The sequence below is a fragment of the Neovison vison genome, chromosome 8, assembly GCF_020171115.1.
Source record: "Neovison vison isolate M4711 chromosome 8, ASM_NN_V1, whole genome shotgun sequence".
Taxonomy (NCBI): domain Eukaryota; kingdom Metazoa; phylum Chordata; class Mammalia; order Carnivora; family Mustelidae; genus Neogale; species Neogale vison.
In genome coordinates, this window is record NC_058098.1 from 31,813,245 (window position 1) to 31,885,333 (window position 72,089).

The following is a 72,089-nucleotide window of genomic DNA, read 5'->3' on the forward strand; positions in this document are numbered from 1 at the left end:
GAAGATAGTATAGATTGTAAGTACATGATTATTCATCTTTAATAACACATTAATAATGAAATTACTTTTTGGTGTTTATTAATTATGCTGAGTGTTTATGGAACCTATCTGAGATACTGTAAATTCTAGGAAGTTGCTGAGCAATTCTTTTAGGCGGGAGCCACATGATATTATATTTCCATTTTGTTGCTTGAGAAACTAGTATTAATCTCATAAAGTAAATCTGAGAAAGAACCCTAGATTAGAACTCTTGAGATCATTTCCTTTTTTAGGAGAAAAGAGAACATGGAAAATACCTGTTTGTTTTACTTGAGGAGGATATTTGAATCATCAACTCCTGAGACTAATTTAAAAAAAAAAAGTATCTGGCAAGGGTTGGTCTTGAACAAATTTATTTGGTAGATGATGTAATTTTGCAAAGGAGGCTTTTAAATGTTGAAAATATGTTTGTAATTCTTGTTCTGGAATTGCTTTCAGAATGAGTTTTTCACACACACACACACACACACACACACCCCAATCACCAGGGTTACTTTTGTTTGTTCAATTGTTCACCAAAATATTTTATTAGTCACAATCTTGTAACTCACCTTATTTAGTCTTGGATAGTTCCAAAAATTGAACCCCCATGAAAGTAATGAAGATTCATCAGCAGTAAGGATATCCCAAATAAGATGAACCAGGCTTTGCTGAGAATTTCCAAAGGGGAGTTCTGAGGATGTTTAGAAAGAAGCACTGTTGCAAAGGTCCACACACACTTCAGGGTCATACTGTTAGGAGAGATTGAGATCTTAGGGTCCCCCAAACCGAACTTACTAGCTGTGCCCACTGACTTCCCCTCTCCCTGGTATCCTTTAGAATTATTTACCATTTGGAATTACCTTTAGAATTATTTACCATTTATCCACTGCCGATCAACTTGACCCTCTTCTCCATTACTCCACAAATTCATTTCTTTACTGTTCACCACAATCAGGAATATGTTCAGCTGCAAGTTATGGAAAGCCCAATTAATAGTGGCTTAAACACATCTGTTTATTTTTCTTCTATAACAAAGAGTCTAGAATTAGGGGGCTGTTGGTATTCCTTCAGCCACTCCATAATGACACAGACGTCTTCTGTTTGTAGGCTTTCCCATCTTTCGTGCATTTCCTTTATCCTCAATCTTGTTGCCTTCTGGTTGCAAGATGATTCTGTACCTCCAGGCATCATATCCAGACATTCAAGGCAGGCAGAACCAGGAATGGGGAAGGGGGAAGGTGAAGCCAGCTGCCTCTCCCTTCTCTCAGGACAGAAAAGCTTCCCCAGAAATCTCCATGGCAAATTTTTCTTCAGGACTCATTGGTTAGAACTGGTCACATGGCCACCCCTACCTGCACAGGAAACTGAGAAGTTGGGCAATAAGATTGTCACAATTGGTGTGGATCATTAAGATCCATCATTAGAGGCGGCCACATTGGGTCAGCCAAAATCAGGTTCTGTTAGCAAGGAAGAAGGGAAAATGTTTCGGTAGGTAAATAATAGTGTTGATCACAATTGCAGCGTGCCAATTTTACTTCTGAAACCACCCTGTTTTCCCTACCTCTCTTTCCCTTGGTCCTCAGGGCCTTTTAATTTGGCTACCAGAGGCAGCCTCTGAACTGACCCATCAACTTCCTATGTGACCCTCTTCCAGTCATTCTCCATCTGCTGCCAGACTGACACTCCTAAAATGCAAGTCTGAGCATGGCACCCCGTGGATGAGAACTTTCCCTGGCTCTCTCTCTACTAATGGCCCCTCTCCTAGGCTTGACCTCATTTCCTGTCCTTCTCCCTACTCTGAAAACTCTCACTCATCCCTTAAGACCAAGTCTAAATGTCCCTTTCTCTGGGAAATCCTTCGCCTTTTACTCTTGGCTCTAATAAAACAACTCCCTCCCATTTGTTCTCTTTTTATATCTTTTTAACATGTCAAGAATAATGCCTGTTATATACAATGTTATTTTCTCAGAGATTTGTCTCTTGCTAGATTGTATTATCCTTAGCAGGTAGCATAGTACCTAGCACACAGCAAGTGTTTATGGGCAGAGGAAGCTACTTGTTTCCTAATATCTATTCTCACCCTCTTTATCAGTAAAGGAACTCTGATTTTTAATTGAACCCATGGTGACTTTGATCAAAGACCAAATACTTCAATCTCCCTTGTAGTTCATTGAAGCCATGAAACTTAATGCCTCGAGCTACAGCAGCCATGTTGGATCATGAGATGACTTTGTGAATTGAAGCTGTAAATAGGGGATGGAAACAGTGAAAGGACCTGGGTCATTGACATGGGATATAATGACCCATTGACATGGGTCATTGACATGCTTTGTTGGCCTGGGCTTGCCTTTGGAGTTTCTGGTGGAAAAGAGAAAAACTTCTCTTGTTTGAGCCACTATTATTTTCAATTTTCTATCACTTGTAGCTAAGCAACTCTAACTGATAGAAGAAATAGATATATATACATATATAATTTATATAATATGTAAATAGTATAAAATACTATTCACATAAAATATGTAAATAGTAAATAAATGTAACAAATTATATCAACTATATTTATATGTTATATAGCTTATATAAAATAAAAAATATATGTGTGTATATGTATTTTTATTTTTATTATTAATTAAAAAAATTTTATTTGAGATAGAGAGACAGAGACAGCAACAGAGATAGCGAGAGAGAGCACGAGCAGGGAGGAGAGGGAGAAGCAGTTTCCCCACTGAGCAGGGAGCCAATCTCAGGACACCGGGGTCATGACCTGAGCCGAAGACAAACGCTTAACCGACTGAGCCACCCAGACATCCCTCTATATGTGTTTTTAACTGAATTGGTTGAAATACAGTTGGCTGAAACTTAGCATGGCTTGACAACTGTAGGCCCATAGGCTATATTAGGTTCTCAGACATATTCGCTATGTATTCATATATGTTAAGATATGTGACTGCTCGGCAGGGCACGCCTCCTTCATCCCCGTGGTCGCACAGCTGGCTGAATGTGCCTGCGTACAAGACCCACCCAAGCACTTTAGCATTTGTAGCTACGTGTTCTAGAATGAACTTTGCTTAGGTTATAAATAATGGATTATTCAACAACTTCTTGCCAAGTGTTTGGCTGCCCAGTTGCTCTTCTGATGTCTACCTGACTCAAAGAGCCATTAATAAAGGGAGGAAAAGGTCAGAATAAAAATCATTTCACTCAGCCTCTAAGAGCAGAGCTCAGTCCCTGAGGGAAAGTCGCCTGTCTCTGGTGGAATTGGCACTAATCACTTATACGCAATGGCAGGACCCACGCCAACACCGTTCATGGGGATGGGGATACAGGGTGTTGTCTCCGGTCATGGGTTGGTGTTTTCTCTGCTGGGACGAGGGCAGAACTCTTTCCCACCCTCCTGAGTGCCACCCCTGACCCAGATTTGCAGTCAAATGTCATATTGGACAAGGGGGTCAGCAGTTGGGGTCTGAGATTTTTTTTAGTAGAAATTGTCATTATTTTGACTTAAGAGATCTGGTATATTGTAAATGAAGGACAAAATGTCTATGGAGTTCTGTAGCCCTTGCCCAAATATATTGGGGTTGAGGGGGCGGAAGTCACCTCAGCAGAATTATCAGAAGTAAAGACAGTTTAGGGCTCTTGGCTCAAGAGGCCTTGCCATTCACATGGAATTATCAAGAGCAGTGCTGAAGAGCACAGCTCAAGTCGGGAGGGTCTGGGTTCGAATCCTGACTGCCTACACTCTGGCTGGGTGACCTCGACAAGCTGCTTGACTTCTCCGTCCACAGTAGATCTGCTGTGTCCTGGAGCTGGGTTGTCCCTGGCAGAGGGCTGGGTGTTCGGGTGTCTTCCCAGTTGTGTTCACTGATGCCACGCTGGCTATGGTGGGCGTTTTTACACCAGGAAGATTGGCAAACCAAGTCTTCCATTGCCGACCCTTATACACAGAGCATTAAACATTTACCAGCAACCGCTTCACGTTTCCTCATTTGTACAGTGAAGTTGACAACACCTATCGCACCCCGAGATTGAATTGAAAGGACTCCTGGGAAGCACACGTGAGAGTCCCTAATACACAATGGTGTTCTAATCCTTTCAGCCATGTAATAACAGCCCTATTACTATTGAGAATATTCTTTGGGGAGGGTGGCACAGGCGCAAGATTTGACTCGCTCTCACACTGGTTGGCACAACCATTTAGCCTCCTGGTGTCTGGCCCCTGGGGCTCAACTGTCATGGCAGCCTGTTAACCTCAGAAATTCGAGTTCTAGAACTATGTGTCCCGACTCAGATAATGGGCCAATGGTGGCAGAGTGAGGCCAGAGTTTCGGAGGGAAAGTATGTGCGTGGTGCATAGGAGGGGGGATGTACTTCCACCCAACTGTGGGGAAGAGGGACCATAGCGAGAGAGTGCTGGAGTACAAGGGGCTGTAAGAGACCACACATTCCAAACCCTTGTTCTACAGACGAGGAGACATACACTCTCAGATGGGGGCTTGGCTTTTCTTCCGCTATTGCTGTTCCAGGTTCCCTTTTCTCCCTTCCTTCCTTCCACCCACCCACTCCTTCCTTCCTTCCTTCCTTCCTTCCTTCCTTCCTTCCTGGTTTTGTTAATTTGAGAGAGAGAGAACAAGCATGCATGAGTGGAGGGGGGCAGAAGGAGAGGGAGAAGCAGACTCCCCACTGAGCAGGGAGCCCGACCCTGGGCTTGATCCCAGGACACCAGCGCTAATGACCTGGGTGGAAGGCAGACACAATGAACTGAGCCACTCAGGCATCCCTTCTTCTTCTTCTTCTTTTTTTTTTTTTTTAAGATTTATTTATTTTAGAGATCATACAGTGGGAACGGGCAAGAAGAGGGGCAGAGGGAGAGAGAGAATCCCAAACAGATTCTAGGCTGAGTGTGGAACCCAACATGGAGCTCAATCCCACAACCTAGGATGATGACCTGATGATGACCTGATGAAACCAAGAGTTGGATGCTTGACGGACTGAGTCACCCAGGTACCCTTCCAGTTTCCTTTTTGACCAGGCTAATGCAACACTGTCTGGAAGAGATATCTCTATCCCCATGTTCACTGCAACATTGTTCACAATAGCTGAGATATGGAAACAACCTGTCTTTTGATGGGTAAATGGATAAAGATAAAATATATGTGTATATACACAGTGGAATATTATTCAGCCACAAAGAGGGAAATTCTGCCATTTGCAACAACGTGGATGGACCTTGAGGGCATTATGCTAAGTGAAGTTAGTTAGGCAGAAAAAGACAAATACTGTATTATCTTACTTATATGTGAAATCTAAAAGAAACAAAGTCCTAGAAATAGAGTAGATTGATGGTTGCCAGATGTGGAAGATAGAGGGTGGAGGAAATGGGTGAAGGTGGGGAAAAAATGTCTTTTTTTTATTTATTTTTTATTTTTATTTTTATTTTTTTTTAAAGATTTTATTTATTTATTTATTTGAGAGAGAGAGACAGTGAGAGAGCATGAGCGAGGAGAAGGTCAGAGAGCGAAGCAGACTCCCCATGGAGCTGGGAGCCTGATGTGGGACTCGATCCCGGGAGGGGAAAAAATGTCTTAAAAGAGAAGCCAGCATGTTCCACATTAGAAGTTTTAAGCTGCCTTTGGGCAGCATCATAGCCCCGTACTTTGCATTCAGCCAGCTTAAAAAGCTACTTTTTTTTTTTTTTTTTTTTTTTGCTTAGTGACTCTCTCATGAATTAGCCAATTTCCATGAATATGGGATGACTTACTGGATGTCATCTTAAAACATAAAAACAAAAACCAGTACACGAGATGGTATAAAGGCTGGAAAGACACAACACAACCCCAAATGCCAACAATGTGTGTCTTTGCATAGTGTTAGTAAGATGAAGCTGGCTTCGAATTCTGGTTCTGCTGCTTCCTGGTGGTGTGACCTTATGCACGTGGTTCACCTTCTGAGCCTGTTTTCTCCTTTGTGGAATGAGAAGGCAAGCCCTTCCTGTCCCCCAGTGGGTTGCTGTGAGAATTGTGAAGGGACATCTATAAAGTGCACGTCACTATCTGTTACAGATCCTCTACCACTAAATCAAAGAACCATCCTAGACATTCGTCCATCAAATCGGAGGCCCTCTGATGCTCCCTTGCCTCTGGCTATTTCTTTGATTTCCGGTGCTTTTTCCAAAAGGTAGACCTGGGAAAAAACAGCTCATGATGTCAGGAAATCTAGGGACCTTCAATGGGAAAGGAGTTGAAGCCAGCATTTAAGTGAGGTTTCTAAGTCCATCTCACTGGGAAGAATGAGCTCAGATCTTGGAATTGTGAAGGTAAGTATGCCCTAAACCTGAAAGTTGCAATCTTTTTTCATAGGGGGAGAAAAATTCACCTTTTCAGAGACAGCAAAGTAGAGAAGACATGACCAGACTGTACTCAAATCCATATAAAACTTTTATTTAAAAAAGTCCTATAAAATAATAAATGCAGATTTCCCCATCTATTGTAGCTAAGAAAGGAGGCTGAAAGGCACACATTAATTTAAAATTTCATCATAGGGAGTCAGGTGACCTTTTGCAACCAATGTTAAAAAAAAAAAAAGTCCTTAAGTTGCTCTTTGGAATAGCAGCATTTAAGGTTTTCTTGTCCCATTTGTTTATTCCTTTGGGATGTGGTGGTGTGTTCAGGGAAGAAACGTTCCTCGGAAAGTTTGGTTAAAACCAGTCCACTCCTTTGAGTGTTTTCATTGAATTGTCAGACGACCGTGAAGAGCTAAGGACAAGGGTCCCACCGAAGGTCTAGCTTTGGTAAATGAGGCAGAGTTGTACCGGGCGGCAGATGGGTAAAGTGTGACGTCCAGGAGCATCACTTTCATGTAGGGCCTGATGTTCTCTTAAAGACCTGACTTAGGTTCTAAAATAGTAGAGCCCGAGGCGATACCCAAATGACCAACACTGAGATGAACAGTGAGCTCAGCACTAGTTTCTATACAAACATTTCAAACGAAGGTCTTTATGATGTGGACCAGATCTGCCAAGTGCCTAAGCCGCCTCCGAGTTTAAGCGAGGCCTCGGAAGTTCATCTGGTGCCTCGAGGGTTTTCATGAACCTGCGCCTCTAAGGAGAGGCTGAAAAGAGGAATTTCCAGGGACAGCTTCCAGCCCAGGGCCCGGGGTTCCCTGGATCAGGCTGTCCTAATGCAGCTCCCAGAGCGGTGGAAGATCTCGGTTTCTCAAAAGAAAGCAACAGGTGATGTTTTGGGGCATCTGGGCTCTGGCCAGGCCCCCAGAGTTTTGCATCGTAAAAGAATTAAAAATGGAAATGGAGCCTCTGCTTTACTCCTGCAGCCAAAGTCCTTTCTGGGACAGAACATTTATCAAAACATAATTAAATACTGTCTTGTATTTCCCTCTACCCTGGATATCGATTCTTTCCTTCTCAAAACCCACTCCTCTCATAGGTGACAAACCAAAGCAGAAAATGACAACTGAAGCAGCGATTACCTGGCTCATGCCCCTGGCTTGAGGCAGAGATGACAGAGCGAAAAGCAGAGAAAACAGAAGTCTGTTATCAGCTCCTGATTTACAAAATACAGGCAGAAGCCAGCAGGGAAGCCGTCAGCCCTTGAACTTGGTGGTCTTTGAGAAGGGCTTGTCCTTCTCTTCCTGAGAGGAGGACCCCACAGTAATCCCAGATGTGGGGCCATGCTTCTTAGGAACAGAGAGAACTGGACCCATCCCGCTCCGAGGAGCAGCAGTTGAGATCTGCAGCTGGGTTGAGGAATGGATTTCCCTGTACCTTTGTGTCACCCCGTCATCAAGAAAGGCATGAAGGTGGCTGAGGGACCTCCCAGGAATGGAATAGGACTCACGGTATAACCTGAGGGGGTCAATGTCCAAGGCCAGATGGGTCTGTAGTCACCTCTGAAGAAGTCACTGTGAGCTGATGACCTTGAAGGCCACTGCTCTGACGCCTTGTCACCAACCAGCGCGAGGTAACTCCACCTCTCCCTTCCCCACCCCCAGGCCTTGACCTATAGGGAAAAAGTCTGTGTATATGTGAGGACCCCCTCTGTCATTTTCAGAGGATGGGAGCTAAAAGCAGTTCTGTTAGGAAAGACCAATTACTTTTTATACCTGAGTTATGGAATAAGATCTGTCATTGGCCGCCCATGCTTTCGACCTTTCTGTCTTTCGCCGACTTCGCAACGAAGCGGAGAAAGCACACTGGTGGCTTCTAGCCATAGACCTGCAGGTTCTGCAAGTCAGAGAACAGTGGCTGCAGGCTGGGCCATAGAGTAATCTTTTGAGTTCTAGCCTGTCTCCCACCCACCCATTTTGCAGAAAAGGCAACTGAGGGCCCTTCCGTCACTGGTAGGAGAGAGGAAAGTAAGGAAAAGGAGGTACCGGGCAGGGTATCTGGAATGAGATGAGGCCCTCATCTGACGGACCAGTAGTGAGTACGTGCTGTTCGTCAGGCTGCAGTGCACACTGTGCAAGCCAAGGGGCCCATCTGTTCAGGGAGGACCATCCTTGGCTCACTGTCTATGTGTGGGCAGGTCGCTTTTGCTTCATTCCTGACCGCCAGTCAGCTTGTGGAACAGGTCCTCGTCAAGGGTTTCATTCTGGTCCTTAGACCGAGTAGACAAGAAAATATAGCCACCGATGTACTCATGCACGATCTTGCAATCTGCACTCAAGCAGGTGAATGCAATGGAGACGTTCTGGTCAAATTCAATTGCCACCTGGAAGAGGAAGGCACAGGTGAGCCTGAACTCTGAGCTTTAAGGTAAGCTTTAACATTTCAAAGAAAATGAGGGAAAAACTGCCTTGGGATGGCCCCCAGAGCTGAGGACTGCTTAGGTGACTTACAGTTGATTTCCCTCTCCCTCCTGTCCCCCAAAATTTGCACAAAAAAAATCAACCAACACCCCCCCCCAAGCATCTCTTCCATTGAACGCTTCCAGCAAACAAGTCTTTGCTCTCTGCGCGCCCTCTTGTGTCAACTATGCCGTACAGCAGGCAAAACATTCTAACTCCCAACACGCAGAGGTATTTTTGGTCGCTCCTGTTTACTACAAAGCTGCGATCACCAAGACAGCATGATACTGGCATAAAAACAGACACATAGATCAGTGGAACAGAGTAGAGAGCCCAGATATGGACCCTCAACTCTATGGTCAAATAATCTTCAACAAAGCAGGAAAAAACATACAGTGGAAAAAAGTCTCTTCAATAAACGGTGCTAGGAAAATTGGACAGCTAGATGTAGAAGAATGAAACTCAACCATTCTCTTACACCGTACACAAAGATAAACTCAGGGGTGCCTGGGTGGCTCAGTGGGTTAAAGCCTCTGCCTTCAGCTCAGGTCATGATCCCAGGATCCTGGGATCGAGCCCCGCATCGGGCTCTCTGCTCAGCGGGGAGCCTGCTTCCCCCTCTCTCTCTGCCTGCCTCTCTGCCTACTTGTGATCTCTGTCTGTCAAATAAATAAATAAAATCTTAAAAAAAAAGAGATAAACTCAAAATGGATAAAAGACCTCAATGTAAGACAGGAATCCATCAGATTCCGCAGTAACCTCTTCAATATAAGCCACAGCAACTTCTTTCAAGATATGTCTCCAAAGGCAAAGGAAACAAAAGTGAAGATGAACTTTTGGGACTTCATCAAGATCAAAAGCTTCTGCACAGCAAAGGAAACAGTCAACAAAACAAAGAGGCAACCCACGGATTGGGAGAAGATATTTGCAAATGGCAGTACAGACAAAAGGCTGATATCCAGGATCTATAAAGAACTTCTCAAACTCAACACACACAAAACAGATAATCATGTCAAAAAATGGGCAGAAGACATGAACAGACACTTCTCTAATGAAGACATACAAATGGCCATCAGACACATGAAAAAATGTTCATCATCACTAGGCATCAGGGAGATTCAAATCAAAACCACATTGAGATACCACCTTACACCAGTTAGAATGGCCAAAATTAGCAAGACAGGAAACAATGTGTGTTGGAGAGGATGTGGAGAAAGGGGAACCCTCTTACGCTGTTGGTGGGAATGCAAGTTGGTGCAGCCACTTTGGAGAACAATGTCGAGATTCCTCAAGAAATTAAAAATAGAGCTTCCCTATGACCCTGCAATTGTACTACTGGGTATTTACCCCAAAGATACAGATGTCGTGAAAAGAAGGGCCATCTGTACCCCAATGTTCATAGCAGCAATGGCCACGGTCGCCAAACTGTGGAAAGAACCAAGATGCCCTTCAACAGATGAATGGATAAGGAAGATTTGGTCCATATACACTATGGAGTATTATGCCTCCATCAGAAAAAATGAATACCCAACTTTTGTAGCAACATGGACGGGACTGGAAGAGATTATGCTGAGTGAAATAAGTCAAGCAGAGAGAGTCAATTATCATATGGTTTCGCTTATTTGTGGGGCATAACAAATAACACTGAGGACATGGGGAGATGGAGAGGAGAAGGGAGCTGAGGGAAACTGGAAGGGGAGGTGAACCATGGGAGACTATGGACTCTGAAAAACAATCTGAGGGTTTTGAAGGGGAGGGGCGTGGGAGGTTGGGGGAGCCTGGTGGTGGGTGTTACATAGGGCACGGATTGCATGGAACACTGGGTGTGGTGCATAAACAATGAATTCTGTTACACCGAAAAGAAATTAAATTAAAAAAAAAAAAAAAGAAGAACTTCCTAAGCACGCCCTCTGTCAAGGGGCGGGGTGCTCGGCAGACTTTTGAATGGAAATAAAAGGCTCACCTGAATTTTCTTACCCCCCAACAGCCCTAGACCACTTTCCAGCTGAAAGCCGTAAACTCTAAACTCTAGAAGAAACAGATTTCCCTGCTTCTCAACCCTGGTTGCCCAATGGAATCACCGGTGGACCTTTAAAAATTGCTGCCAGGTGCCCACTCCCAGAGACTGGGATTTGAGGGGTCTAGGGTGTGGCCTGGGCCCGTGTGTTAAAGCTCCCTGTGCGATCCTAATATGCAAGGTTTTAGAGCCACTGCCTTAGAGGTCACCTAATCTCAAACTTTTATTCTATAAATGAGTTAACAGCCCTGCTGAGAGGATTCCATGGTTTAAAAAAAAAAAAAAAAGGTGGGAGTCCCTTCCCCTCCTTCTAAGGTAGATGGCTTTCTACTGGGAAAACGAGAAAACGAAGGAGGAAGGATTCTAGATCAGCAACATCAGAATGTCTTAAATCAGCTGGACGCTCAGGTGCCTCTGACTTGATCTAGAATTTCCCATGCTATAGCCTTGGCTTGGACTTAGCTCCCCGGGTGCAAGTGCAATGGATGGGAGACAGAGAGCTTGCAGGCTTCTTAACTCAGGAGGCAAAGCTCTTCTCAGTCATCCCTGCTCCCCTCACTTGCTTCTCTGGCAGCCTATCCCTGTGGGGACTGGAATGCTCCCCAGGTGGGCAGCTGAGCCTCTGAGTCCTCAACCGGTTAGACCTCCAGGCAGCCAGTCAGTGCAGCCTCTTTGGACTCCTTTTGGGGGACAGCGCTGACTCAGGTGATATCTGTGAAGCACTTTTCAGTGTCTTATATAAGCCTATGCTGAGTGGAAGGAAACTAATTGAACTGCTCAGCGGTTTAGAGTCTGTATGGAAAGTCTGGATGGAGACTAAACCAACTTGCGGTGTTGATTCCGAGACCATTTGGCCTGTGCTTATTAGCAAACTGCCCAGACCTGCACGTGATTAGTTTAGCAGACAATGAGCACAGGCTTGTGGTTTCTGAGTTCTAAATGAACTCAGTGAACATAGTAATCTACAATTCGGATGGAACACGCATTTATAGCCTCGACACTGAATACACCGAAAACGTTATACCTGCCGGATTTCCCAGTTTACGTTCCACTGTTTCATATTTGTGAATCTCCATGTTGTCATTGGAATCCCGGTGGCTGCATCAATTCTAATCAGCCTGTTATATGAAACTCCCAGGATATCATCTTTCTTGCTTCCTTTAAATCTTAAAAAAAAAAAAAGTGAATGAAAAGCAACTGCTTCGTGAGGTTCATTCATACACAACTTAAAGATATTAAAGATAACAGGAACATTTCTAAATGACATCCGAAGAATGGACAGTGAGGGTTTAACTCTTCCACAGAAGGGCATTTTTATTGTGATAGGAAGAGAATATGAAGAGTGGAGAGAATTAAGGCTGTCCTGCAGACACCCTTTATGTGAAACTGATGTCAGAGGGAAGCAAAGTAAGAGAGGGTCAAGTTAATGAGTTTAAAATCCACTGTGTCTGCCAGGCACCCTTCTAGGCACAGGGAATACATTTAGCGACCTAACTGGATAGACAATGTCTCACTTCTGGAGCTTGTATTCTAGGGGCGAGCGGGTCATGAATAAGGGAAAAAGATATGGCAGGTTAGATCACGAAGGCAAATAAAGCATAGGAGGGGGACAGGCAATACTGGCAATGAGGGGGTTACCATTTTAAGAAAAGGGAGTCAGGGAAGACTGCAGTGAGCAAGGACATTTGATTAAAGATGTCTGTCAGGGAACGAGCCACATGGGTATGGGGGAAGAGTACTGGGGGCAGAGGGCACAACCAGTGCAAGGCGGCAGCTTTCTTTTTTTGGGGGGTGGGGTGGGGGGATGCTCATGAACCTGCCAGGAGGCCAGTGTGGCTGGGCACAGCGAGGGAGGGGCAGAGGATGTGAAATCCCAGAGCTAAGGTCTTACAGGCCATTGTTAAGGATTTGGCTTATGTGCCGGGTGAGCCAGAAGGCCTTCAGATGCCTGCTGTGGTTTGACACAGGTCTTAAAAGGATCACTCTAGCAGCCAACCTGAAAACTCAGGGGGACAAGGGGAGATGCAGGGATCCTTGGTAAGTACTGTGAAGAGAAGGTGTGGAAGATCGTTACGAGCAGATGATGTGTTGGGGCCATTTGTGAGAGGACAGTATTCTTTCCTTTCCTTCTTTTATTTATTTATTTTTTAAAAATTATTATTTATTTATTTGAGAGAGAGAGAGAGAGCACAAGCTGTAGGGAGGAGCAGAGAGTGAGGGAGAAGCAGGCTCCCTGCAGGAAGCCCGATGTGGGGCTGGATCCTAGGACCATGGGATCATGACCAAAGGCAGATCCTTGTCCGACTGAGCCAGGCACCTGAGAGGACAGTGTTCTAAAATTACAAAGAGTTCTACATTCCAGACTGAGAATAAACTGGGCTCTGAGAAAGGCACCTGGAGACAAACAGGAAGTGAGAGGGGCTGGTGAACAGTGTGATACCTCACAAGGTAGTAGGTGAGGCCAAATTCCGGCAGTGACTGCCACGCCTGGATGAACCGCAGCTTGGCTTCGACCAGCGGCATCTGGGCCACGTTCTGGTGGGCTTCTAGAATCCGGGCTGCCAGCTGAGCAGAAGTGGAGAACATTGAACCGTTCTTAGCATACCCTCACTGTCCTGTAATCATCCTTTTACCTCAGGTCCCCAGGGAGAAACATAAATGCAAGGCCCAACTGCAACTCTACAATTAATTCCCATTCATTCATCCTCTGCAATTCAATGGGGAGAAGAAGGAATCGCATCAGCCTGAGGTTCATGGAGATGGAGGGTTCTGGCTCCCTCCTTCTGTATGGTGTCCGTGGACAATGGTTTCTCTTGAATCAGTTTATCAGTATAACTTTTAACCCCCTCTCATGGAAGCATCATTTAAATTTTTAACTTGTGGGGACTCAGTGATTTTAATGAAATCTGGGAATGCTGCCATGTTCAGTTAGCAGTAGTCAGCTCTTCCAAAGGGAAAAATAATTAACATCATCTAATACCGAGTCCATAGGCAGAAATCCCCATCAGCCAATTTTTCATGCTGATGGCCTCGATCATTTTAATTCCTCATTTTATCTCAGAAAATACAGCATTTACTGCAAACAGTCTGCTCCAACAAGATTGGCGGTACCTGCTTTGACTTGTGTTTTTTTGCACACCGAGGTGACACAAAACTTTCAGGGTTCATTTCCATGGTTTCGCTAGTGGAAGCCACCTGAGATGCCGAGTTCCGATTTTTCATCCTCAGAAATGAAAGGATGTTGAGGACCTCTGGCTGGTAGGAGCTGTCTGCCATGGTTTTGCCCTTCGATGCCAGGATGCAGGCAGCCATCCATTGTGCATACTGGTTCTCCTGAAGCAAATATCAGAGGGCTGAGAGACACAAATTCAAGTGCAAAGTGCCACCCTGCTGGGAACTGACCAGGACCTGAGCTCTCAGCTTTACAATACACAAAACTGTCAGCTACTGAGTGAGGCAAGAGGTGAAGTGCCCCATGTTTTGAGTGGCTGTCAATCACCTACTTTAACACCCAACAGGAATTGGGTGTTTTGAGTCCTGTGTGGAGTTTCTCTATGCTAAGGGGCTAGAGAATAGGAATGTCAGTTGTGACCCATTCCACACAGAGAACTCTGCATGGAAAGATGAACCCAGGACACAGGTACAGCATGGAAGACAGGCAGCTACCTGACAGCCTTCCTTGATACCTGTTTCCATTTTCATATCATGTCGGATCTCTGTGACAGAAGGAAAGGAGGGGAAAAAAATGAACTGATTTCCCATATCCTGTCTACCCTGGCCTATCCTTAGTAAAGATTCTGATTCCAAGGGAGTAATCAAGTCTACTGACTGGCTCTGAACCAGTCAGTGTTGGTCTCTATTGCTTTTGAATGTTTGTGTTCATTTTTTACCTCAGGGAGCCAAGGGGCATGGATCTAGAAGCTTAGGGGATGCAGCTGGAGAGAGGAAGTCTTCAGAGCAACAGTGGCTGTGGTGCACTGAATTACTGACCTCAGTCTTCATCCCCCTGGTATCCGTACTTTCTGCCATGGAATTTTATAGTCTGTCTCATTAGAGACAGAGCGCAATTTTCCACTTCTTATCTTTGGACATGCTTTAGCCAACGGAATGTGGGTGGAAATAACAGAGTACTACCTGCCGGCCCGAGCTTTAGGTCGTCTGCCATGTTTGTAATTCCTCTCTTGCATTTCTGCCATCATTATGAGCAGAGCCTCCCCAGGCAGCCTGGCACTTCCAGCATAAATACAAGGAGTTTCACTTCCAGCAAGGAGCCAAGCCTAGCCAGGCCTACAGCTAGAAGCAGATCTGTCCAGGGGACGCATGGCTGGATCACTGAAGCCCTAGCCTACTTGCCCTCGGTTCAGAGGCAAATGTTTATTGGAATACGATGTTTTGATTTTGTGGTTGGTTGTTACAAGGCAGTAACTGACTGATGAGTGCTCTGATTGGAAAAAAACATCTCAGCTGGTTTGTCCTTAGTCTGAAGAAAAGTAAAGGGACTTAGCATTTTTCTTTTTTGGATTTACTTACATGGTCACATCTCAGATACACTTCATTCATACCATCGGCAACAGGGATTAGTAACTTGATTCCAAATTTTCTCCCTGCTACATTGACGTCTGGCACAACTTCACAGCCTGAATGATAAAAGGCAGGAACAAAACTGAGTTCTGAGAAATGTGTTCTGTAAATCAGATGTGCATCTAAAAGAAACACTTTGAACATAAGCCCTTGGCATTTGCTTCTTTTCTGAAAAATTGAGGACAAGCAGACAACATTAATTAAAGAGGAACTAAATAAGGCTCATGAACAATGCATGTGGATAACAACAAAAAAAAACTTCTGTTATGATTTTCTTAAATATGTCATCAATTGAATTCATTTTCCAGGTCAATTTGGCTATGCTAACTCATTGTAACATGGAGTTATGAATATGAACTTTTAAATAAACCCCCATAGAGGGAATTCTCTTACTGTCACAATGCTAAGGGAACTGAGTGCCCCGGTTAATTAAATATTTCAGTTCATGGAGTTACCAGCACAATCATGGCCGTTTTCAGAAATTAGAACAGAAACTAAAGTGACAATGAATTAAACATAACCCTTCTGGAATGCAGGAAGCTTTTCAGGACCCTACAGTCCCTCATGTACTATGTGGATGGCACCAACTGTCACCACTTCAGAGACTTGGACACGCCGGGGAAGAAGGGACAGCAGAATGGAAATAATCACATTTATCGCTCCACATTTCAGGCCCATGCTCCATGAAGCGAAGCTGAAGGCAGGCTGCCATGTGGGAACCAGTGAAATAGAGGGGCTCCCCTCTATTTCAGGGGGTAAGAGTTGGGCTTTCCTGGCTGGGTGATGACAAGCCATACCCAGATATAATACTTTCTTACCTCTAAGATTTAGTTTTTCTACTGGTTCTCCTTGCTCAAGTTCCTTATTTTTAAAGTAGGCTATAGATGTGTCTTTAAAGATGAACCAATATTGTTTGAAAGCCTTTAAGATCAGCTTCTTGGGCCTGCAAATTAAAGTAAAGTAAGCATTTTAACAGCTATCCAGAAATGGAGGGACACAATGCAAATTTCACGTGGCTCGAGATGTTCTGGAAACCGGTTCAAATAACACATTCTGTATTCTTGAAAATAAATTTCATATTGCTAACTCATACCTAAAAACTGAAAATGGGGTTTTTTAATAGATGTGGTAGTTACTTCAGAATCTCAGGGTTTCGAACACTTTGGCTTTGCTACTCCTGACATGTGTCCCTGAGGAAGACACTTGCTCTGCCTGCCCACATGTCCTGCCTCTGTGTGATGGGGACAGTACCAGCCTCCAGCTCATAGGGCTTCTGTGAGAATGGGAAGAGGTAATCTCTGAAGGTGCTTATCACAGGACCTAGCATAACTCAATAAATAATAATAATGATATATAATATAAGTAACATAATAAATAAACATAATGATAAATTATTATTATTAGAGAAACATCTAGGGATCTGGAGACATCTGGTGTCCATCAGAATTAGAAGGGAGCTTGTTAAAGGTACCTGAGCATGGGCCCTAATCCCAGAGACTCGTAGTCAGCAGGTCCAGGTTAGGACCCAGGGTTCTGCATTTTAAGTAAGCTTTCCTGTGGTGATTTCCAAGTTTGAGAAATGCGAGTCTAGGCCAGTAATCTCCAAACTAAAGCTGGGTACACTCAAACTTTAAAATATTTTTAATATTTTAATATATAATGTTACCAACATATGTTAGGTGAATATAACAAATACCCATTCCTTAACATATTTATATTTATGTGTAATATTTGTAATATATGTACATTATAATCCTATACAAATAAATTAAAAATGAACATGGAAAGTTCACTTTGTTTCAAAAAGGGAGGTTGTTACTCAGTGACATAAATCCCAGTTGAGGAAATACACTATTGGCTATGCTCACTAAATCACAGTGTCCATGGCAGAATGCCATCTACCTCATTTTGAAGGTTTCTGTTACAACAAAGCTACTGAGTTCCATCTTCCCTGATCTCAATCACTCACTTATGCAAATTAATCAGAAGAGGCTGCATTTTTATATATTTAGTAAGTGGGTTTCAAACACACTAGAACTTCATTTAGATGACGTTTAACAGAGTTTAAAACTCTGTTTCCAGGTTTAAAGGTGTGCAGATAACATTGTTTTCTTATTTTTTAAACTAAAAATTGGTTTTATTCTAATTGGCTTTATTAAGTGATTCATAAATTGGGCAGCATCCCACCTGGCAAGTAGAGAGAAGCTATGGGGAGGGGTACAAAATGAAAGGTTGCCATAGGAAGGAAGGTGGGGTGAGAAAGTTATTAGTAAAAGAAAGGACCATCCCAGGCAAGGCCACCTTCCTTGTGGGGAAGGGCAGGAAGTCTTATTAGGTGATTACCTCATCTTTTGGGAGATGGAGGGTCCATGTGACAGATGACCTCATTGGTGCTGATCAGAAAATTCCCTTCTGATTGGTTAGGACTCATTTCTGGGGGAAGCTGAAATTGCAACTAGGTTAGGTGTTAAGTCCTAGTTTGGAGATGGGATCTAAGTGATGCTGTTTTGAGCTTGTGGTTTTCTTTTTTGCAGTTCTCCCATTTTGAACAGACTCTCAGCTTAACTGAGAGATGTGATCAAAATTCAGGGCAAGAGAATATAGTTTTAATAGGCGGTATCATTATTGGCAACAGTGTGACAATGATAACATTTCCAAATAAGTGCTTTCCAAAACGCTCTCTTCACAGCACTAATCTCTTTTGAATACCAATTGCGTTCTCACTCATTTCACAGTCACCTTTTTCTTGAAGGAGAGGTGACGTGTGTTCATTATTTTGAAAGCATCTGCAGGCTGACCACGGACGGCCACTTGTCATCACAGAGAGGTCATAAATTCGGAACACATTCTTTTGAAAAAACAAGAGTGCACGACTCCTCTTAGAGGTATTTTTCCATGTGATAACCAGGGTGTCTTAGTGGGACCAAAGATTTTAATGGTCACTCCCTCTTTATGAAGTTTCCACTGTATCTTAGGTGTCTTTTATTTATCAAGAACCTCACCGATAATCTCCCGTAGACATTGTGTAAGTCAGCCTGGAACTTCTTTGGTCCAGTAGAGTTTGCCTACTCCCCTACAGTAACTTGTCTGTGAATGAGGTAATGAATGAATTTTACATGTGCTCCTCTCTCTGAAATCCTCTAGAGGAGCCATTTATTTATTCCAAAGTAATCTCTGCAACAGTGGTCGCACCTTACAGTTTGGACATAAATAACTGTTTTTATCAAGGATGTAACTTAGCAGTAGAATTATAACTGGTCTGATCTGTACTTAGGGGTTTGCATAAAGTAGAATCTTGAAAACCTCCTTGGGCAGGAAGTTCTAGATTGACTGTTATTTTCTCTTAGCACTTTCAAGAGATTTTCTAGCTAACAAGAAGTCTGCTGCCCACTTAACTGTTTTTCCTTGCTAGGAAATCTGTCTTTTCTCTTTGATTTAAAGACTTTCTCTTATCAATTATTGGCCTTACTAAGATGTACATTTATAGTGATTTATTTTGATTGGAATTTATGATTCCTGAACTTAAGGATTTTTGGCTTCAACAATTATGGAACACTCTCAAGCTTTCTGTTTTGAATACTTGCCTCTTCCCCATCTATTCTTCTAGAACTCCTAGTAGGTGTATAGTGAAACTTCTCATTCTACCTATAACATTTTCCATTTTTTTTTAACATTTTCCATTTCTACCTGTGTTCTCTATTCAACTGTGTTTTCATTTTTATTATTTATTTTAATAATAATTATTTTTTTTTAGAGAGAGAGAGTGCACACATGTGTGTGAGTGGCGGGGGAGGGGAAGGCAGAGAGAGAGAGGGAAAGACAGAATCTTAAGCAGGCTCCACGCTCAGTGTGGAGCCTGAGGCAGGGCTTGATCTCACAACCCTGAGATGATGACTTGAGCTGAAATCAGGAGTCAGAGGCTTAACCTACTGAGCCACTCAGGTGCCCCTTAACTGTGCTTTTATGACATTCAGAGCACCTATTCAATTTTAAATTCTTATGACTAAATTTTTCATTTCCAGAGTTTCTATTGAGGTCCTTTTCAATATTACCTCTTCTCTTTCATGAGGGTTTTTCTCTGTTAGTTTCCTTAAGGATTCTAAACATATTCATTTTACTGTTTTTTCAGATTGTTCTATTATCTAAAGTTACTGAAACTGCTAATCTTCTTGTTTGCTGGGTCTGTTGTCTTTCCTTTATGGTGGTTCATGAGCTCACGTGGTTAGTAGTTTTTACCGAGAGGTCAGTTTTTAGGGGGTTACTATTTTCTCTGGAAGGCCCATGCATGCTAGATTGTGGATATTTCCCTCCAAGTATTTTTGTAATTTCATTTGCCAGGGCTTCATGGGTTTTGTGGTCCTGGGCCCATTTCTATTTTATTTTTATTTTTTTCAGAATTCACTTCTCATATAAGACATTTAAATTTAGATCTACATCCATGTGGGACATAGGGTTTGACTCTTGTTTCTCTAGAGACTTTTCATTTCCCCACGTAGGACCCCACTTGGGAAGAACTTCCTCCCTGCTTCCTGGGGCAGATGGACAGCTTTTCTACCCCCGGCTAAACAGAGAAGGCCACCTTTAGCAAGTTTCTGCCATTGGGCATGGGCTTCGGGCCAGCATTAGTACCTTACAACAGGCCTACAGGGTCCTCTCCCGTCTCTCCCAGGGATTAAAATCCCAGATTCTCATGGGAATGTGAATCTAGGTCTTGGCCCAAATCCTTCTGTGTGTCTGAGGTTTCATCTGTAGAATCAGATTCCCTCTGCATCGCCTGCAAGCTGGACCTCCCTGTCTCACCTCAATTTTGTATTCACAATGCTTTTATTTTCACTTTATCTAGCACTCATGCATATTTAGAGCAAGACTGAAGTTGCACTGCTCGTTCTACTGCTCATTCTACTGTTGGTCTACTGATAAAGAAAGAAAGCCCAAGGAAATGAAATGAAGGGTCTTTAAGGGTCACACACTAAAAAGTAGGAGGACTGGAGCTCAATTCTCCATGCTCCTTCCTGCCTTCCTGTCTCCTTTCTTCTTTGCTTCCTTCTTCCTTCCCTTCCTCCTTCATTTCTCCCTTCCATGAACTGTATTATCTATTAAAGTCAACCTCTTTAGACCTTTGGTAGATATAGTGGCTGCTATGAAACAGAAGACAGTTCTGTGTGTTTGAGCAAAGCAACTACATTAAAGTGAAGTGGATGGAGGGCTTAACCCCGGAATGTTCTCTCCTTCTCTGGAAACATCTAGAGGAAGGAAAAGGTCATCTTTTGGTTTGTGAAGTGCTGCATTTGCTCTAGACAGAGAATATGGCAACTTACTTTCTTCATAGAATGATTATTAAAAATTATAAAGATGTATCTGTGGATTCAAATTACTACTGTAGCTCTGACTATAACAATATATGTGGTTGCAACCATGTATGCCACAAAAGTTAAATTTAATTAATAAGAATTAATGAAATTGACTTAATTTTTAAAAATGGGCATTTCTGTTTTTTTTAATTTTTTATTTTATAAAAATATTTTATTTATTTCTTTATTTGACAGAGAGATAGATGGCACAAGTAGGCAGAGCAGCAGGCAAAGGGAGAGGGAGAAGCAGTTTCTCCACCAAGCATGGAGCCCAATGCAGGGCTTGATCCCCGGACCCTGGGATCACCACCTGAGCCGAAGGCAGCCGGTTAACTGACTGAGCCACCTGGGTGTCCCCTTTATTTTTTAAAATTTTGTTAAAGATTTTATGTATTTATTTGACACAGAGAGATATAGTGAGAGAGGAAACACAAGCAAAGGGAGTGGGAGAGGGACAAGCAGGCTTCCCGCCGAGCAGGGAGCCCAGTGCGGGGCTTGATCCCTGGACCCTGGGATCATGACCTGAGCCGAAGGCAGATGCTTAATGACTGAGCCACCCATTGTTTGAGATCACATTAAAAAAAAAAAAAAGCAACTTATAGAAACCCAGTGATAAAAATCGTTACCTTTGGATGCTTCTCTCTTATACCTGATTCACTGTTCACTCTTTCTAAGTCTTTCTTTGCATCATATGTTCCCCAAACAACTCGTGTTTCTTTTCAAGTCACTGACCCACTGAAGTGTCGGTGTGTTAAGAAAAGTCAACGAACCATAAAGTGACATGAGTAATTGATAGAACTTCAAAGGGGCCTTATTCTTTTCATCTTAACACACCCTGGCACCATCACAAATGTTTTATTTCTTTCCATGAAATAAAAAACTCCTCTGTCTTTTTAAGTCTCAGATCTGAGGTGACTGGGGAGTGTCTCAGAAACACTGTAACAGGCAAAGTTTGATAAACCGAGGAGACTACTTCTGTATAAGCCCAGGACCAAAGTTCTAGAGACAACTGACTTTTCAACCACGAAAGAACCTTCGAATGATGCCCAGTCCTGAGCCTTGCGGATGACCAGTCTAGCATAGGTGTTCACTAGTCGCAGACACCGGCCATGTTTACACCATTTATTGAGCACATACTATGAGCAGGGACCATGCTCAATGCTTCATATATGTTATCTTCTTCAACCCCCCCAATAAACCCAAGAAGAGGTATGTCCCCATTTTATAGATCAGGAGACTGAGGCTCAGACACATGACAATGCCCGAGGGGACCCAGCTAGTACAGGTTGTTGAGCCAGGATCAGCCCATTGTCTGTCTGATGCCAAAGCTGGAGCTCCACCTTTGAACCAGGAACTTGCCTAGTGCGGCGGGTTCAGTTTAAATTCCTGCACAGTTGACCTGCGAGGCTTTGTTAGGAGAAATCCCTTTCCCCGTTAAGGGTGACTTACCTAAATAATTTGAGATGATCTGCAAGTTTAGGGATATCAGTAATGTCCTCCTAAGGAAAAACAGATAACATTTCATAAGTGGTTAATTAGGTGGCGTTGATCCTCTATATCTGCACCATCCGATACTGTAGCCACTCACCACATGGGGTGATGAAAATGTGAATTAATCAAAATTAAACTAATGAGAAACTCAGTTCCTCAGTCACATGAGCCACATTTCTAGTAGTGACCCCAGCCGATGGGGAGTGGGTAAGGGAGGGGGGGTGGGAAGGGACACAAGCATGGGTTTCTGGGTGGCTGGCAAAGTTCTAGTTCTTGATCTGGGTGGTGACTTGGATGAAAATACAAGTTTGTTAAGTCGTACATTTGCTCCCCCACTTTCTGTATGGGTCATGGGTCATAAAAATGAAAAGAGATTAAAAAACCTGATCAAACATTACCATTCAAAGTAAAAATTTGAGTTAGAAACTGCTACTTTTAGCAAAATATTTTTCAAATTTTACCTCAGAGAGGGTAAATTTAGTTCACTGATTAACTTCTCAAAAGGAACCTGGTTCAGAGTTCATTCTCTGTAGTAGAAAGCAGGTGCCTACTTTCTAAATGAAAAGCCTACTGTTTAGCATCACGTGAAAATACTGAGAGTGGGAGGAGGGAATTTTTCATTTATTCTGAGAAGGATCACGGTCTACCTGTTCAGTGGAGGAAGTTGACAAAAGAGAAGTCAATACAATGAGCCCTGTGTCTCCTATAAACCTGAGACAGGGCTCTGAATCTCCACAGAATTTTGGCATTTAGTTTGTGTGAAGTATTTGCTTTTGCATAATACCAGCTTCCCATTTTAAGGAAATCAATTACAGGGAAACATGCATTAAATCCATAAGAATATAGTGATTCATTTTTATCTCTTACTATTTATATCCAATGACAATAGATCCACCTCTGATTCAGTGTGCATTAAACTAATAATTACTCCCATGACTGAGGTACTTAGTTAAACAAAAGTGTGGCACTCAACAGGTGAATCAAACAGGAGAGGCATTTCGATCTATAAAGCCACCATTCAGCCACGTTTCATGGATAAGGAGATGATAAAATACTGGTATTACTTTATGTCTCACTGGAAGGTTTTTGTCTATTTCCTGAAGTCAAAAGGGTTTAGGAGCTTTTTCGAGTGTCCCAGAATAAACGCCCTCACTGTGTCAACCTTGCCAAGTTGCAGTGCATGGCTAGGTCAGTAGATAATGGGCTTTGTATCTGTGAAGCATCTTCTCCATTCTCACAGCTAGCTGTACAACAGGCTGGGTGGTTCTCTCCACATCTGAGGGGAGGGACTGCCTCAGTAAAGAAAAGTCCTTGGCGGTGGCAGTCTTTGCCTCCTACTCCCCAGTTTCTCCCTAAGAAATACATATAAAAGTACTGCCCTTAAGAGCACCGAACATATCTCATAGTCCCTTCCGGAACTGACCTGAGAAAAGCCAGTCAGGTCTTGCTAGCTTTAAGCTTGTGAAAAGTATGTTTTCTTCTTTCAAAATCAGACAGAAGATTCTCTTATTTCTCATAAAAAAGAGCTCATTTAGCTGTGTCAGCCCATGAGAACGCAGCCACGGTTCTGAGTTACCAGAAAAGTTCATACCAAAGCGTTGTCTGCTTTTCCACCTTCTAGGGTCACTTCCAAATTAGAGAGTGCAGCTTCTACTTCGTCGACCTCAGACTCATTTGCAAAATCCTGTGTGTCAGCTGACAGCGACAGTTTGCTAATGTGATACTAGGATATAAACAGAGGTTTCAGAAACGTTATAAACACACATGCATCCCTCAGCACTTTCCTCTTTTTGAAGACAATCTCTTCTGAACGTCTCCTGGAAGGAGGTCTCCCTCCTCTGAAGGGAAAATGACATTTTCATCTGAATTATTTTGAGAAGGATGCTTAGTCATGTTCAAACTTGGTTCTTCTCCATCACTGGTTGAACTTGTAGTAGGGATGAGATAAAAATTACGAGACTAACGCCTTATATAAGATGGGCGCATGTGTGGGTTATGAGGAATATTTTAAATTGAAATGGATTCCCCTCACTTTCAGTTCTTTCTTCAAAGAAAAGAAACAGTATGAGGAAAAGGAAACTTTTAGAAAACAAATTTGCTTTGCTTTCTTGCAGAGAGAAGGTACTGAAGTTCCCATACTTGCAGTGCTGCAAAGATCAACATTTCTTCTTCCGTGCAGTCAATTTCTTCCAAGAGGATGGCCCACCTGGCTTGTTCATAGAGTTGGTTGATTCGGACAGCGTCGTACTAAGGGAAGAAACAGATAGGTGTATATGTGTTGGGGAGGGGACATATTTATATTCCTCAGTACGAAAACACTGGAAACATGGAGGTCATTCCTTGTTAACGCAGAAAACTTGTGCTCAGGTAAGTGAAAGAAATACTTCTCTTTCCACTGCCCCAGCTCCTTTGACTTCTGAACTTAGAAACTGCTTTGTCAAAATATTTTCTAGAGCTTCTTCAAGGGGCCAAATTGACCCATCTCTGATTGCATTATTTCTCCCTCTCTTTTATCACACTTCCACTGATGGGAAAAATCACTGTCACCACCTACTTACAGGACTCTCTTCAACTAACAAAACTGCAACTCTGTACCCATTAAACCATAACTCCTACTCTGCCCTCACCCCCCGCCATGGTATACAGTTTACTGTTTCCTTAAAGAAAAAAGGTGAGGAAAATATGGAGGAGGAATAGAAAGATAGAGTGCCTAAACAGATTTATCACAGGGTGATTAGCATTAGTTTATTTTTCCTTTTGCATTAACCTTTTACACACTAGAAAAAAAAGGTGATAGGGGATCTAAAAATCCACAGCGAGCCCAAACCAGCAAAGAGCATTGCTCTCAGGTCCGCCGGAAATGGAACCCACCATAGAGGCACGGTCCTTCCTGGCAGTGCTGAAGCTGCCGGCAGGTCAAGACAAACACGAGCCCACACGTGTGGCCCTTGGGAAGCTGGAGGACTGAGAACATTAAGAAAGTCTCTTTGCTTTCTGAACTTTCTGGGACACACCTCAGTAGCTGGGCCCAGGACTTACCCCAAACAAACCAAAACAGAACACACGTGAGAATATTCACAACAGCATTGCTTATAACAGCTCTGAACAAGAAAGGTTCCAGGGGGGTCCCTCGACTGGTGAAAGGCTAAAAATGTGGGCCTCATGCACAAGGGGACGCCACTTGGCAGTAAGAAGGAATGTGCTATGGATACATGTGAAAACACAGAGGGACCTCGGATCCAGAGGCACAAGATGACACACTGTATGAGTCCATCCACAGGAAACTTCCAGAAAAGGCAAACCTGGAGACAGATAGGTGGACCAAGTGGTGGGCTGGGGCTGGGAGCCAGAACTGACCACAGATGGGATATGAGAAAACTTTTTTTGGGTGATGCCAAGTGTTTTACAACTGGACTGTGGTGATGGTTGCACAACCATATGAATGTACTACAATCATTGTAATAGAATTTTATGGCATGTAAATGACACGGCAATCAAGATAAAAACAACTAAAAAAGCACATGATACCATGCACACCAAAAACGAGGCAACCCCTGCCCCCCTCCCTAACAAAAAGACCCTTGCTTCATGAACAGTTTATAAGCAAAATCCAAATAGTATGTGCGACTACTAAAATTTGAATTGGACTGTCTGTCTGTCTGGGTCTGTCCCCTAGTTAGTCACGGAGTCCTCAATCCTAATGCTGTAGGAGTTTTAGTGAGAGTAAGTCAAATCACCCGATCAGGTTTTTCTCTCAAATGCAGTCAGTAAAGACTTACAAAAATGAATCAGAGCTTCCACACCCGAACAAACCTAATTCCCCTACCCCCTGCCAAAGCCAAATAAAACAATATGGTGGAAGAACATTGGCCAAACAGAAGTTGGTCCACATTTGCAGACTGGCAGTAGGAGAACAGGCTCTAGTACAAGATGTTCTGATGGACAGGATGAGCCCTGGCTCCCACTGAGGAACACTGGATTGCTCTTTGACAGCCAGCAGAGCTCTGGATTTCCTTCTCTGGAGTCTTGTTCATGTTCCCCCTGAGGCTCTAGAACATCAAAAGTTCCCAGGTTTTGGTGGGTCATTTATTAACAGGCACACTAACAGGTGTTTCTCTCTCTCAGAACTCTGTCAGTGGTTTCCCTGATGCAAGAGACAAATTTTCTTCCCTTGGTGGGGATTGGCTGTTCTTGCCCTTCCTTGGCTCTTGATTTCCTTTGTCTTCTGGTTTACTGAAAACAGAAATCCTAGACTGGGAAGCACACGGTTTCTGCCACCTCCATTGCCTGAATCCCTGTTTCTTCTCATCCAGACAATTCAATTAACGCCTCCCTCCATCTACCAGCCACCAATACAAACAAGTACCAAGACCTATTTCCCAGAGTTTCACTCCCTCAAGAAAGGGTCATTATAGAGATCTCCTCACAAAGGGTTCCCAGTTAGCTGGGAGGAACTTTCAGCGTCCTCTAGGACTCTTATTAAAACTGATGTGCACCTTTTCTCTACTGAACATTAAAAAAAATACTATGAATTGCTAGAGTTGTAACAGTTTTTTTCTTCACAATTGAAATGGGGCAAATGAATAGATAATGAAGGAATTTGGATTGCATGAATTCGAAAGGGACAAAAGAACAACAAAAAGTTAGTCTCTTTCTCTTCCTTGTTCCCTACAAATGATAGTTTCTCTATGGACTGTTTTGTACCTTGTTCTTTTTCCACATCAATGGGTTCCACATCAAAAGAAAGCTGAATGGGTTCCACATCAAAAGAAAGCTGATTCATTCTTCTTAGCAACAACACTATATGGATATATCATAATATACTTAACCACTTCCCTATTGATGGATGGTTAGGTAGTTTCCAATTTTCTTCCTCAAGCCTTATTTCTGGTCAGTTTTTGGTTTAGATCCAACTTAATGCCCCTGGACCTAGCTTGTGTCTGGAGTGCCTCACTTACACTGAATCATGGCAAATGAGCAAATTTTGGTAATAACTGTTCTCGTATACAGACATATCAATGCACGTATTTGAGTATAACTGTGGCATAAACACAGTGCAGTGGATTTGCTGGGTCAAAGCTATGTAGAATTGTAATTTTGATAGATATTGCCAAATTACCTTCAATAAGGATGAGATTAATTTATACTTTGGACTACAAGCAGGGTATGAGAGCCATTTCCCCCACACTTTTGCTAAGACGGTATATGAAACTTTTTGATTTTTGCCAACATAAGGCTAAAAGTCAGTCTAGTTCCTTTTCTATGAACTACATGTTCACATCCTTTGCTCATTAGGTTACTGGGTGGTTGCTGCTCCTCTTCTTCTTCTTCTTTTTTTTTTTTTTAAAGATTTTATTTATTTATTTATTTGAGAGAGAGAGAGAGAGAGAGAGAGAGATCACCAGTAGGCACAGAGAGAGAGAGAGAGAGAGAGGGAAGCTCCCTGTTCTTTTTTTAAATTGATTTTCAGGAGCTCTTTATTAGGGAAATTAGCCTTTTGTTTGTCGCATGTGTTGCAAAGACTGATATTTTCACTATGTATATAGTTTTTTGTCATGCATAAAATTTTAATTTATGAAAATGTATCAATCTTTTATGGATTCTGGATTTTGTATTTTTAAAATATATTATTTTTGAAATTTTGTATATTCTAGTATTTTTGTGTATCTGAGATTTTAATCAGTACTTGTAACCCTAGTGCAACCGCCTGCCTACATCTCTGAAAGCTGGAGAGGAGAAGCTCCTTCATTCTACTATACAGTCTTGTTCTCTTCTGTGGGGTGTCCTGTCTGTTTTACCTGGTGTCATGGGTGCTATCTTTGCTCTTCTTGCTTTGATTGTAGATTCTATAAAAACATGAATTTGCACCCTAAGTTTCTGTATCCCTCTATCTACTCAGCATCTAGTAGAAAGTTGGAACTAAACGTGGTTCTATTTACAGCATTTCATACTTTAGAAGAGGGGAGAAGGGAATTCTGAAGTGGTTTTCCTGTACCCCAAAGCCATATCCCCAAAGCCTGAGTCTTCTGGCCATGTTTAGGTTGACAGCTTCTATTTGACTGTTAGATTCAAATAGGTTTCCTTCATGAGCCATGTGGAGAGAACTCCTTAGCAATTAAGCAAATCTGATCATTCAAAGCACCCTTGAAAAAAATCAAAACCAAAAAAACCCCCTCTATTTTGGAAGAAGCTGTAGAGTAGTTTCTCCTGAAGGTTTTATCAAAGAGCCAAAATTTGCTTGTTTGCCATGATTCAGTGGAAGTTAGGCACTCCAGACACAAGCGAGGTTCAGGGGCATTAAGTTGGATCTAAACCAAGGACTGACTTATTTTGAAGAAGATGCCAGTTAAGGAAGCACTGGGACCCAAGCTCCACCTGTGAAGACCAGACTTAACATCAGGATCCAGGAGAAGACAGTGCCACGAGAAGCAGAATCACTATTGTGGGTGAGAAAGGGGTCTACACAGAAATGCCTGCCAGTGAATGGAAGAAAGCAACAAGCACCAACCTGGGATAAAATCACCCTGTGCACTTGGAGGGCCCGTTTATATTCTTGACATGTGGCAGGTTGAGTGCTGACTCACAACTCCACAAACAGGCCAAGCAGGGCCAAGGAAGGGGCAGAAATTCAGAGGATTTATTTTACCCCTCAGTTGTCCTAGTAAACATCGGGAGGCAGATGGGCACTTAATGGGAGTTGCTGACCAGCTGGGGTCTTTATTCATACAGATGATCTCTCTTTCTCATCACCAAAGTCTTATCTGGCCCTGCAGTGGGGAGTGTGGCGTGCACCATCATGGGGTCCTGGCTTGTTCATGAGAACCGGCTCTTAACCTTGCTCAGATGCTCCTTCCTTCCTAGAAGGAGAGTCCAGCTCTGTGAGCCACTCTCCTCTTGTTCCTCCGTTCGTGGGGATGGAGAGGGGCAGCGCACACCACACTGGGAGGGAAGACCCTGAGAGGCTTCCACTAACTCAGGGGCAGCTGGTCACGTCATTGCTTTTATGTAAAAAGACTAGAGAGTTTAGCAGAGCTAAACAGAAGATTATACAAATTAACCCTAATTTGGAGAACTAAATGACTGGATCTTCCACTTCCAGGCCTTCACACTGAAAAAGGGAGAGGGAGTAGAGGCACCTGGGTGGCTTAGTTGACCAAGCGTCTGCCTTGGGCTCAGGTCAGGATCCTGGGGTCCTGGGATCGAGTCCCATGTCTGGCTCCCAGCTTGATGCTGAGTCTGCTTCTCTGCTTCTCCCTCTGCCTTTACCCTCCTGCCCCCTGCTCATTCTCTCTCTCTCTCTCTCAAATAAATAAATAAAATCTTTAAAAAAAATGAAGAAGATAAAAAGTATCTTACTTTGGGATTCAAGTCAAAGAAAGTGTAGTATTTAAATCGTAACAGCAGCTGCTCATCCTCTTGGATGCCTTGCTCCATAAGGGAACGTGAGGAGTCCAGCCAACTGGAAAAGAGTAGGATGAGTTTTAATAGTCAATCAATTTTACACACACCTATTATAGCATTACCTAATATGTTTCTATACATATTTACATTTATATACATGTATTTACATTTATATACACATAGATATAGATGTACACATATGTGTGTGTGTGTGTGTGTGTGTGTGTATTTCCCTGAAAAAAGTCCAAGTAAGTAATATAACCAAAAACCTGTAAGGGAGAGGATTTGATAATATCTTACATCTGCATTTTACTTTATAGCTTTTAATAACTTTCCAAGTGTTTTTTTGTATGTATATTTTGTTTACACTGATACTTTAAAGTAACCCAGTGAAGAAGCCAAGGCAGTTCCCATTTTCTCAGTGTTATGGGTGGGAAAATGGAGTCTTAGTGACATTAAGTGCTATGTTCAAGGTCATGTGCCTTGTCGTGGAGCCAGAATGAAAATCTCTACTTGCTGACTTCCCGCACTGCTTCTCCTCTGTCTGGCCTGACTCAATGCTGGGTCTATCTTATTGGCTAGAACTTTCTATAACAATGTAAATATTGGGTGTTGCCCTGTCTGACAGACTGCCCACTAGTCACATGTGGCTAGTGAAGATTTAAGTGTAGCTAGTGCCACACTTTAATTTTAATTAAATTCAAAGTGAAATGTAAATATCTACCTGTGGCTAGTGACTCCTGTCTGGATGGCACAGTTCTAGAGCTGAAAAATAAATACTGGGTCATGGTAAGGGGTGGAGAGGTGGAGGATAAAAGTGAGCAACAGAATGAGAGGGGGATGAATGCCATCCAGTCCCATGGAGTGAAGATGGCCTGAATGTCTGTTCTACCAGGTCTTGGGGGGCAAATAAGGATGACTGAGATAAAATCTCTGGTGTAGTGGGGGAGTGAGGTCCCAGTGGGGGAGAGTGAGCCTCATAACAGAGAAACATGGTGACAGAGAAACAAAATGGAGCCATGTCCTTACCCTGCGTTAAGCCTGGCTTTGTCAACCAGAGACCGAGGCTGGTACATATCTGCCAGTGCTTCTGGTGACTGGGGGGGTTGGCTGAATGCCAGGATGCTGCAGTTTTGTTCCGTCAAAGGGCTGTCGCTGAACCAAGTCATAGTGGAGGATGCGGGCGTTCCACTGATGGGGTCGTACATGGGAGTCATGGTTTTACTGTATAAGCCAGGACTTACTGCAAGGCAAAGGGAAGCATGCTCTATGATACAAGATTCAGGAGGAAGGGTCTTTAGAAAAATAGGTACTAACATTGCTTATACCCAAATGGATTTTGAATTTAAATGTTTGTACCACTTTAGCTCCTGAAAAGGCAGAGAACTCATAGTCCATAAAAACGCCTAAAACCAACCCAGGCAAATGTTGGGGACTCTCTCTTTGTCAGTTCAAAATCCTATTTCAGCAGTGAGTTTTGGCATCATCAGAGAACAGAAGGTCCCCCAAAAGTGCATGTACAGACTTTATTTTTGGGCAAATCCTTTAGGCAAATAATAGTACCTGCCAATTTTAAGAATCCAGCTAGTTGATGGTTTATAAATCATATGGTCTGTGTAAGGAAAACGCAAAGAATGTTTTTATTCTTTGCATTGGGATATACTATGCAAGAAGACCTTTATTGCAAGCAAGCTAGAGATTGATTTATGACTATGTAAAAATACAAGGATAGTGTCTTTCCAGAATTTTTACCTGCCCACTTGTTAAACGCCCAATGCAAAATTTAAACTGAATTCAGTAAAGAGTCACACGAAGATAGAATCAGGAAAAGTATTATTTGAGTGATCCAACTAATCTCTTTTCCCCCAGATTCACAGCCAACTCCCCTAAAGTTTTGCATTCATCAACAACACAATATACACAGTGAAACCAATAATGTATACAGTGGGTAGAGCCCGTCTTCATCTCAGGGTCGTGAGTTCAAGCTCCAACCTGGGTGTAGAGCTCACTTAAAAAAGTAACGAGCCATAAAACAAACCTTATTAAAAATATTCTGTGAGTTCTAAGATTAATTGCATATCCTTTCTTCATCACAGGAATCCTGAAATTTTAGTCTTTCTTTGGGGGTAAGGGAGGGGAGGGATGGGAAGACGAGGGAAAGAGGAGCAGAGGGAGGGATTTAAGAAATCTTTGTATTTAAGAATGAAAGAAAACAATAAAACAGCTGACACGAATCATACCCGGTGGACCTGAAGTCGTTGGAGAACCCTCCAGGTTCAAAATATCTTCAATTATGGGCTCCCTGTTACTTTTGTCTTTTTTTTTCTTCTTTTTAAAATAGTCACCAGATGGCTTTAACAAGGAAAGTTCTTCTGATCTTCTGATATCTAACAAACAAATAAATACAAAGAAAAATGGAAAACGATCAAAAAGGAAAAAGAGGGGGTGCCTGGCTGGCTCAGTTGGAGGGGAAGGTGACTCCTGACCTCAGAACTGTGAGTTCAATTCCCACAATGGGCATTGAGATTACTAAAAAGAAATAAAATAAAACTTAAACAAAAAAGTTAAACGAAAATTCCTTCTAAGACTCAGAGTCATGCTGGGCATCTGAAATCATTTCTCAGGAAATTCCTGAGAGGTCAATGGAACTAAATTACACCTCTTTGGAAGAAACAGAAGGGGACCAGAGACTCCTAAAACAGGTGCAGGCACATGTGTGTGTGTGTGGGGAATGTCCAAGAGTGGAGGGAGATGTAGTCTAATAGAAGTCCTAGTTGTTTTTTAGTTTATTGTGAAAATATTTCAAAGATAACCAAAGCAAAGGGAATAGTATAATAGGCCCCTTATGTTTTCATCAGCCAGCTTCAACCATCATCAGCACTTGGCTGTTCTTGCATTATCCGTTCACGACCAATTTTTCCCTCCTTCTCTTTTGTCTCTTTTTTCAGTGTTTTTTCTAAAATAACAACCAAGAACTCCCCTTTTTCTTTATAGAACATAGATCCTGAAAGCCTTTCTCTTACATCGTGCCCGATCACTAATTTCATCCCTATGGCAGGAAGCCCGGGTGCCCTGCGCATCTCTTCGCCGCCCTCACCACTTCCGCGCGCTCTGACGCAACTTCCGGTGGGTGCTAGGACAAGTGTCTCTGCGCTACAGAGATGCCATAGTATGCATATGAGTGCAGAGGCCACACGAGTTCAGAGAATTAACATTCCCCGAGGGCAGCCCTCAATGACTGACGGGAGTGGTATATTAACCCTCCCGGTCTCCCATCCCTTGGGCAGACCAGCTCTGAGGCATGTTACATTGTCTTCCAGGAGCCCCCAACTGCCCCAAATGCGACTGGGTTGGTGACACTCTCTTATGGATGGCATTCTCTTTCCAGTCTTATGTCCTCACCCCCAACCAGTGTCTTCTGGAATCATCTTCCCCCCTCTCACCCAAATAATTGTTTGTCCTTGAATTCTTGTCTCAGGGTCTGCTTCTGGAGCACTCAAACCAAGAGGATTCCCAGTTTTCTCCATTAGTCAAATATATTTATAATTGCCATTGCCAATCAGAACACCTGATGACCATTAACCACACTGAGCTGCTACTTGATTCCAAGTAAAAGCCAAGGAATGTGCAGGTTAGAATCTGAAAGCAGCTTTCCTGGAGGCGGATGCAACCATTCCATAGGTCCTGCCATTTTTCAGTTCAAACACTGCTTCCTGTTGAGGCTGAGGCTAGCAGTTCAGCTTCATCCTCTTCCCCTGTAACCAAGGATGCTTGATTGTCAGGTTGCAACCCACACCTGTGCCCATTCCAAATGCATAATTTATAGATGAGACCAGGAGATGAATCAGAATTTCCAGTAGGAGCATTAGGAACAAAACAACCAAACCAAACCAAACCTGCATCTCTAAGCCCAAGATCTGCATCTTGCCTTTTCTTTGTGAGAACACCCATCATATTGCTAAATATTATTTAGCTTCAGTTGAATGGATACAAAAGACAATAATCAGAAATGCCAGGTTGAGCCCTTTAGAACGACTATGAAGATATATTCTGGAAAAGAGAAGAATGTCTGACTTCTTCTCTTTTCCAGATCTATATATGTTGCAACCTCAAGTTTTTGGCCCCAGCCATGATGTGTCTTTCTCATCTACTGTGGACTGGGCTTTATTTTATCGTTTCCTTTGTTTTCCAATTCTCATTGGAATATTGCTGGAAACAACATGCCCTGGTGCTCGCCATTTTCCCACCATGTACCAGAGGCACTGCTGTGAAATGGAAGGCTCTGAAATGGAAGGTTCCATTCACTCATTCACTTAATAGTTAATGAGCAGCAAACGTGTGCCCGGTGTTGTGTTAGGTGTTAGGAACTCGGGCATGCTCAAGTAATGGTTTCTGTCTTCACCCCTATTTAATACCATAGCAGTCCCAACTGCCCAACATTGGAACGCCCAATCCTGAATATACTGTCAGAGCTTTTTTTTTTTCTCTACCAAATATCTCCTTTTAACATCTTATTTTTAAATTACTTTTACATTCATTCTTTCTTGTCTCTTCATCTTAGCATATCAGCTCAAGAAGGGAAGGGGTTTGGTACTGTTTTTATTGTTCACCAATCCCTAGCACTCACCACAATGCCTGCCTAATCAGGATATATTTGTTGAAGGAATGAATGAATGAGCAGTTTATAGTTTAATGGTGAAGAGAGATCACTCACTCATATATCATAAATACTGTATTCAAATGCCAAATCTTAGCCTTAAAACCAAAGAATGCACCTATACACTTTAAAAAGAAAATTAAACAAGAAAACAAGAAAAATATTAAACAAGAAAATATTAAACAAGGACGTAGGGTTCACTTCCATTATAGAAGTTCCCCAAATACATGGTTTGGGCAGTGTTGTCCCTAAAGACTGTTAAAACTGTAAGGATTAGTTTTCAATCCATAATGAAGTATAACTTCCTGCTTTAAATAAATTCCACAGATAATTTTTGTGGATAGAGTATTTACTGTAGTGAAGTGTTAGTAAAGCAATTAAGACACTGAAACACCATTATCTCAAAAACAATAAAGATACATCAGCTCTATGGGAATGACGATTGAATGGAACTTCCTGGTTTGCCTTAAAAATAATGATGATATTAGCACAGCTTAAAAGAATTAATTTTTTTTGTGGGGGGATAATCTTAATGGGTTTGTTTCTTCTGTTTACAGATCTCTTTTGAAATAGTGTTAAGCTTTGTGGAAATGAATCTGATTTACTCCAATAATGTTCCATGTGGTTTAACTCTACTTGCACGGCGAAAGTCCCCAGAAAAAACTTGAAAAGTATGCTTCCTAGTAAAGGAAGTGTTCTGTAAAGCCAACCGCTTGTAGGCAGAAAGCACACATAATTTCTCTGTCCTTCTTCACCAACAGTCCAAAGGGCACAGGGCCCCTCTAGGGTACTCACTCAGGATTTTGCAGATATCACTGACAGCTTTAAAAACCACAGCCGAGAAGCTGACTCGCAACCTCACTGTCTTTGCGTTTGGCAGGCGGAGGCGAAGCATTTTGTGCTGAGGGGTGAAGAGAAGCTTTGCGTCTGCCTGGACCCCACATTTGTCCAGAGTCCAGTGTGTTTTCAGAAGCCAGCAATGTTTCTGTTCCCACCAGAGGGCAAAGTCTGACCAGTCTTGGGCTACGTCTGCAAAAATGGAAAATACCATGAAGTGAAATGAGAGAGAACTCTAGAGTCGTTTCATTGTATGTGAGAGCTGAAACCTACAAATGGCCTTCAGCTCCCCATCTCCTTTTACAACCCGAGGCTCAAACAAGCCTTGGACTGTCTTCAAAGTCTCTAAGGTGGGGCAGGTAGAAAACAGAGACTGAACCTTATCCTGATTACATGTGAACACAGTGAAAGGAACGGAAACATACACATTTTGTTCTTGATAAAAAAGCTGGAGTTCTTTTCCCTAAAGTCCTTTAGGGGCATGGTCCTTTCTGGGAAAGCCAGGAGTTTTCAACTTCAACCAAGATTATTTCCCTACTAGAAATGAATCCTTACATCACTGTTCCAGAGAGGAACATCAATATCTCCCAAAATCTGCACAGAAGGACTACAAAGCCGACATTCCCCGCCCCCATAATGTCCAGCTCTCTTAGCCCTGCCACCAGATTCCCAGTTTCTGAAGTGTCTACACTGAGATCAGCTGAGAATTTTCTCTCTCTCAATGTCAGCATCAGTGTGGACTCTTTCCCCTCCTTCAAGGCTGACATCAAAGTTGAATCTTCTTCCTTTGTCAATGTTGGAACCAACAGTCCATCCTTTACTTGTTTTTTAAAACATGTTTCTCTTTCTCTCATTCTCTCACTTCGTTAGAAAACTTTTCTTTCAATGCTGTTGGTAGAAGTATAAATTCTGTAACTATTTTAGAAAATCCTGCTGTGCAGTAATTCCTCTCTGAGCTATACCCCAATGAAAATGCCTCTATCTACTCACCAAAGACCCCGAAAATGGAAACAACCCAAATGCCCACCAATAGGTAAATGGATAAATTGTGGCCTATTCACATGATGCAATATCACACAACAATGAGAGTAAATGAACCAAACTATATGCAACAATATGGGTAAATCTCACAGATATAACGTTAAGTGAAAGAAAGCAGATGCATAAAAGTATGCTCTATGTAAGTGCACCTATATACAGTTTAAAAACAAGTAAAATTATTCCCATGGTGTTAGAAGTCAGGATAGTGGTTTCCCTTCGTGGGGTAGTGACTTGGGGAGGGGGGTGTCTGATGTGATACTTGGGTGGGGGAAGTCAGTAATATTCTATTTCTTGATCTGCGTGGATGCTACATGACTGAAATTTCATTGAGCGGTACACTGAATGATAAGTGCACTTTTCTCTGTACGTATTATACTTAAATGAAGACTTATTTAAAAAAAAATCTCCAGCTCATTAGTGTAAATGAAAAGTCAGCATCTGGACAATTTTGGATAGAAGGTAAAAACAAATAAGAGAAAAGAAAAACACTGTTAAGTTTTAGGTCGATCATGTTGATTCCTGATGTGAAGACTGACACTTAAGACTTCTCTTCCTCTGTTTAAACAGGGAGAGTAGCAAATGGTGGATATGTATTAGAAGACACATTAGCACTGAGCTGACTTTCTCACTGAGCAATCAAACTTTAACAAACAGAATCAACACAGTCATCTAAAGTCATGCTACCTAAAGTCACCTCAGATGCCACCAGTGGGATGAGCCTGTGGGGACAGGGTTTCATACCCACTGGGGAGCTTTAGTTTGCCACCAGACTCAACTTTTTATGAGGGTGGCCGAAGGGTTCCATTAATGGCTTTTGCAGGATCCTCTATTCCTCTTCTTCCTGTGGGAAGGATCTTGTTCTCTGATTGGTAAGATAAATAAGTAGAAAAACTTAGACAATCAGACAACCTAGATCAGCCATTGACTGTTGATGCAAGAGAGAGGGTTTCAAATACAGGGAAACCATAAAGAAACAATAACTTACTGATCTGTTCTACTAACTTGAGCATCAACCCCCCAACATGCAGGTCTCCAGACACTCTCAGTGTGACCTCTTTGGGCTCCTCCTCGTTTGGATGGTCAACTCTGACGATGAGCTCCCAAGAAGCAGACGCAAAGTCGCTGGATGAGAGCATCATGGCAAACGCAGGCGTCTGCCACAGAAAAAGGAGGACACGGATCAGAATGTGAGAAGGATGCTGGAGCTTGTTAGTAGACCCTGCGGGCCAAAACTTTTTCTCATGTTAGCCTCTTCTTCAGAAACTCAGCAGGGTATCCAGTGCTCCATATTTGATTCAACATCTTTTTTAGTTTAATTTTATTTATTTATTTCACAGAGAGAGAGGTCACAAGTAGTCAGAGCAGCAGACAGAGAGAGAGGGGGAAGGAGGCTCCCTGTTGAGCAGGGAGGTGACTGTGGGACTCGATTCCAAGACCCTGAGACCATGACCCTGAGACCACGACCTGAGCCAAAGGCAGAGGCCTAACCCACTGAGCCACCCAGGCACCCCTTATTCAACATCTTAACTTTAAAGACAAAATGGTCTCAAGTCTCTAAATGTATGTAACTTTATCTTTCCGCAGGGACTTGACTATTTATTTTCTGTGCCTGCCCAATGCATCAATCTTCACTTGCTGTCTCCACTGACTTCTCTTGACTTTCTCTGAACTATTTTGAATAGTTCTCTGAATTATTGTGGCAATAGGCAATAAATCATGGGAATCCTTCATATCTTAAAAAAAATCAACTTCATTGAAGTGTAATTTGCATATAACAAAATGCATAGACTTTTTTTTTTTTTTTAAAAGCACGTTCCATGCCCAACATGGAGCCAAACATGGGGCTTGAACTCACAACCCTGAGATTAAGACCTGAGCTGGGATCAAGAATCAGATGCTCAACCAACTGAGCCACCCAGGCACCCCTGCTCAGATTCTTTTGTGAGTATAGTTGATATACAATGTTACATTAGTTTCAGGTGTACAATATAATGATTCAACAACTCCATATGTTATGCTGTGTTCATCACAAAAATGCACATATTTTAAATGTATAACTTGATTGCAGTTTGATGCAAATTATGCTTTGATAAAGTTTATTTTAGAAAAGGATGCCATTAAAATCCTCCTCTATTTACATTATTATATTCCTCCTATAAATATATATATGTATATATATATTTTTTAAAGATTCTATTTATTTATTTGGCAGAGAGAGAGAGATCACAAGTAGGCAGAGAGGCAGGTAGAGAGAGAGAGGGAAGCAGGCTCCCCACTGAGCAGACGCAGGGCAAGACCTCAGGACCCTGAGATCGTGACCTGAGCCAAAGGCAGAGGCTTAACCCACTGAGCCACCCAGGCACTCCTCCTCGATAAATACTGATGACATCTTCTGCTATGAAAATTCAAAAAATGGAAATATAGGAAAATAGTTTCTATTGCAGTCATATACTATGTAGTTTTACCTTAAATGCATATAAAGATAAAGGTCATTAATAATTATTGTCATGTATTTGATTTACTTGAGCTACCAATTTATGGTATATAAAAGTTAATAAATTAAGTGCATCAATTAAAATTGTGGACATAGCTCCGGCAAAATATTTAAAACAGGAGTGAGAGACATACAAAGCCCACTCTTCAAAATACAGATGGGGTGAGAACTTCAAAATCAGAGTTTTCCTCTTAGTGGAGGAACGAGAATAAAATGAGCTACACAGAATCAAGACTGAAATGTGTCAGGGGGTAATAGGAACACTGGAATCTGAAATTGGCAGAATTAAAATGAGGGCTCTTACTTCTAAACAGAAAACAAATGATACTATCACTCCTGACTATTTTAATATTAAAAAAAATCAGTCATTTAAACGGTAACACATCTTTTTCACTTCACTATGTAAAGACATCTCATGAGATGCCCATGTTTTCATAAGGCCTATTTTTGAGAAACATCAGTGCACTCAAACTCCTAAAAAGGGACTTCTCTAAGGGAAAGTGCACGAGTCCCCTCGGGTCTTCCTCACCAGATTCTGTTCAGCAAATATGCGGTGCACCTAAATTTTTTATTTATAAGAATTTATAAGAAGCACCAGGTACCACTGGTCTGTGGCTCACAGTTTTGAGTCCAAACAGCCACATGAAAAATTAGCTTCAGGACTCCGTTCTGCCCTTCAATCTACCCAAATCAATATTAAGCCAGGGACTGTGGTGACACCTGAGGAACATTATTTGTTTTTTTTAAAGATTTTTATTTATTTATTTGACACAGAGAGATCACAAGTAGGCAGAGAGGCAGGCGGGGGGGGGGGGGGGGGAGGCAGGCTCCCTGCTGAGCAGAGAGCCCGATGTGGGGCTCGATCCCAGAACCCTGAGATCATGACCTGAGCAGAAGGCAGAAGCTTAACCCACTGAGCCACCCAGGCACCCCAGGAAAATTATTTTTAATAATAATTTCACCCCCAGTGGTATACTAGTGTTGTTTGCATTTGAAACCATTCACATTTGAAAGCATAAGAGGGGGCACCTGGGTGGCTCAGTCCATTAAGCCTCTCTGCCTTTGGCTCAGGTCATAATCCCAGGACCCTGGGATAAGTCCTACACCAGGATCCTTGCTCAGCAGGGGGCCTGCTTCTCCCCTGCCTGCCTGTTTCTCCCCTGCCTGCTGTTCACCCTACTTATGCTTGCTCTGTGTCTCTCTCACTCACTCTGTGTCAAATAAATAAGTAAAATCTTTATGGGAAAAAAAAAAAAAAAAGAAAGAAACCATAAGAGAATCTCAAAATACACAAAAAATACACTGCAAATCTGAATGGGCTTAGGACAGATTTTATTCGTCCAAGTCGAATTCGAGAGTTCAGAAGTAGCTCCTTGTGTGTTTGTATGACCAAAAGGGATGTAATGCTTGTACCTCCCCATGCACAGATCTCCTGCATGGCCAAGTGAAGGCTACGTAATGACTGTATTGGGCCTAACCACTTGCATCACTGTCATCATCAGGCTCAAGTATCACTATGTGATATACTCTGTTTGAACCACTATTTTGTGTTATCTCTTTCATCGGCTCAACATTCCCCTTGGAAAGGAGGAAACTCAGGCTCAGAGAGGTTAGGCAACTTGTGGGAAGCCACACAGCAAATTAGATGGCGGCGCCCAGACAGAAATCCAAGTCTTTCCAACTCTAAACTCTTAGCCACTACCCTGGGGCAGGTCCTTCATAAAATTGAAACACCAGTATGAAATAAAACTCTTAAAACCACATTAGTTAAACTCTCAGGAGGCTTCACTAAGCATTTCTACTAATATCCTTCCCAGTGAGGAAGCAATAAAGATAACTCCGTTCCGTGGCATTGAACTATTTGACTTTAAGACCCTCACAATTTCTAAACTGCTACGGTTCTATGTGTAGTTATTTTAAAAATTTGTACTTTAAAGTGACTCTTTACTGCTTGTTTCTGCAGTATTACACATTGGTCTTTTCCTAACTTAGGCAATCAAAACCCTTCTCAAACAAAAACAACAACAAAAAAGAAAACCAACTTCTCACGCAGGTAATAATATACGGTGATTCCCTTACAGCGAAATTCAGGCTTAAATTGGACAATCTGGTTTCCCCGCATTCCTCTCCTATCTTTCTGCACCTTCAGCTTTGAGTGAACTTCTCATTCGCAACAAGCTGCTACTTGTTGAGGGGAGCAGCAAACTCCCAACTGGGAAAACAAATCGAAGGAGCCCAGAACAGAAAGCCAAGAGCGCCAGTTGACCTGCCTTCCCTGGGTGAAGCCCTGCAGTCCACCTCCTCCTATCCTCCTTGTCTACAGAAAATGCAACGAAGGACAGCCAGGCAGACAGACAGAAAGATGAGGGATATAGTAGCCCCCATGCTTCTCCTGGAAGATCAGAGAGTGTGTCTGTCCAAAGGCCACTCCACCTGTCGGTTGCCAGTCCTGCAGGGTCCTGGGGGCCAGAGCGGGTGAGGTGGGTGGACAGAAACCTGCCCCTTTACCCATAGGGTGGCCCCCGCGGCTAAACGGAGAGTTTATGTTGCCGGGCCAGATACACAATGCCAGACAAAGTGGCCACACGGACGGTATTTTTAATTCCGCAGCTATTTACATGCAAGCGGGGCTGAAGAAAGGAAAGCAGGGGTCTCCAGCCAGGGCGGCGCCTGTCTCAGCCTCCCCGCGCCCCGAACCCCAGCCCCAGCGCTCCGCACCCACCTGCTTTCCCGGAGCGGGTAGCGCGCAGTTTTGCGGACGCGCACGTGGACGCCTGCGCCCCCGGAGTCCAGGCCGAGGCGCCCCAGGCCGGGCGGGCGCGCGAAGCAGAGTGCCGGGGTGGGCGCTCGCGGCGGCCGCTCGAGGCTAAGGCTGGGCCCGCGGGGAAGCCGCCCGGGACCTCCCGCCGAGGCTCGGCGCCCGCCCCCCGGCAGCACGCGGGGCGCGGGGTGCGCGGTCTCTGCCCTGCGCGGACCCCGGAGGCCCGGCCGAGGCCGGCGCGCGGCGGGGCAGGTGAGGGCACGCCCAGCCCCGGGCCTGCTGGGTCTCGCTAGCGGGGAGGGGAAGCGCTCGGCGGCCGAGTCGGGAGGGCTGAGGGTGCCCGCAGGGCTGCGGCGCGGCGGGAGGGCGGGGAGAACCGGGGGCGGACGCCCGTCGCCTGCGCCCCTCGAGCGAACTCTCCTCCGGCCCCTCGCAGGCCGCCTCCTGTTTCTGGGCTTCCCGAGACCCTGCGGGGCCTAGCCCAGGTGGCTGAAGTCCGGCTCCGTGCCCTGCCCTCCAGGTATACCCATCACTCCCACCCCCGTGTGCGTCCGGGTCCGGAGACTCCCTTCTCCCCTTTAAAGAGCCTGGGGGACCTGCGAGCGCCGGGTGGAAGAAAGGAGAGCGGCTCATCTCTGAGTAAGAGGGTGATGTAAACCCCCGACAAGGGTGAGGCGCCCAAAATATGTACAATGTGAGGCCAGGGGCAACTCAAGGACACACCCCAGTCCGGAACTGGGCGGCCTGCCTCAGATTCACCGCCTGGTCTCGCCGGTCACCTTCCTGTCGGATTTCCTCCCAAAGAAGGCTGGACCACCCTGGAAGGGTGGGTGACTCTGGCCAATATACACAACCTGTCCAAGCCTCTTTGGTTCATATTACACACCTCTGTGGAGTCTTTACTACATGCCAGGCATCGGGCTGAGTTCTATGGATGCAGTGGTTTAATGAGACAGTGAGGGCCTTGATATCTTCCTCATCTGTGAAATGGGTAGAGGTGGAATGTCCACCACCAACCAGTGTGAGATTTCATTTAGTCCATGGCAGAACTTCCTGCAATATAATATAGACTTTAGCGGTTTACACCAAGTACATAAGGCGTGTGATAATTTAAAATGCTATCGAATTTGGAAATGGAATCCTTGTTTTTCTTGCACATTACCATATTCAGCCATTATAATGGTTTTAAAATATTTTACATTTAATTTTAAAAAAGGTTAGTTGAGTTTGATTTCAGGGTTGTAATTTCGAGCCCCTGTTTGGGTGTACAAGTTACTTAAAAGAAAATAATAACATCCTTAAAAAGATCAGTTGAGGGGCGCCTGGATGGCTCAATGGGTTAAGCATCTGTCTTCAGGGCAGGTCATGATGCCAGGGTCTGGGATGGAGACCCTCATCGGACTCCCTCCCCAGCAGGGAGTCTCTTTCTCCCTCTACCCTTCCCACCTGCTCATGAGACTGCTTTCTCTCCCTCCCTCTGTCTCTCTCAACTAAGTAAAATCTTTAAAAATTTTTTTAAAATAAAAGGATAAGTTGAATAATTGTTAGCAAATGTGGGATTTTAAAATTAAACCAAAATAATTAAAACACGAAACTAAATTTCCTGATTTGGTAAATTTTGTCACCTATGGGAAGGGCGTCAACTGTCATCTGGTCCCACTTCCCTATGGGCCCAATACCAACAGCACAATTATGTTATCTTAGGCAGAAAGTATCTAAAGCCTTGCTTTGTGGAGACTGTTCGTGGCTGCTTAGAACACAGACATTCTTTAAGATCTCCTGTGTGAACTTGAAGTACTAATGGCTTTATTTATACCAAATTGGTGTCTCATATTAGTTGAAAATATCTGGAGTTTGCTGAAGAATTTAACTGGCGTTAAGCTTTCTGCTTGGTCTACGTTATTTTTTCAGCTTTTAATTAAAATACTATATATGCAAGAGCACAAATTACGATTATATACCTGATGAGTTTTCACATACTGATTACACCTGTGTATGAGCATCCTCATCAAGAAACAAAACTTACCAGTCCCCAGAAGTTCCCTAGTCTCCGTTTTTAGTTACTAGCACCCCCCACCAACATAAACATTGTCCTGACTTGTATGTAACTCCTTACCTGGGTTTTGTTAATCTTTATACTGTATATACATGGTACCAGATGGTATGTACTATTTAATGTCTGGCTTCTTTTGTTCTACATTATGTTTTTGAGTTTCATCCATATTGTGTGTCCTAAGCTTGCCTTTTTTTTTTTTTTACTATCTGGTTATTATCATTCTTGTGTGTGTGTGTGTATGCGTGTGTGTGTGTGTGTGTTTGTGTAGAAAGAGAGGGAGAGTGTGAGAGTGGTAGGTAGGGGAGGGGCAGAGGGAGAGAGAATCCCAAGCAGACTCCATGGTCAGCACAGAGCCCAACATGGAGCTCGATCCCACGACCCTTAGATCATAAACCAAGTGAAAAGCAAGAATCTGACCCTTAACCAACTGAGCCACCCTGGAACCCCTGGTTATCATCATTCTCGAGACACAGGTCTAACACATCCCTAAGGTCCTGGGTCAGAAATGAATTAAAAAGTGTATTCTGGACTTGAATATATATATTGCTTGTTCATATATATATATTCAAGTCCAGAATACACATATATATGCATATATATATGAACAAGCAATATATATATATATATATGAACAAGCAATACTCACCCTTTCTGTCTCTTAAAAAACAAGCAGAATCAACACTTTGAATCAGTTATTTAATTAATTTACACATCCTGATCAAGTAATGAATTAGTTTAATAAATCATTCAGTCATTGTGTTCCTTTGGGCTAGATGCTGTGACATGTGCTGAAAATACTCAGATTATCGAGGCACAGAGATTTTATCTTCAGATCACAGTTATGATGCCAGGGAATTCAGAAGAGGGATATCTACTACAGTCAACTTTGCAGAGTTGGGAGAAGTGTGAGAAATGATTTCGGAAATGAGATGATTTTTGAGATGGATTTTGAAGCATTGGATAAAAGCTTGATAGTTGCCTATAATAACCTGTAGTCTCTAGAAAACTGTTTTAAGATGTTTTAAAAGATTTTATTTATTTGAGAGAGAGAGTGTGAGTGAGCAATTGAGAGAGAGTACAAGCCAGGGTGGGGCAGAGGGAGCTGGTGTGGGCCCCAGTCCCAGGACCCTGGGATCATGACCTGAGCCGAAGGCAGTTGCTTAAACAACTGAGCCACCCAGGCATCCTGTTTTAAGATATTTTTAAGTTAGCAAATAGTTCTTGTTAGCTTCGTTGGCAAAAGATGGAGGATAAAGAGGAGGTCTCCTGACCTCAAAATGTTACGTGTTCACGGTACAAATAAATATTGAAACAATAACTGTTATCAGACACCCGTATGCTGAAAAACTGACGTGGGGATTAGTGTCTTCCAGTTGTAACTTAGTCACGTCTGCTTTATCATATGGGATATGAGTGGATTGGACTGGGTAAGAGCTGTGACCCCATTCTTATTCACTGAGCAGGAAGGGGAAGTAAATAAGTAGAGGACCTCTGAAGGTCCTGTTGTCTTGTTAAATACTAGCAACTTCCCTCCTCCAGCACCTTTCCACTTCCACTAAATGAGCCCTCAGAGCTTTAAAAAATTATATATAATTGAGAGAGAATGAGAAAAAGCTGCTGGGAGGAGAAAAGGGGTGGGGTTTCTCTGGATTGATGGTTTTATTTGACCAGACAGGATGTTGTCCAACATAAACTTCTTTATTAAATATTATCAACGTGCTAAATGTCCAGCAACTAAGAAATGACAATGGGTCCTTAAAATGTGTTTTTATTTTCACCTAGTCCTTGGGACTCAGAAGCTATGTTCATGTTTGTGGCGAACATGTTCCGTTCAGCGCAAAGAATCCAAATGTGCCTCCTTTCCAGCTGGATGGATAATGAGCACTTTCTATGCCCAGGCAAGTTCTATAATTTTCTCCTTGCGAGGGTGGAGAGGGTGTGTCCTGATGTATCTATAGGCACTAGATGGAGAAAGAAAAGTAAGCAGGCCTTGCTGGAGGCCACAATAGATCCGACTATCAAAGATGAGAGGAGCAAGGAAGATGGTCAATGTCGCCCTTGTTCCCTCCCTTCTTCTCCCTTCTTTCACTTTTCTTCCTTTACATCCATCTCAATCAATGGGTACAAAAGAGTATACGCTGATAATCAAATCTTCCTCCTCTTTGATAATAAAGTTCTCTTGCCCAGAGAAAATGGTTACCTATTTCTTCTAGAACCTTCTAGAGATAGTCTATGCATGTAGATTATTTTTGCTTTTTATACAAGTGACTGTATTCTATACATACTGTTCTGTGTTCTTGTTTTTCTCATTTTAAAATAGCTTGGTGAGTATAGTGGGCATCGTGGCTACCGACCATCTTTGGAAATCCTCTTTATGTTTGTAGAAATCCTTATGTTAGCATCCCCATCTAGAAATTGGAACTCACATTCCCAACCTCCCCTGCAGCTGGGGCACAGGCCTATAACCTGGACTCTGTCCCTCAGATACAGTTAGACTTTAATTTGGAAGTGAGTGAGATGTGGAGACAGGATGCATTTGGGGTTTCCACCCAATCATCGCAGCCTAGAATCATTGATAGATTTAAAAATTAGTGAATAAAAATATGATGAAAACAGGATATTGGCAGTTTCAAGATATTTTCCTACAAAATGTCAATGACCTATAGAAAGATAATAACACCAGCGTGGAAAAAACTGGTAGCTATCCCCTTAACCAAGTGATCAAAATGAACATCTTTGGTGATGATGCGAATTGACTTCCCCCATCTCCTGATAGGATACAGTGAGAAGGACACAGCATCATTTCCGTGGTATTCTTGTCCAAAATGTATAACTTCAATTTAACCGTGAGAAATGATCCAGCCCAAATGGGAGGATAGTAATACTCTCCAGAAGTATCAGGCTCCTGAGAGTAGACAACCTGAAGAACTTTCTCAGATCAGAAGAGACTGAGGAGAGATGGGAACTGAATGCCACACGAGACCCTGGACTGAATGCTGGAGCAGAGAGAGAATATCAGACTTTTGGAAACTGACCAGGTCTGGGTTTACCTGCTTGTACTGCTGACTTTAAATAGATCAGAGGGCTTGGGCATATTTTAGTTTGTTTCTCTGAAACCTTCAGTTTCTGTAAAATTGGGCATAGTAATACCCACTTTGTTGGGTGCTGTGAGATGAGAGAATGTGTGTAAAGCACTGAGCACAGAGCCTGAAACATGGCAAATGTTCAATAATTAATTTAGAGAAGTCAATCAATAAGAAGGAGTGAGGGTATTCTCAGGGAGGTAGGACTGTACTCACCTCTCCTCTTTTCTTTCTCACATGGAAGGGATCAAAGAAGGGGAGGACCTGGCATTCAGGTGAACCCGTGGAGCGTGCACCACAGGGAAACTGAGAGATTACATCCAGGTTCGTAGCAAAGGGTCACAGGGAACTCTTTCCAAATCCCAGTGCAGTTGCAGGGTGCTCCAGAAATGTGGGAATGACTTCTATGTTACTTTCTGGCAATGGGTGTTCAGTAAACGCTGGTTTTTTATATGGTAGCGGGCATGATTTTGAAAAAAATCTAGAATGCTGAGTGTGAGAATGGTCATCTTTATTTTTCCGAATCTAACTTAATCTGATTGATTTTTGGTTAAAGATGGTTGATTGGCTACTCCTATTTATTGTTTCTCCCTATGGAATTCTCTGTTAAAATAATAGTCTCGGGGCACCTGGGTAGCTCAGTTGGTTAAGCAACTGCCTTCGGCTCAGGTCATGATCCTGGAGTCCCGGGATTGAGTCCCACATTGGGCTCCCTGCTTGGTGGGGAGTCTGCTTCTCCCTCTGACATTTCCCTTCTCATGCTCTCCCTCTCTGTCATTCTCTCTCACTCACTCTCTCTCAAATAAACAAATAAAATCTTAAAAGAAAAATCGGAATAAGAAGGTCTAAATCTCCCATGACAAAGGTTACCAGGAGAAAGGTCATCAGTCAGTGAGAGATTTCAAAGATTTTCTATAGGATAGAAAATTGAAGAAGAAGCATTTGGCAATGAAGAAGGGTAGTACAATCTATAGTCTAGGAGTTTATGAAAATGGGGATGTCCCTGAGGTTTTCCAGAATATTTTCAGAGAAACTCAGGACTTAGAAATGCCAGGTATGGCAGACAGTGGAAGTGAAATATGTTGCCAAAAAAAAAAAAAAAAGGGAATGAATAGAATGTCTCTCTACAAGACAGTCAATCTCCCACTATCACATACAGGCTAAGTGTGTGAATGCTAGAACTCCCACCCTGCTAGCCCAAATCCAGAGGACTCTACTCAATAGAAGTTAAATGTCTCTTTGGAAGGGTTACCTGGTTTAAAGGCTAACTCTCCTCTCATTTACCCGAAAGCAAATCTTATCGGTAGAACCTTGGACACTGAACTTCCAAACAGATTAAAAAAAAAAATCCCCATCCTCAAACATTATCAAACATTTAAGGAAATCCTCCAATATGCAAGAGAGACAAAAAAAATTCTTTTGAATCCTTGCTTTACTTTTTTTCTGGTTTTATGAAGTAAAATTAACATGACAAAATTTAACCTAGAAATAAATGAATAAAAAGATAAGAAACCTGGAAGATTAATACAAGAGACAAAAACAGAGTGGGATAAATTATCACAGAATTAATATGAGAAACTGCCCAGAGATAAGGAACATGAACCTCAGTTTAAAGAGTTTACTGGATACCCAACAAATGAATAAGCAGCTACACCAAAGGACAGAATTGTGAAACGTAAGCTCACCATGGGAAAAAAAATAAAAATTCAAAAACTTTCAGTAAGAAAAACCAGGTTACTTACAAAGGAACACAAGTCAACATCCTGTACCCAGATGATCAGTCAAGATATTTTTCAGACATGCAAGGACTCAGAAAATTCAATTCTCACATAACCTGCCCTAGAAAACAAGCAATGTTTTCTAAAACATCTTCAAAAACAAGCAAGTGAATCAAGAAAGGGGAATACTCAGGATGCAGGAAATAGTAAATCCAATCCAAAATGAGGAGAGAGGGAGAATCAAGGGCCCCGGGGAGAGGTCTCCCAGGCAAATGAAGACCTCAAAGAAAATCTGGCATTATGAGAAGTTAGGGAAAAAACCTGGGATATGGTGAAAGGAAAATACAGCAAAAAATTAATAAAGTCAGTCAGCAAATTCAGGAAAGCAAATGGCTGTAAGAAAAGGATACAAAATGATAACTCTTTCAATTTCAAAAAGTAATCTATAAACAAAGCAAATACGGATTATAGTTATGAAACAGTGTAAACATTGTCATGGTATAATAAGGAAGACATTGGTCTTCCGCTGGTTCCTGACACACAACTCTGAAAACCCTTGGAATTTCCCATATGATACAAATGACAGGAGTGTCTCTTGTTCTAAGGTGGTGACTCTTGGTGGGGCTCTAGATAGCTTCAGGAAGGGGGTTTGGTGGCCAGAAGACCAGACCTTGATTAAAATCTTGGAACTTTCGGCACCTCTGTCTAATCTCCGGGGAGCGAAGAGGGGTGTGTCATTGAGTTAATCACTGACTGCTATAATCCTGCCTATGGTAAGAACCCCCCATAAAAACCTTTAAATGTGGGTTTTGGAGAATTCTGAATTCACATGCACATGCCAGAAGGAGTGTGCACCCTAATCCCAAGGGGACAAATGTCCCTATCTTTGGGATCCATCTAAAACTACACTCTAAACTACCTCTTTCATCTTTTTGTTCATTTGTTTCCTTTATAAGTAACTCATAGAATAAATACAGCTTTATTCTGAGTTCTGTGAGTTGTTCCAGCAAATTATCAAGCCTCGAGGGTTAGGCAACCCCTGGTTTTGTGGCCAAATCAGAGTATAGGTACCCTGGGGACACAATTCTTGCAAATGGCATCTGATGCCAATAGGCAGAATGGGAAACAAATAAGATAATTTAAAAAAAATTACACTGCATAAATCTTGCTTAGTTAATGGAGTAGAGATACATATATTTCCATAATACTGAACAGGATCACAAACTTTCTGTTATCTGTATATACATAATTTATTTTAATCCTGTAAACTTACTGTTTTGAATTATCCTTTTCCCTAACTTAAATCTGTCCTGGACATTTTGGTAAAGTGTAGTGCATGCACACAAAAATTTAAAGAGTATTTTTCCAGAGAGATTGCACCCATAAATAGACTCTCAAGCAATATATCAGAACTCCTCTAAGATTATTATTTATTGTTATCAGGCAGTGCCTTGTGTTAAATATTTAAACGGTGCTAAGTGCTCTACCAGGGCCTTGGGAAACCTGCTGTTGACACGTAGGTGAAATAGCGAAGGTATTATGACTAAACAGCTGTACAGTCATAATAATATGTGCTTATTGCTATATAGTTTATAAAGCATTTTTATATACCTTTGTTCAAGACTTCTCAAACTATAATGTGCCTACCTGTCATTTGGGTTTCTTGTTAAAATGCAGACTCTGGTTCAGTGGGTCTGGGTTGGAGTCTGAGAATCTGCATTCTAGCAAACTTCCAGGTGATGCTGATGCTGTTGTCTCCAGACTACAGTTTTTTTTCCTTTTCAAATTTTTATTTAAATTCTAGTTAGTTAACATACCGTGCAGTATTGGTTTCAGGAGCAGAATTCAGCGATTCATCACTTACACATAAGATCTAGTGCTCGTCACAAGTGTCCTCTTTAATACCCTTCACCCATCTAGCCCATCCCCCACCCTCCTCCCTCCACTATCCCTCAGTTTATTCTCTATCTTTAAGAGTCTCTTATGGTTTGTTTCCCTCTCTCTTTTGTCTTTTTTTTCTTCCTCCCATATGTTCATCTGCTTCGTTTCTTGACTTCCACACACGAGTGAAGTCATATGGTATTTGTCTTTCTGACTGACTTATTTCACTTAACACACTCTAGCTCCATTCACATCACTGCAAATGGCAAGATGTCATTCTTTTTGATGACTAAGTAACATTCCATTATATATATATATACCCCACATCTTCATCCATTCATCAGTCAGGGGACATTTGGGTTCCCTCCGTAGTTTGATTATTGTTGATAATGGTGCTATAAACATCAGGGTGCATCTACCCCTTTGAATCTGTATTTTTGTATCCTTTGGTTAAATACCTAGTAGTGCAGTTGCTGGATTGTAGGTAGTTCTATTTTTAACTTTTCTTGAAAAAGATTTATTTATCAGTGTGAGAGAGAGAGTACTTGTGTGAGGGGGGTGGGCAGAGGGAGAGGCTCCTGCTGAGTGCAGAGCCTAAGTGGGGCTTAATCTCACAACCCATGAAATTGTGACCAGAGCCGAAACCAAGAGTCAGAGGCTTAACTGACTAAGCCACCCAGGTGCCTCTATTAACGTTTTGAGGAAACTCCATACTGCTTTCCAGAGTAGCTGCCTGAGTTGGCATTACCACCAACAGTGCAAGAGGGATCCTCTTTCTCCACATCCTTGCCAACACCTGTTGTTTCTTGTGTTGTTAATTTTTGCTATTCTGACAGGTGTGAGGTAATACCTCATCATGCTTTTGATTTGTGTTTCCCTGATGGTAAGTGATGTTGAGCATCTTGTCATGTGTCTGTTAGCCATCTGGGTATCTTCCTTAGAAGTGTCTGGTCATGTCTTCTGACCATTTCTTAACTGGATTATTTAATATTTGGGTATTGAGTTTGTTTAGTTCTTTATAGATTTTGGATACTAAACTTTTATCAGATATGTCATTTGCAAATATTTTCTCCCATTCCATAGACGTTTTAGGTTTTTTTTTTTTTTTAATGATTTTATTTATTTCTTTGACAGAGAGAGAGATCAGAAGCAGGCAGAGAGGCAGGCAGAGAGAGAGAAGGGGAAGCAGGCTCCCAACAGAACCAGAGAGCCCAATGCGGAGCTGGATCCCAGGATCCTGAGATCATGACCTGAGCTGAAGGCAGAGGCTTAATCCACTGAGCCACCCAGGTGCCCCTGCCTTTTAGTTTTGTTAATTTTTTCTTTCACTGTGCAAAATGTTTTGGTCCTGATGAAGTCCCAATAGTTCATTTTTGCTTTTGTTTCCTTTGCCTCTGACACCATATCTAGTAAGAAGTTGCTGGGGCCCAGTGAGGGGTTGCTGTCTGTGTTCTGTCAGTGAGGTTGCTGTCTGTGTTCTCTTGTAGGGTTTTGATGGTTTCCTGTCTGACTTTTAGGTGTTTGATCCATTTTGGATTTATTTTTGTGTGTGGTATAAGAAAGCGGTCCAGTTTCATTCTTCTGCATGTGGCTGTTCAGTTTTCCCAACACCATTTGTTGAAAAGGCTGTCTTTTATCCATTGACAAGTCTTTCCTGCTTTGTTGAAGATTAGTTGACTGTAGAGTTGAGGGTCCGTTTCTGGGTTTTCTATTCTGTTCCAGGGATTGATGTGTCAATTTTTGTGTGAGTGCCGTATTTTCCAGGCTACATTTTGAGTAGTTAGCCTTACTCATCTTAATTCCTGTAATTACCTAACAAAGTAGGTTTTAGCATTCCCGTTTTAGCGATGAGGAAATCAAAACTCCGATAAAGGAATTTGTTTGCAATGCTAACAGTATAGCTGGTTTGAAGCTTGTGGCTTTTATTCATTTCTTCATTCTCTCATTTATTCCTTCTGGCCCTGGGGGTTCAGCAGTGAATGAAACCAAGCCCTTGCCTTTGTGGAACTTGTCTTCTAGGAGAGAAGACTGACAGTGGGTAAGTAAATAAATACAGATAAAGTGTACTTTCAGGTTATAGAGGAAAAGAAAGCAGGATAAGGGATTGATTTTTAACTGAAGGGGTCTTTTCAATCTAAAGTTTATTGCGTGAGCCTCCTCATTTGAAGATATGGGCCTTCATTATTGTGTAACACCTTGTAGCCCATGTTTTTCTTTCAAATCTGTTTCCCCTGTTTAATTGTCACAATAGCCCTGTGATAAGCTTAGGCAAGAATTCAACACAATCTAGCCGGTGAACCATCCAAGCTTCTTGAACTAAAATACAGAGGGAAAGAGGTACCCTTGTTAAATAAAAAGTCACTTGGCAAGTCCTTCTGTTTCTTTTCTTTTCTTTCTTTTCTTTCTTTCTTTTTTTTTTCAAGATTATTTATTTATTTGACAGAGAGAGAGAGAAAACAAGTAGGGGGAGCTGCAGGCAGAGGGAGAGGGAGAAGCAGGCTCCCCACTGAGCAAGGAGCCCGATGTGGGCCTCGATCCCAGGACTCTGGGATCATGACCTGAGCCAAAGGCAGCTGGTAGATGTACTCAAGATGAGGTTCTGCTCATCCAGTGGTGAGCCAGTAGGATAGCGATCCAGTAGATCCAGCGATCCTGGTGTCCATATAAGAGGAGAGACAGTGACATGCAAGGGCATGATGATGTGACGATGGGACAGAGACTGGGTTGATACATCCAAAACCCAACATACAATGAGGACTGCCAGCAAACACCAGATGCTAGGAGAGACAAAGAAGTGTTCTCCCCTATAGATCTCTAAGGGAGCATGTGGGCCCTGCCAGCTACTTGATTTTGGAATTGTAGCTTCCAGAATTGTGAGATTAAAAGTTTCTGTTGCTTTAAGCCACCCGTTTATAGTGCTTGCTTATGGCAGCTCTAGGAAATGATTAGTGTTCTTCTGCTCCAAGTTCAAATCCCAAGAGGCAAACATCTGGGTAGCTTTGCTTATGTCATGTGACCACTCAGGAGATCATATTGGGAGGAGGAAGTAATTCTTCCCATGGTAAAGAGATGCTATTGTGAGGAGTAGGGAAAATGGTGAGGATAGCAAAAACAGGAGGTACTCTGACCCATGTGTGCTGCTGGAGCCCCATGACCTGGGATGACAATTCAGCAATGTGCAGGTCACTTCCTGGCCATGGGCTAACCATCAAACCCTGATGGTGTTTCTGTGATTGGAGCAAATTCAAAACTCTACAAACTGAACATTATCATAAGTATCATGGTCACTGTACTGAAACTTTGCTGTTTTAAATATCACCCAACCCACATAAGCACCAACCCAGCCACACATCTGTTCACCCGCTCATTCATGTCACATTAACCTTCCCTACCTTCTCCTTGTCCATCTGCCATTAACTCACCCGTATACGTATCCATCCACTCCTCTATCCACCACCTGTTCATCCATCTAACTTCCACAAACCAGCGCCTACCATCTACCAGGCAATATTTCTAGGTTCATTTGTTTATTCATTCATTCAATAAGTTAATCTTTGTTGAGTGCCGCCTAGGTGCCAGGCACTGTTCTAGGTGCTGCAGATAAAGCAGTGAATCAAAAGACATGACCCCTGTTCTCATGGAGCTTGAAATATACTTGCAAAGGTAGATTTTAGGCCAATAATTAGGAAGACAAAATGTGAAGCAACTTCTCTTCTCCTAATGCCTTTCCCCCTGGTGCCTCTCTCCCTTCAGTGTGCACGGGAAGCTTTGATTTTGGAACATTTGCAGAGCATTTAGCATAGAAAGATGACAAAAGGAAATAATTTCTAAAGGTGAATGAGATTTAAGTCCACTAGGTTCTAAGGTCCCTTAGGGCAGGAAGAGTGGTTTTAATTAATCACTTTACCCCATAGAAGGCACTGAGCAAATAGTCGCTAAATGATAAAGAGGGATCAGACTTGAGTTTTGACCCATCAGATAAAGACAATTATCCCCACTTACAGATGAGGAAATGGAAGCACAGGGAAGTTAAGTAACTGGACCAACATCATACAGCTAAGAAGTGGCGAAGGTGGGATTTGAACTCAGGCAGTTTAGCTCCTGTCTTGACTAGGCATCTAAGGAAAACTTAGCAACTGAGAAGCTTAGAGGCATTGCTAGATGCAGAATTTCAGCAGAGTCCTGCCTCTTTCTCATCATGTCTTGGCTATGTTTTCTTCTGCGATGGTGTCATTCTCAGGCTGACTCAACCTGGCGAGAGGATGACCTTCACTGTATTCATTACAAACGCACAGTTGGCAATGCTGAGTAGTTCTGACAATGTCCTGGGAAGGCTTCCCATAAGCCTGGCTTGGGGCATGTGCCTGTTTTGGGGGACGGTAGAACCAGCCTTAAGTGAATCACTTGGAATGAGGCAGATTCCTATGGAATGGGAGTGGGATGTGTTCTCCAAGAAAATGCAGTGCCAGGCAGACGAAAATGATGTCTCCTACAGCCTTGCTACATGCAGTGTGGCCCACAGAAAAGCAGCAGCCTTAGCACCTGGGAGTTGTCAGAAATGCGTGTTCCCTTGCCCCTCCTGACCCACTGAATCAGGATCTGTGTCCTGACAAGATTCCAGGTGATTCCCGAACCCAGTGATGTATGAGAAGAGCTGTACTCCAGAGGGCTTTTAGAAAGAGAGGTGTGGTTACTCTCTCCCACTCCTCTTCTACACTGCCTACACGAATGTGTAAACAGTTGTTTCAGTCATGATAATGGTCCCAGCTGGGAACTCTCACTGTAAGAGCAGTAGTACCCTTAAGTCTTGGCAAGAGCTCCCTTCCCTCCCCCATGGTTCTCCTTTGGCTTCTCACTGCCTGAGGAATCCATGAAGGCTAAGAGAAATGTCTACTTGGAGCCTACCCCTGCCCTTGTAGACCTTGTTTTGGGTGCCTGAGACTCAGGAATTCCTTGCACAGATGGTCCCAAGCATATCCCTGCATGGGCCTCTCCTCCAGCCATTAGACTCTGAACACCCAGCTTCCAATGGGTCTCCAGCCCGCTGTGAGGTGTAGGACCTCAGCACAAGAGGAACAGTGGCTGGGGCTCCCCTTTCTCTGCAGAGTGGATCTGTCACAAGTGTGTGCACCTTTAGGTCCAAGGGCCAAAGGACCTCCCTTTCCTCCAAATCCTGTTTACTTCTTTTCCTTCCTTTCTTCTCTCACAGCCCTTGTATTGTCTGTAGGGTGCTTTGTGTTTGTTGGAGGAAGAACACAGGAATGATTACAGGGAACAGAGCATGGAAGTAGTTTGTGGAGTAGTGAATGACCCCACCCCTAGGGTCAACATTATAAGCGACCTGAGTGCACATGTTTTTCTTTGTCCCCATGAACAAATATCCCTTGCCTAGATTTGGTAGTCTCATAACGCACATGAGTTTTTGCTTTGGCACTGACTCTGCAGTCAGTTCATTTTAGAAGGTTAAGAATAGCCAGAATCATTTTCTTTACCTACCTTGTGTCTGGGACTTGGCTGAGGTATGAGCACGTGAGGCTATTATGGTGTGGAATAGATCCAGAGGCTGGAAAAGAACACGAGTGGGCTGATGGCCTGGACCAAATGAGATATTAATTTATAATAGGTGCTCAATAAATGTTTAACGAGTGGCTCTCTGTTCTTGCTTTCAAAATCTGTAGCATTTCTTGGTAGGTACTTAAGGTGCCTTAGCACATGATGCCCACTAGATGTCACTGTTGTCATGTTCACTAATCCTCTACCTCCTGATTCCTCCCACCCCTCCCCCACCCTGGTTTGGATTTCATTAGATTGAGAACCCAAATATGCCCATTTTTAAGTTAGAAGGCAGATTTGCCTCAATAAATTATCAGAATCCTTGCTTTGGTTGTATATTGTCACTGACTTTCCATTATGTTTGTTGTTTTTTTTTGCTCATAGTGGGTATGTGGAGGTCTTTGTGCAAAGTAGGTACTAAATAAAATTTGGATGGAATTGGAAGGGACAGTTTCCAGAAATTTGAGGAGATAGTGTCCTTCTACTTTAATTTGATGAAGTACTATTTATGTATTAAAACGATTTTATTTATTTATTTATGAGGGGCAGGGGAGAAGCAGAGGGAGAGGGACAAGCAGACTCCGTGCTGAGCTTAGAGCCCATGAGGGGCTTGATTCAAGGACACTGAAATCATTACCTGAGCCAAAATTAAAAGTCAGATGATTAACCAACTGAGCCACCCAGGTGCCCCCTATTTATTTCTTTTAAATTAAGTAAATTCCTTGATTCTACCCAGGTTCTCAACCAGAGCTTAATCCAAATTTGGTGTGAATTTGAGTAGGAAAAAAAAATCACTAACCCCAACAGAAAAGTAGCATTGCCTTTGAGTATAAATGTAGGTGTAAATGTAGGTAGTAGTTGTACTACCTAGGACTCTGCCACCAATAGAAATCACAGTTTTTATAATACACGGTTGTAGATTTTGAAGTAGCATATATACTTCATCTCCACTTTGAAATTAACATTGTTACTAGATTCACTGTTAGATCTTACCATGTGTTAGAAGAGAAGTGCATATATTTCTGTATCACACATTTACTTTTAAAGTATTTGGATAATCATATTTAGTGGGGTTGGTTTTTTTTGGTAGTCGTATGCATATTATGAAATGCCTTTAAAAAACGTCATCCTGAAAGGGGTTCTATGGATTCCACCAGACTGACTAATGGTAGGCAGAAAAATGGCTCCCCAAAGACATTCACAACCTACTCCCTAGAACCTGTGAAATGTCATGCAACATGGCAAAGAGGGAATTAAGGTTGCAGGTAGAATTAACGTGGCTAATCATCTGACCTTAATAGGGAGAGCATCCTAGAGAGTCTGGATGAACCCAGTGTAATCACAAAGGTTTTTGTAAGGGAAAGAGGGAGTCAGAGTTGGAATCAGAGTCAGAGGGTTAATGACTTTGTGATGATCAAAACAGAGTAAAGGGATTGCTTTGAAGATGGAAGAGGCCCCAAACTGAAGAATGTGAACAGCCTCTAGCAATTGGAAAAGGCAAGGAAACAGATTCTCCCCTGGAGCCTGTAGAAGGAAACAATCCTGCCAACACCTTGTTTTAGCCTTGTGAGTTCCGGATGAACTTTTGACCTGCAGAGGCTGTAAGACAATACATTTGTGTTGTTTTAAGTGTTTAGGTTTGTGGTCATTTGTTAATAGCAGCAATAGGAAGTGAATATAGGGACAAAGAGGTCTATGGCACAAACAAATCTATGAGCCCTTGTGTCAAGACTAAGGATCACTTTGGCTCAGTGGGTTAAGCCGCTGCCTTCAGCTCGGGTCGTGATCTCAGGGTCCTGGGATCGAGTCCCGCGTCGGGCTCTCTGCTCAGCGGGGAGCCTGCTTCCCTCTCTCTCTCTCTCTGCCTGCCTCTCCATCTACTTGTGATTTCTCTCTGTCAAATAAATAAATAAAAAATCTTAAAAAAAAAAAAAAGACTAAGGATCACTTAAGGACAGTTCTACCTTTGGTGGAGGTCCGTGGTGAATGAGTTGTTTGTGGCTGTGTAGCAAATTAGCCAAACCATAGCAGCTTAAACAATATGCATTTATTATCTTAGAGTTTCTGTGGGTCAGGAATTTGGGGGTGACTTAGCCGGGTGGTTCTGGTTCTGAGACTTTCATGAATCTGTGGTCGAGATGTTGGCAGGGGCTGTAGTTAGCTGAGGGCTGAACTGGGAAGTCTTCTAAGATGGTGCGCTCGCATTGATGTGCACGGGAGGCCTCAGTTCCTTGCAGCGTGGACCTGTTCCTGGGGCCTCTGGAGGATCCTCCCAACATGGTGGCTGGCTTCCCTGAGAATGGGTGACTTAAGAGAGAGGGAGAGAAAGGCAGAAGCCACATGCCATTTACAATCTGATCTCTGAAGTCACACCATCGCATCTGTCACATATATTTCTTAGAAATGAAGGGACAGGAATGAGCTCCACCTCAAGGATCAAAGAATCTGTAGACTCATTTTGAACTATCATACTACTTCTGTCTCTTTCTTCCTTTTGAAAACGTCTATGAATAGATTCATATCAAGAGCTGAAACCAAGAAAATTGGGAGAAGGAGAGTCAGTGACAGACAAGACCATGTATTGATAATTTTATTTTTAATTTCATTCATTCAAGCCCTCTTTTAATCATATTAATGGTTGAAGTCTTAAGCCAAAGAAATAGTGTCCTTCCTTTGTAGAAATTCTGAGATTACCAACTTGACTTGGCAAGTATTTTTTTTTTTTCCAAGATTTTATTTATTTATTTGACAGAGAGAGACACAGCGAGAGAGGGAACACAGCAGATGGAGTGGGAGAGGGAGAAGCAGCCTTCCCGGGGAGCAGAGAGCCCCATGCAGGACTGATCCCGGGGCTCTGGGATCATGACCTAAACCAAAGGCAGATGCTTAACGACTGAGCCACCCAGGCACCCCTCTTTTGGGATAGTTCTACAATCACAGAAAAGTTGCCAAGATAGCACAGAGACATCTTGTATACCCTGTACTCGGTTTCCTCTATTGTTAGTATCTTACATTACTAAGGTCCATCTGTCATAACTAAGGAACCAATATTGGTTCTATTGGTTCAATATTATTAATAACTAAAGTCTATGGTTTTTTTTTTTTTTTTTTTTGGATTTCCTTTGTTTTTACTTAATGCCTTTTTCTCTGAGCGGTACATTTTTGGGTTAGTTTCTTCCATGTGTCTCTGGTATCTTCCTGGTACCAGACCTTTTAGAAATGGCTACAAAACCAAGTAGGTATGATGAAGAGGACAGGAACTCTGGAGATGGATTTGGCTTTGAATCGTGCCTGTATTATTTACTGGCTGAGGGTCTCATCATATTTTCCTTCATGACCTCAGTTTCCTCATCTGTAAAACGGGAATGATGATCCATCATAGGAATGTTGTGATGATTAAACAAATCCATTTACGTAAAGCACTTTGGATGATATTTGGCACGTTAGCCATTTGGGGGTAGCTATTTCTATTGTTACTATCATTACTGTTGTTAACTCAGACATTTTGTGAGGTAATCTGGCCCAGAAGACCCTTCCTATACAACATGGGACGTGCAAAATCCCCATTAGTGTTTGGGGATGATTATAAGGGCTCCTGCACAAGGGACATGGATTGAGTCTTGAAGAATGGAGGGGTGTTGGTGGAAGAAGGGCCCACTGGATAGGAAGTAGGGTTTTGAGAAAGAGGGGTGATGGCATGATCCTTGCTGAGGGGATGTGTATCAGCTGGGGAGCTTTAGCGAAGGCGAGCTGCCCTGTGTGAGGTGTGAATGGGCAGGAGCTGGGCCAGGAGCCAGACTCATAGGCTGTGGTGAAAAATGTGGACTTTTTTCTTTCCTGTGGGGAATGGGGAGCAACTGAAGGGGTTTCAACAGGGGAGTCACTCAGATGAAGTTCTTGTAAGAAAGAATTTGATGGAGAAGCAAATCGGAGATACATCTACACCTTTTATGTAACACCATGGGTTTTTTGTTTTTTGTTTTTGTTTTTTCCTTCTAGTAAGCTGGCTGGAGTGGTGACCACCCCCAAATAACTGGATATTGAAGATGGCAGAGATGACTATGCCTACCTCCTGCCTCTCCCCTGCCCAGGACTCATTGCTTGGAATAGAGATGCTTGATGATAGGAAACACTTGTTTTGGAGTTTACATAAATGAGAGATACTTCTCTTGTGTTCAGACACTGATCTTTAGGGTTATTTGTTACAGCCATTAGCCTACCCTGACAAATACAGCTACTATGGATTGGTCATATGGCAGGGAAGAGTTTCAAACACTAATGGATTTGGGTTTTGTTTTGTTTTTAAGATTTTTATTTATTTATTTATTTGACAGACAGAGATCACAAGGAGGCAGAGAGGCAGGTAGAGGGAGAGGAGGAAGCAGGCTCCCTGCTGAGCAGAGAGCCTGATGTGGGGCTCGATCCTAGGACCGTGAGATCATGACCTGAGCCGAAGGCAGAGGCTTAACCCACTGAACTACACAGGTGCCCCTGATTTGGGGTTTTAAACCTTTGACATAAATTTGTAAAACCCTGGGAAGGAGCTTTGCCTTGCCTCTTAGGAAGGTCTCTAAAGCAAGCCACAGTAGCTGCAGTGATCACCAACCGCTGTGTCGTTCATAGGCATTTTTAGTGGTTTGCAAGTAGAGAGAAATGAAATGCAGAGGCTTCATGTTAAAGCTTAATATCTTTCATCAACAAAGGAGGAGACTATACGTACATTAAGGCTTCCTTGAAAAGCACTTGAAGTATAGAAGGAATCTATTTCCTCATAATAGCATAATAAACTTAAGAAAGACCACATAAATAGACAAAGGATTATCAGACTGAAAGTCACATCTTAATGTTCAACTTCACTTGTCACAAGTGAATAGGTACATATGGTTTTATAGAGCTTTCCTGAGAAGGCTTTCAAGACTGCTTACTTGATTACTGATTTTCAAGGTTTTATTTATTTATTTGAGAGAGAGCGAGAGAGAGAGCATGCAGAAATCAGAGGGAGAGGGAACAGACTCCCCGCTGAGCGGGGAGCCCTTCAGGGGGCTCATCCCAGGATGCTGAGATCATGACCTGAGCTGAAGGCAAATGTTTAACTGACTGAGCCACCCAGGGACCCCTCAAATCTTAATTTTTTAGAAAGGTATTAGGTTAACTTAGTATTTGATGTCCTAATTCTAACCTCATCTCCTTTTTTTTTTAATTATGTTTTTTAAAATTTTATTTATTTATTTGACAGACAGAGATCACAAGTAGGCAGAGAGGCAGGCAGAGAGAGAGGAGGAAGTAGGCTCCCTGCTGAGCAGAGAGCCCCATGTGGGGCTCGATCCCAGGACCTTGAGACCGTGACCTGAGCCAAAGGCAGAGACTTTAACCCACTGAGCCACCCAGGCGCCCCTCTCCTCTCCTTTTTATAAAGAAATGCTTTTTGTCCAGGATGAAGTATAGGAACAGAGTATAAATAGTAAATATAACATTAGTTAAAATAAAAAATAAAAAATATAAGTATATAATATGCAATATAAAAATAAAATATAAGTAACAATAATATATAAAAACTATAATATAAAAATATTTTTAAAATTGATGTATAATAATAGAATATATTTTTCCCTGGTCATGAAGTTACTCCATCATCCACTGAAGTAATCATTTAATAAATGCTTTCTAGGTGAACTGAGGGGATAAAAAATGCTTTATTAATCCTATTTCCTTTCTGATGGGGAAGTTCACTGAAATCTACTGCTTCCTGTTTACTTTCTTTTCAAAGCAGTAAGCAAACTTACTGACAAAACACATCCATAAGACCTATAAATAATATATGTTAACTTTGTATAAGTGGATCTTTTTGGGGAGAAGATATATAAAAATGAATGAACTGTGTGAAATTTGAACAAAAAAACTTTATTTTTACAGTTGCTGTTTAAGAGCTAAAACACAACTTACACAACTGACAATTTTTCCTATGCCTTTCAAAGTTTTGGTTTCTGAACTTATTGTGTATTTTTTAAATTTCCCTTTTGAAAACTGATCTGGCTGAGAAGGTTTTAACTAAACTTCCCCTTGAAAAATACTTGAGCAAAATTTCCTTTTTAGTATCTTAAATTATAAGAACAAGAAAAAAGTAAAATAAATTGCAATAACAAAATAATGTGGTGTAGGAAAGACCTGGAAAACGAATGCAAGGTCCCTCCAGCCTTTATTGGCTGTTAAGACAATTTCTGAACCTTTCTGAACTCTCCTGCCATCTCCCCTGGAGTTCACTCCAATGTAGCCCATCCTGGCTTCCTTGCTTTTCTCTGAGCGTACCAGCCCCACACTTGACTCTGGGCTCTGCCTCTGCCTGGAAATCTTTCCCTCTAGTCTCCATCTGACTGCCTTTATGAACTTTTTTTTTTTTTTTTAAAGATTTTATTTGTTTGACACATAAAAAGAGAGCACAAGCAGGGGGAGCTGCAGGCAGAGGGAGAGGGAGAAGCTCAAGCTCTCTGCTGAGCAAGGAGCCGAAAGCAGAGCTCAATCCCAGGACCCTGGGTCATGACCTGAGCTAAAGGCAGATAGATGCTTAACCAATTGAGCCACGCAATTGGTGGCAAACCTGCACCCCCCGCCCCTAATGAACCTTTTTGTCCTCATCTGTAAATGGTCTGCCAGATCTCTAAAGGCTTTTCCAATGACAAAGCGCTAGGATTTTGTGACTTCTCTGGATGCCCTTGTAGCTTCTAGGGGACAAGTGATGAGAGAGAAGTCTTTGCCTTTTGTGATTGTATTTCACAAATCTGATTACTAAGAATTCATTGGTAAGTACTTTTTTTTTTTTTGAGTAAAGTGAAGTTTATTAAGTGAAGATATAGAAAAAGCTCTCAAGGGGCACCTGGGTGGCTCAGTGGGTTAAAGCCTCTGCCTTCGGCTCGGGTCATGATTCCAGGGTCCTGGGATGGAGCCCAGCATCAGGCTTTCTGCTCAGTGGGGAGCCTGCTTCCCCACCTCCTTCCCAACCCCTTCTGCCTGCCTCTCTGCCTACTTGTGATCTCTGTCAAATGAATAAATAAAATCTTTAAAAATAAATAAATAAAAAGCTATCAAGAGTGAAAGGGATCTCAACAGCATTGCCAGCAAGGGACTTTAGGGTTGGTCTTTTATGGAAAGCTAACCAGGGAACTTCAATCCTTTAATATCTTGATAACATAACACCTTCAATGGCTTACTTCCTTTTTAGGGTCTGGTTATTCTTTGTTGGTCACAGGTGATTACCATAAAGACACCCCCCCCACACGGCCCACCGCAGATGCCTAGGGCAGGATGGTCTCCACTCCGCACACCTAGGGAAGGGTGGTTGATTCGTCCCTTTATCTCTGCTTTCCCCAGAAATTTTTGGGATTTCTGTGAGCCTGATCACGTGGCCCCCTGTCTCTCCCTACCTAGCCCTGCTTGGTTAAGTACTTTTTAATGTACTTTTTCAGCTCTTGATTATTCTAGTCAGTTTTCCTTGGTTGCATTGTTTCATTTACCATTTTGTTGGGGAATACTGGTACTGGTTTAATCCTTGGAGCTTGAGTGAATGTGCTTTCCTCAGCTGTGCCCATTACATACTGTGTGGCCTTGGAAAAATCCATCTGCCTTCCCTTCTGAACAATGAAGGGGTTATTTAGAGTTTTTCTTTTCTTAACTTGGACCTGAATGGAGCTCCAGGGGTATTCAGGGGTGAATACGATGATGACTAAAATTGTAAATTGTATGGTCTGCCCACCGCTGTCACGGTTGGAGCTGGTTTTGAGAGAGCCATGTATTTGGTAGTCAGCAAAGTCTGTCTTGATTGAACACTGAAATGTGTCTGCTGAGAAAAGCCATCCTCCAAAATGGAATGACCTTGGATGTTATTATTGCCTTGAGAGGAGGCACATGTGCCATTATCCAAATAAAACGTTGTGTGTTCATACCTGATGAGTCTGCTGGTGTATCATCTTTATTAAATCACATGAGGACACAAGTGTACACTCTGAGTGATCCAGTCCCCAGCCCAGGGGACCCACTGAATGAGTGGTTCAGATCATGGGGCACTTGGTGGCACATTGTTACTTATTTTAGGAACCATTATGATAATCTGTGTTTTTTCTTGCACCTGCCTGTATTGTTGCTGGAGTATCCGCTTCCTGTGCAGCCGGATCACTGTGCCGAATGAACCCCCTCCATGCTAATGAAACCCCTCTCTGACCCTCAGGGCACCATGGAAGCGGGGAGCATCTGAGATTGTAAGAGCCTGTCGCCAGGGGTATAGTTTTGGAAGACCTCATGGAGGGGTTCACCCTGGGAACCTGGGAAATTGGAGGCTCTTTGTCCCTGCCCCTATGCTGGAATGTATGTCCTGCTCACAGTGGGATCCATTTTCCAGGGTGCAACTTTTTTTTTCTTTTCTTTTTAAGATTTTGGTTTGAGAGGAAGAGAGCACATGTGCGCGTCCAGACACACGCAGGAGTCCAGTGAGAGCTAGAGGGAAAAGCAGATTCTTTTTGGAGGAGAAAGCCCCTGATGGGACTGGATTCCAGGCCCCTGGGATCAAGACCTGAGCTGAAGATAGACGCCTAGTGACTGAGTCACCCAGGTGCCCCCCCGGGCCACAGCTTTGAGAGCAATGCACTGTTGAGGACATCAGGACCACGTCTGTGACTGAACCAAGGTAAGACTTCTGTATAAATTTCTAAGATTCTGGTAGCTAGTGAGGATATCTACTCTTCTTGGGGCTGCCTAACCAAGCCCGGTAAGGTTCCTTTCTCTCTTTTTTAAAGCTTTTATTTATTTATTTATTTATTAAAGATTTTATTTATTTATAAGGTTCCTTTCTCTTTTAACCTGCGGCTTCCTGATCTGTAGGGTCTGCTAGTCTCCTTGCCCTGGTTTGAGGGCCAGTTCCAGATTTCCCCCCAAGGGGCTGCTGAGGTAGTGAACTAACACTAGATATGGATGGGACACAGATCTTTTCTGCAGTAGTCTCAAAGTTATGTTCACAGTCATTAAAGGCAGATTATGACGCATTTAAATAGCATGTAAGACTATAAGCTAGAGGCATTTAATTGTTTCTTTTTTTTAAAGAATTTGTTTATTTGACAGACAGAGATCACAAGTAGGCAGAGAGGCAGGAAGCAGGGTCCCTGCCCAGGAGAGAGCCCAATGTGGGGCTCAATCCCAGGACCCATGGATCATGACCTGAGCCGAAGGCAGAGGCTTAACCCACTGAGCCACCCAGGCGCCCCGGCTTCAAAGTGTTTTAGCCTCCCTCTCCTACCCAGTCTGCAGAGGTAGTATGGCTTTCATGAAAGGTAAGGCTGCCTTCCATCTTCCTCGTCTTTCAGGCATTATTGTTGGTGAGGTTCTAAAAAGTCAGAAAGAAAGCCAGGAAAAGCAGAAGAAAAAAGACCCGGAAAGACATGACCCTGAGTATGTGATCAATTTAAATAAGCTTCTCCTGAAGTTAACAGGAGAAGTTCACATCAATTTGGCATTGTGTAATGAAGCAATGCATTCTCTTTGGTCTTCTAAATCACTGCTATTCAAAGTGTAATTCCCTGACTAACAGCATCAAAGTCACCTGGGAAGGCCTTAGAGATGCAGAGTTTGAGGCCCCATCCTAAATCTTCTGAATCCTAATTTTTATTTAAAGATTTTATTTATTTATTTGACAGAGAGAGATCACAAGTAGATAGAGAGGCAGGCAGAGAGAGTGGGGGAAGCTGAGATCATGACCTGAGCTGAAGGCAGAGACTTAACCCACTGAGCCACCCAGGTGCCCCATGAATCCTAATTTTTTTTTTGAATCCTAATTTTTTATTTAAACAAGATGCATAGAGGACCTGTGGGCTCATTAAACTAAGGAATCAGGTCATTTAATTTATCGAACTTGTGAGCAGAGTTGTTTATAGAATTTTTTATTATCCTTTTAAATCCATGGGATCTGTCTATAAAGATGATCCCCTCTTAATTTCTGATACGGATAACTAGTCTTTGGTTTGTTGATTTTCTTTTCTGTTTTCCTGTTTTCAGTTTTGTTGATTTTTGCTCCAATTTTAAAATGATTTCTTTGTTTTTATTTGCTTTAGTTTTAATCTGCTCTTCTTTTTCTAGTTTTTAAGGTGGAAACTTAGGCTATTCGTATTAGATTGGTCAGCTTTTCTACAATGTGCATTTAATGCTGTAAATTTCCTTCTAAGCTCTGCTTTAGCTGCAGCAACAAATTTTGAGAAATTGCAGTTTAATTTTCAGTTGATTGTATTTGAAAAACGTCTCTTGAGACGAATGACTGCTTTGGCTCATGAGTTAGAAGTATGTTGTTTAATTTTCAAATAGGTAGGGGATTTTCTGGCTCTCTTTCTGTAATTGTTTTCTAAATTAATGCCAGTGTTGTATGAGATCCTATTTTGTCTGACTTTCTTTCTTTCTTTTTTTTTTTTTTTTGTATCTGCTAAGGTATGTTTTTGGCCCAGAATGTTCCAAGTGAGCTTGGGAAGAATATGTACTTTGCTTTTGTTTGGGCATAGTATTCTACAAATGTCAATTAGTCCAAGTTGTTTGGTAGTGTTATTTGGGTCATCTGTAGTCTTACTGACTTCCCACCTGCTCGATGTATCAGTTGTTGAGATATTGATGTCTCCAATTATAACTTGGGATTTATTTCTTTCTCCTTCCAGTTCTATCATTTTTTTAATAATTCTTTTTTTTTGGTAAAGATTTTATTTACTCATTTGAAAGACAGAGAGATCACAAGTAGGCAGAGAGGCAAGCAGAGAGAGAGGGAAAAACAGGCTTCCCACTGAGTAGAGACCCCGACGTTGGGCTCGATCCCAGGACCCTGAGATCATGACCTGAGCCGAAAGCAGAGGCTTAATCCACTGAGCCATCCAGGTGCCCCAGTTCTATCAGTTTTTGCCTCGTGTGTTTTGATGCTCCTTTGGTGGGTACATACATATTCAGGATTAAGTTTTGTCTTCTTAGAGAATTGATTTTTTAAAAAATTTTATTTATTTATTTGATAGAGAAATCACAAGTAGGCAGAGAGGCAGGCAGAGAGAGGGGGAAGCAGGCTCCCTGCCAAGCAGAGCCTGATGCAGGGCTCTATCCCAGGACCCTGAGATCATGACCTGAGCTGAAGGCAGAGGCTTTATCCACTGAGCCACCCAGGTGCCCCAAGAATTGATTTCTTTATCACAGTGTAATATCCCTCTTTATCCTTGATACTCTTCCTTGTTTTAAATCCTGCATTGTTTGAAATTAATAAGGTGAGTCCAGCTTTCTTTTGATAGTGATAGTATGGTAGATTTTTCTCTAAGCCTTTACTATTTATATACTATCTGACTTTGTGTTTAAAGTGGGTTTCTTGTGGAAAACATAGAGTTGACTTGTGTTTTTATACCATTCACAATAAAGTGATTGTTGTTTCATATCTATAATCTTTGTAATGTCTTCTATTAATTACATTTGGTTCACCTCCCCTTCCAATTTACCCAAAAGCACATTTGGTTTTTGTTTCTTTTCCCGTCCTTTTGCCTTCTCTAGTTTTAGCTGAGCATTTTATGTGATTCCATTTGATCTTTCTTAGCATATCTTTTATATTTCTAGTAGTTGCCCTGGAGTTTATGGTATATAGTTTTAGATAATTTAAGTACATTTTTAAATAGCATTATCCTGCTTCACAGGTATTGCAAGTACCTTAGAGTATTCCAATTTCATTCTATATCTTTTGTGACATTGCTGTCATTCATTTCTTTTATCTATAAGCTATAATTACCAAATATGTTGTTACCATTATTGCTTTAAATAAGCAGCTATATTTTAGATCAATTAAGAATGAAACAAATAAAATATTTTACTTTATTCTTTCTCCAACTCTTTCTATCTATCTATCTATCTATCTATCTATAGTATGACAGAGCAAACAGAGGGGAGGAGCAAAGGGAGAGGGACAGAGAATCTTAAGCAGGCTCCACTCTCAGCAAGGAGCCCAGTGCAGGGCAGTCTCACAACCTTGAGATCAGGATGACCTGAAATCAAGAGTTGGACACTCAATCCACTGAGCCACCCAGGCGCCCCCTCTTTCTTTCTTTATGCAATTTCTGACTGACATAATTTTTCCTTTGCCTGAAGAATTCTTTTGTTAACATTTCTTGCAGGGAAGTTCTGACAAGAATACGTTTTCTCAGTTTTCCTTCTTTTTTTTTTTTGGTATGAAAAAGTCTTCATTTCTCTTTGCTTGGAAGGATAGTTTTGCCGGATATAGAATTTTAGGTTGGTGTTCTTTTCCCCCAGACTTAAAGATTTCACTCTTTTCTTGAATGTCTGATTTCTGATGGGAAGTCTATAGTAATTCTTATCTGTATTCTTCTGTAGGTTAGGTTTTTTTTTTCCCCTTCTGTCTTCCTTCAAGATTTTCTTTTTGTCTTTGTTTTATTTTTCAGCTTGAAGATCATATACTATAACATAATAATACAGTTTTTATTTTGTGTTTATCTCATGTGGTATTCTCTGAGCTTCCTAGAGCTGTGGTTTTGTGTCTGTCATTAATTTGCATAGTTTGTGGCTGTTATAACTTCAGACATCTCTTCTGCTCCACTCTCTTTTTCTTCTCCTTCATACAGAGTTGGAGGACCATTCCAATTATGTTTATGTTATACCTGTTGAAATTGTCCCATAGTCCTTGGATGTTTTGTCCTTTTTTTCTTTTTCCATTTTTTTTCTCTCTGCATTTCAGTTTGATAAGTTTTGATTGATCTATGTTCAATTCTTGTCCCAGTTGATCCTTTTATGTTGTTGAGAGACATTCTTCATTTCTTTGACCATGTTTTTGATTTTTAGCATTTTCTTTTGAGTTTTTCCTAAGAGTTTCCATCCCTCTGCTTACCTGACCCATCTTTGCATATTGTTTTCTTCTTCTTTTTTTTTTTTTTAAGATTTTATTTATTTCTTTGACAGAGAGATCACAAGTAGGCAGAGAGAGAGGGGGAAGCGGGTTACCCGCTGAGCAGAGAGCCCAATGCAGGGCTCGATCCCAGGACTATGAGATCATGACCTGAGCTGAAGGCAGAGGCTTAACCCACTGAGCCACTCAGGTGCCCCTCTTCTTCTTCTTCTTTTTTAAATTTAAAGCCCTTAAATTATCAATCATAGTTATTTAAAATTCCCTGCTTGGTAATTCCAGCATCTGTGTTTTATCTGAGTCTGGCTCTCATGATTTCTGTGTCTCTTTGGACTGTTTTTTCTTGTGTTTTGAATGCATTGTACTTTTTATTGAAAGCTGGACATGTATTGGGGAAGAGGAACTAAAGTAAAAAGATCTTTAGCATGAGATTTTATGTTAATTGGGTGAGGATTTGGACTGTGTTTTATATTTGTTGTAGCTATGTATTAGAGGCTTCAAATTCTTCTAGTGTTTTTATTTTGTCCTTTCTTTTGGCTTTGGAGCATGTCTACATTCATTCTGAAAGAGTCTGTGCCTTATGGCTCTTTGAGCTATAACCCACTGTTTTTATCCTGGGGCCTTATAGTGGAAGGTTATAGCAAAGAGAGTTTCCTATCATCTGTTGGGAAGTCTCCATCTTTAGTGGGCCTGTGGCTTGTGGTCATGACCTCCACAAGTTCGAACTCCTCCAGTGGTATAGCTCTACCACCTACTATGTTCCCCACCCCCTTCCAGGGCTGCAGCATTCTCAATCTGTTTCCTTGAAACCCTATCCCCTATTGACTATGTTTTTTTCCCCTTTAGATGAGACAGGAGCAGGAGGGTCTGGAGTATGATGAAGAATTCTCACGTACATTTCCCTATCGTGACTCTTCCCCTTGCAGGAGCCACAAGGAGGTCCTGCCCAGATCTTTAGCCTGAGAACCTGGTGAGGTTCCTGGAGGGAAACTTTATGGCAGTGTGGGGGTCCCCCTTGATTTTAGCCCCAACAGTTTCTTGCTCTTACACTGCTCCCCACTCATTCCCCAGGAATTCATCAAAACTCTCATTTAAATATTCCCACCAGTTTCTCCCTCCATTGGCATCTGCTTCAGTTAAGTCTCTCTCAGTTGCTGTATTTCTCTGGATGTGTCTGTCTCTTCTCCTTCTTCTATTTTTTTTTTAAAGATTTTATTTGTTTAAGTAATCTCTACATCCAACATGGGGCTTGAACTTACAACCCTGAGATCAAGAATTGCGGGCTCCATTGACTGAGCCTGCCAGGCGTCCCTGTATCTTCACATTTTGTTGTGTAGTTTGCCCCATGACTTCAGTTTCCTGATGAGTCTAAGCAAAGTGTTGATTTTCTGTTTATCCAGCTTCATCTTGTAAGAACGGGAGTGATGTCTTCCAAGCTCTTTACATGTTGGGGCTGAAATCAGAGCCATATGAAGGTGGGAGCAGCACATCAGCTTAGACATCTAGGTCCTAGGACCCAGAGGGTGGTCGAATGCATACAGTGGAGCTGCGTCAGGAGATTGGGGTCTGGCTTGAGGGAGCTCTTACTGCTTCAGGGACCAGAGCTTCCTTATTTGTTAAATGGGAACAATTCCACCTGCCTCAGAGTACTGTGCGGTGACAAATGTGACAGCTGAGAAGTGTTACAAGGTCCTTCTGTCGGTGTTAAGACAGCCACACTCCACTTTCCTGGAACCTATGGCTCGAGCATGGCAGCAAGGAGACTCAGCTTTCTGGGGCATTTCTTTCTCTGAAGTCCTGTCTCTCCTGACTTGCCTTCTTGTCATATCATCAGCCCCATGTTTATAAAACATCAGCCTGGGACCTGGTTTCTCTCAGGCTGCTTCTCTCTCTCTCTCTCTCTCTCTCTGTCACACACACATGCACATGCATGCACATTCCAGCACTGACAGGTCTCCAGCCATCAGGAACATGCATCCTGTCAGTTTAAAGGGGAGTTGGCAGGGATCATTGGGAAAACACACTTGTTCTGGGATCTGGGCTCACTGGAATTTGCTCCCGCTGGACAAGCCCTGGCCCTGAGGTGATGCCAACATAAGGCAATGCCACAAGCCTCCCCTCTTTGCCTGACCTTTTCTTACTCCATGCCTGTGGGCCTTGGAGGAGATCAGCTGCAGGAGACTAGCTGACCTCCAGAGACAGCTCCTATGAGCCAGCTGCTAGGAATTCTCTCAAATGGGGCCTTCCAAGGGATGGCCACGTTTCTTGGTCCTAAAGCAGAGAAATTAGAACCAGAATGAGACATGGAAAGATATTCCATTTAAAATAAACGCCCTCTGTCTTCCAGGCAGTTGAATAAAAGTTCTTTCATTTGGGCATATATTTTTTTTAAAAGTCCAATTTAACAGTTTTCAAAAACAAAGTGGAATAGGTCAGATACTTGGAGGAGGAAAAAAAAAAAACAGAGGAATTTTTTTTCTTTTTCTGCAAGTCCCTCCTGGTGAGGCTGCTGTTTGAGGCACCTATGGAGTTTCTCACAATTCTGCTTGGACCGTCTTTCCAAAAGCAATAGCCCCCAGGTGACCCAGTCACCCTCATCTCCTTTATTTTCTGCCTTTGTATCATTATTCCATGTAAGCCACTTGAGGCAGAATAAGGGAAGTAGGAAACCTCAGTCAATGCCATTAAGGTGACCAGCAGACTCCCTTAGGGTCCAGGCAAGAATATGATATGGCCTCTTCATGTGGTTTGGGACTACATGTGGCCTCTTCAAGATGTTCTGCTTTGGGGGGAGACTCTGGACCAGCTTTCTGGGAGGAGTTGGGATAAGAACAAATGCTATGGATACTGATATGGTCCATCACCAGTTATGGGCCGCACCAGCTTACTGCTTCTCCCAAAGAAAACATCATGTGGGGGCAAATACGGTTTTCTTGCTGCCTCTGCTTTACACGCATGTCCTGAAAATTCTCACTAACATCTTTGTCCTTTTCACTCGCTTTGCCTTTCATGGAGATGAGTTGTCTTTATACATTTCCTTATGTGATTGTTTTTTTAGGGCTCTTCTCTCTTCTTCTGGGCTCCACTGAGGTCACTTATCATTACTGAATTCTTAGGGCCTAGCACAGTCTCTGGCACAGAATAAACTTAAGAATACTTGGTGGCATTGTTATTTTTAATTTTTACTTTTATTATTTTTTTATTTTCAATTTTTAAAAATTTATTTTAAACTCAAGTATAATTAATATTGTTATATTAGTTTCAAGTGTACAATATAATGATTCAACATTTCTCTACCTCATGATAAGTATAATTTTACTCTCATTCATCTAGTTCACTCATCCCCCCCTCCCACATCTCTGGTAACCACCAGTTTGTTTTCTGTATTTAAGTCTGTTTTTTACTTGTCTCTTTTTTCTTTGTTTACTTGTTTTGTTTCTTCAGTT

The 72,089-nt window shown here is 42.3% G+C and overlaps 1 protein-coding gene across 2 annotated transcripts; it reads right to left on the minus strand.

The window, feature by feature from the left end:
* Nucleotides 1–6,437: 6,437 nt before the first annotated feature.
* Nucleotides 6,438–41,667, minus strand: FERMT1 (FERM domain containing kindlin 1). 2 transcript variants are annotated; one of them, XM_044263429.1, is made up of 15 exons: nucleotides 41,413–41,667; nucleotides 37,182–37,350; nucleotides 35,114–35,347; nucleotides 31,902–32,048; nucleotides 30,691–30,904; nucleotides 29,617–29,719; nucleotides 24,400–24,507; nucleotides 23,852–23,983; nucleotides 22,219–22,268; nucleotides 16,237–16,361; nucleotides 15,368–15,474; nucleotides 13,949–14,170; nucleotides 13,278–13,402; nucleotides 11,862–12,003; nucleotides 6,438–8,744 (listed from the first exon to the last, which is right to left on the minus strand). In XM_044263429.1, the coding sequence occupies exons 2-15, from the start codon at nucleotides 37,333–37,335 to the stop codon at nucleotides 8,571–8,573; spliced, it is 2,037 nt and encodes a 678-aa protein (XP_044119364.1). In that variant the 5' UTR covers nucleotides 37,336–37,350; nucleotides 41,413–41,667; the 3' UTR covers nucleotides 6,438–8,570. The 2 variants fall into 2 exon arrangements, with proteins under 2 accessions (XP_044119364.1, XP_044119365.1); XM_044263430.1 differs by lacking the exon at nucleotides 41,413–41,667 and having other exon boundaries at nucleotides 37,199–37,287.
* Between the last annotated feature and the right edge of the window lie 30,422 nt (nucleotides 41,668–72,089).

Coding starts and splice junctions, on each gene's coding strand:
- FERMT1 (XM_044263429.1), bottom strand. CDS start 37,335: ATGATGCTCTCATCCAGCGACTTTGCGTCTGCTTCTTGGGAGCTCATC. Junction 12,004..13,277: donor CTCACCTACTACCTTGTGAG/GTATCACACTGT, acceptor TTTTTTTTTAAG/ATTTAAAGGAAGCAAGAAAG. Junction 8,745..11,861: donor TAAACTGGGAAATCCGGCAG/GTATAACGTTTT, acceptor TTCCTCTTCCAG/GTGGCAATTGAATTTGACCA.